This window comes from Azolla caroliniana, unplaced genomic scaffold (assembly GCF_043228905.1).
Source record: "Azolla caroliniana isolate FFs.n. ecotype wild unplaced genomic scaffold, voAzoCaro1.0.p SCAF_3, whole genome shotgun sequence".
NCBI lineage: Eukaryota > Viridiplantae > Streptophyta > Polypodiopsida > Salviniales > Salviniaceae > Azolla > Azolla caroliniana.
Genome location: NW_028230438.1, coordinates 5,733,189 through 5,805,277, shown reverse-complemented (window position 1 = coordinate 5,805,277; position 72,089 = coordinate 5,733,189). Strand labels below are relative to the sequence as shown.

At 39.4% G+C, this 72,089-nt stretch overlaps 5 protein-coding genes across 5 annotated transcripts; 1 reads left to right on the top strand and 4 right to left on the bottom strand.

Annotated features, from left to right (window-relative positions):
- The first annotated feature begins 1,893 nt into the window (after window positions 1-1,893).
- On the top strand, window positions 1,894-4,788 carry LOC147866015 (small ribosomal subunit protein uS2y-like). Its single transcript, XM_087316374.1, has 5 exons — window positions 1,894-2,100; window positions 2,900-3,162; window positions 3,378-3,575; window positions 3,965-4,178; window positions 4,468-4,788. The coding sequence occupies exons 1-5, from the start codon at window positions 1,983-1,985 to the stop codon at window positions 4,569-4,571; spliced, it is 897 nt and encodes a 298-aa protein (XP_087172500.1). The 5' UTR covers window positions 1,894-1,982; the 3' UTR covers window positions 4,572-4,788.
- A 19,533-nt stretch (window positions 4,789-24,321) lies between these two features.
- Window positions 24,322-27,708, bottom strand: LOC147866014 (putative inactive receptor kinase At1g48480). Its single transcript, XM_087316372.1, has one exon. It carries the CDS (start codon window positions 27,236-27,238, stop codon window positions 24,965-24,967), a length of 2,274 nt encoding a protein of 757 aa, XP_087172498.1. The 5' UTR covers window positions 27,239-27,708; the 3' UTR covers window positions 24,322-24,964.
- A 3,758-nt stretch (window positions 27,709-31,466) lies between these two features.
- EMB3006 (embryo defective 3006) lies at window positions 31,467-34,020 on the bottom strand. The gene is made up of 8 exons (XM_087316371.1): window positions 33,792-34,020; window positions 33,384-33,452; window positions 33,241-33,270; window positions 33,015-33,047; window positions 32,862-32,929; window positions 32,417-32,495; window positions 32,200-32,301; window positions 31,467-32,102 (listed from the first exon to the last, which is right to left on the bottom strand). Exons 1-8 carry the CDS (start codon window positions 33,879-33,881, stop codon window positions 32,043-32,045), a joined length of 531 nt encoding a protein of 176 aa, XP_087172497.1. The 5' UTR covers window positions 33,882-34,020; the 3' UTR covers window positions 31,467-32,042.
- A 2,840-nt stretch (window positions 34,021-36,860) lies between these two features.
- LOC147866012 (DOMON domain-containing protein / dopamine beta-monooxygenase N-terminal domain-containing protein) lies at window positions 36,861-40,355 on the bottom strand. Its single transcript, XM_087316370.1, has one exon. It carries the CDS (start codon window positions 39,936-39,938, stop codon window positions 37,215-37,217), a length of 2,724 nt encoding a protein of 907 aa, XP_087172496.1. The 5' UTR covers window positions 39,939-40,355; the 3' UTR covers window positions 36,861-37,214.
- Window positions 40,356-54,012: 13,657 nt separating this feature from the next.
- LOC147866011 (uncharacterized) lies at window positions 54,013-56,035 on the bottom strand. The gene has a single exon (XM_087316369.1). It carries the CDS (start codon window positions 55,827-55,829, stop codon window positions 54,636-54,638), a length of 1,194 nt encoding a protein of 397 aa, XP_087172495.1. The 5' UTR covers window positions 55,830-56,035; the 3' UTR covers window positions 54,013-54,635.
- Window positions 56,036-72,089: the final 16,054 nt, after the last annotated feature.

The following is a 72,089-nucleotide window of genomic DNA, read 5'->3' as shown; positions in this document are numbered from 1 at the left end:
ACACGTTAGCCGCCACCATTGATTGAAGACCTCCTTTGAAATTATCATAGAATGATTTCTCCCTTTTGGAGGGAGATGTGGTATTACGACAGTCCGTCCTAACTACAATCTAGTTTAGATAACTATAATCATGTTTGGCTTTACTAAACCATGATCTAGTTAAGGTCGTTACAAGAAGACCAAGAACTACCTATAACTAACCAAGAATTGCCCATAACCCACCGAGAATTTCCAACGATAACTTTCTAATCAAAGCTATAAAATGTAAACTTGGAAATGGAGTGGGCAAAATTCCAGTTGCCATTTTGAGTATTTTATAGTTTGCAAGCTTGAAGACTCTGTAGTGAGCCGACCCTTTGAGGTTTGGGAGTCGTGTATTCACATGACTCGCACACTTGGTTCCAAGGTTTGGATTTTGAGATTTCCTTGAGTTGTGACTTTTCATGCAATTTTCACTTTCAATACATGACTCAAGAGCTTAACCCTCGAAGGTTAAGTTCTCACATCCCGCTAATTTAGGGCTCTTCACATGCTTCGTTGTGTGTCCATAAGTCGAGCCTTCGAAAGTTGGGAGATGTGTGTTCAACCCTCAAGTTCTCTACCTTCATATGCCCGTCTTCACCTATTTTGTACAATTTGCTCATCTAACAGTTCATGCTATCCTCAAAAGCACGCATGCCACGTGGTTGGTGAAGTGCCAAGTTTCTCAAAACTTACTGTCGTGGGTTCAACTCCTCATTGCTCGTAAACCGCTTTTGTTTGTAACATTTCCTTGAGGACTTCAATTATCAACTTGAAAAATTCCTCATGATCACACAATCATGCAATGAATAGCTAGACATATGATATGTAGTAAATGTCATCTTCTGCTAATTTACAAAAATCCACATGTACATCAATGCTTGTCGAATCAAATTTTGATCTAGAAAAGTTCGTGATGATCCTAACATGATTGCAAATTGCATATAGCTTCTACCCTAACTTGTATATATTGTACAGGAGTGTTCGATGAAGTACACAAATTCAGAAGAGATGCTTTCAAATGGTCGCTCTTATTAACCAATCAAAATTTGATCATTCTATAACTTCATACTGAGTAGGTGTCTGTTCATTTATTATTGGATCTATCTATCCTTTCATGACATAACAATCATGCATATGCTCCTTCCAGAAGTTGAAGTTCGATATATCGAACTTCCTCAGACACATGCCATCGATTCTGATGTCAATACTAGATTGGTTAACACTTAAAGGGATTTGAAACAACATGTGACTTATTCGAGGGTTGAAAATCTAGCCTGCCAAAGCCATTGAGTCAATCAGTAGTAGTTGTAGGGATCCAATGAAAAAGTAACCCACCTAAGTGCCAGAAAAAAGAGGGAAAGATTCGAAAGCCTTGAAAGTAGACCAAGGCAGACAAGGAAAGCTCGAACATGAGATCACCTCCCATACTCTAGAGATGCCATGGAGTAAACACCGAGGCTTCCTTGAAAATATAGTTGAATGCAATGCTAAGACAAAGCGAATAATCAATGAACCTTGCCGATACCCGGAGCCATCACACAAGCAATGGCGTAGATGCGGGTTTTTCGACACACTTGGCTCTAGGACACAAAGCGGGTCTGCACTAATTTCGAGGGTCATGACAGGATTTAGAGATAGATAGATAATAAGGAGACGAAAGATAGGTCTGCACCAATTTCTGGGGCCTGTCAGGTTTGAGAGAGAGACAGATAGAGAGGCAGGATCGACACCACCGTGAAGGCCAGAAGAAAGATAGAGTGAGTGAGTTTGGGGAGGAGTTGGTTTCACACTTGTCCGCCCAAACACACAGGCCAGACGGGTCCTCCTCACGTCACAGAATTAGGGTTACAAAGCCCAAAGCCTCCCTGCCATCGCTTCCTCCTCTTCTCTCTTTTTGCTTCCTCTGTTTACTTCTGCGGCTTCTGCCCCTGCCTGCTTCACTCCCCAAGGTCGCAGCTATGGCGCTCTCTCAGAGAGAGTCTGATATCCAGATGATGCTTGCCGCTGATGTCCACCTCGGCACTAAGAACTGTGATTTCCAAATGGAGCGCTATGTCTGGAAGAGACGATCTGACGGTTCGTCATTCCTTTCTTAAGCTCATTATTATTTCTTGCCGTCTTTATTTTTCCACTCTTTCATGGTAACGGTTTTCTCTCTATGAAAACGCATTACCGATTTTCTCTCAGCGTTAATATTTGATGCTCTGTCGAGTTTTGTTACCCTCTGTGTCAGAGGAAATGCTTTAGCCCAAGCGTTTTCCTTTAGGATTCCTTATGAATTCGTAAATTTATACGTGTTGTTTCTATTTCATATTTCTTTCTTTATACCTAGAGTTTATAATAGTTGTTCCATTGTCGTGATGTGGAGTTGGTATTGTGAAATGGTTTAAGGGTTTCTGGTTTCTGGTTTCTGAATTGAATTGACATTATTTTTTCTAAGGGGTGTTTTAACAGAGAGGATATGCTCATTTGAATACATCATCCATATAACACATTCTTTTTAACACTTCCCCCTTACATCAGATTGGTTTTAATCACCTCTCCCAAAAATTTTCCTGTGGTACATTTTTATCTTTTGTTATAATAAATACATTAGGTTTTCCAAACTGCAGTTTTTGATTCAAATGAATAGAAAGACATAAGAGATGCCTTTCTTTTGTGCTTACATGGATCATGCCTGAGAAGTGATGACGCATATATTCTTTGAATTATGATTCTCATTGATCCTTAACAATATATAATTTTTGGAACTGGAGTAAAGTACATGGTCTTTTTGCATTAATATAATTTGTGCATTAATATAATTTTTGGAGTTTGGTCTCTTTGCACAATAGAATTTGTGGTTCTGAGTGTGTGATTTCTTGTCTTTTTGCAGGTATCTTCATTATCAATGTAGGAAAGACATGGGAGAAACTTGAGCTTGCAGCGCGTGTTATTGTGTCCATCGAGAATCCCCAGGACATTATAGTTCAGTCTGCAAGGCCATATGGTCAAAGGGCAGTGTTGAAGTTTGCTCAGTATACAGGTGCACAAGCTATTGCAGGTCGCCACACTCCAGGAACATTCACCAATCAGCTTCAAACTACTTTTTGTGAACCTCGTCTCCTTATTTTGACTGATCCCCGTACTGATCATCAGGTCAGGGAACTGAAATTCTTTTTTTGGATTGGTTTTGACATTCCTTAAAGAGTGCGGTCTTCTATTGTGTACTGGTCTGATGTGAAAATGTTTTATGTATTTCATACCACGTAGATAAGTTTATTTCTCTATTTGGTCAAATCATGGAATCATTTCTGGAGGGTATCTAGCCCTTGTACACCCTTAAGAAATAATTTCTTACTTTTGTGTAACAGCCCATTAGAGAAGCTGCTCTCGGAAATATCCCCACCATTGCTTTCTGTGACACCGACTCTCCGATGAAGCATGTTGATATTGGAATACCATCCAACAATAAGGGAAAACATAGCATTGGATGTCTCTTCTGGATGCTAGCACGAATGGTGCTTCAAATGAGAGGAACAATTCCACCTCGTCAGCCTTGGGAAGTCATGGTATAGCCCTCTCAATATGGCATGTGTTGAGATTGTATTTTAAATTTTGATCGGGGTATATATTACCAGAACTATTTTTATGTGTATTCTCTTCAATTTGTTTTCAATGTGTTTTGGATTTTGGTTTTCATCATCAACCATTTCTCTGTACTTTAGATTTGTCGTTATACTATTTTTGGGTGGGTGCCATAAAAAATTGTGTATTTTATATTGGCCGAGCTATTCTTTTTAGAAATGAATTTTCATTTTACTTTTTAACATCGGCTCTTCATATAATTGCAAATTTAGTTTTAGAGTTTTCACCAAACCCATAACCCTTTTGGTTGCATTTCATACAGGGTAGGTCTGTTCATGATTAAAGCTAAATTCCATGTATTTTTCCATTCCAGGTTGATCTATTCTTTTACCGGGAGCCTGAAGAAGCAAAGGAGAGGGAAGACGAGGAAGGTGTTGCGCCTGAGTTTACTCCTGCAGAGTATGCTGCTCCAATGGCAATATCTGCTGAGCAGTGGACAGGAGATGGGGCCTTAGCAGGTAACTGGGATGCGGCCCTACCACCCATTGCAGGGGTTGTGCCGGTGCCTGCCCAAGAATTGTCTGAAGGTAACTACTCGATGATATTTATATCAACTGAAAGAATCTGTGGTTAACTCGTTAATTTCAGTGTTGTTTTTACATTAAAAATGTACCCCTTCGTGTTTATTAACCTAATCATACATACTCGTAGGTTCACATAACTTCTAGAAACATAACCCCACACTCAGAATTTAAAGCCTACTATATATAGGGTCATTCTTGTAAGTATTTTAAAAACAGCAGGATGTTCTGCGAATTCCAGAAAGTTACGATATTTTGGTGTTCTTACATTGAAATTTATATTACTTGTCTGTAGTTGGTCAAGGATGGGATTCTGCTCCTGCACCTTCAGCTCTTCCAGCTGGTGGTATTGTACCTGGTGGCTGGGAGGCTGCCCCAACTGGATGGGAAGGACAGTAGTGTGTATCTGATTTTCATTTTTTGTAGGTCTATTTTCGTTGTTTAGGTCTTGTTTTCATTGGGTTTTGGAATTCTATAAAATATAGATGAGCTTTTAAATATGAGACAGCTCGAGAGATCTATTTAGTTGTATTTCTTGGAGTTTGTGCTCCAATGTGTACCTTCTGAATCAGTTTCTATGGTCATCGTGCTTAATACCAACCTCCTTTAGCAGTTATCACTGGTTTCACATCTTTGTCTGCGAACTTGTAATGTATTGTTTTGGTTGTCTTTGTGAATCTAGCACAGCAGGGATATTTCGTTATTGATCTTTTTCATTACTCTAAAAATTTCTAACTCAATCTTAATACATCAAGCTGTACAAAAGAGGAACTACATGTGCTAAAGTAAAATAGAATTGAATTAATCAAGAGAGGAACTAGATGATGTGCTCCATATTAGCTAGCTTGTTTGGATTCATTTTATTGAACTAAACCCTAACTAAGCCTTCAGAGTGGGCATGGATGTGTAAGACATTTGTCATGAACTGTTTCGGAGTAAAATGGTGAGAGATTGCTAGAAAGATGAGTTCTTTGGTTTATGCTGTGTTTACCAATGGAATGTGTTTGCATGACTTTTGACATATACATTGTTGCACTTGATAGTAAATGAGTGTCTTCATGCACTGTAAATGGTCAGTTTATTGCTCAATTTTATTATTTATAAAGTTGTATCTGATTGCCCTATGTATAACTGTTGGTCTGCTACTAATCTCCACCAGTCGTATAGGCCATCTATATGAATTTGATGATTTGTTTTATGCTGGCTGATGTTCTTCGAAGGCAGATCGTCTTCCTTGAGCAGAATGTTTTACTGGTTGTCTTTCTTTGCTTCTCTAGACACACTTTTTGTTTATCTTACAATAGCCGATAACCAGTATGTTGGCTGTGAGTTTTTTTGTACTGTATCTAGTAATCCATTGTGTTTTGAAGCTAGATTGGAAGGTGACATTTTGTTACAGAACTCGGAAACTATGTCATGTTATTTGAATGATGTTTTAGATTGGTCACATTTGTCAAGGACTGGATTGAATAGGTTCACTTTTTAAACTGGTGGTCCTTTGTCTCATAGTGAAAATATTTTGTGCTCTACATTCTGGCAGTAGCACCATAAGGAGTTTTCCATCCCACCTGTTGGAATCTTTGCTTGCATGGTGGGTTGGTTCACAGATCAAACTGTGAATTCTCCTCTCAATTGTAGTGTCCAATGTGTAGAGTCATCCTCATTATGTGAAGAAAATAACGGCAGATCTGTGATCTCTCGAGCGTCAAAAATTTAAACATTTATGTTGACTTCTAGTTAAGAAAGCTGAACCAAAATCAGTACTCAATTGGAAATCAATAAAGAATATAAATATATTCTGAGGAGCTATGATTGTAGGAGGGGTAGGTTTGAATGCATCAACAGAAGTCTGGTATTGCATCATATTACAGCATTGAGCATGTACGAAAACTAGGCGGCAAACATGCATAAAGCTAAGAATTCTACATATTATGAATCTCCAATACCATGGTATCTGATAATGCCACAGGGAAAACCATGATGTTCTGATGCATCTTTTGATATTTAGTAACTATTGATGATCTTAATCGCGAAGGAAATGTGTCATGTTAGCAAATTGATCCACCATTGTGAGAATGACATCAAAACCCAACAAAAGATCTATTATGGAGTTCGAAGAAATGGATCTCCATAGAGCCTATGTAGAACTAATAGTGGATATGATGATCCACCCACACTTTCTAATAACCAACTCTAACTTTGTAGACTCCAAAATGTCTAGCCATGTGTGTCATGGTAGTACTCAGGGCAGGAATTTGACGGGTGTCATGCCCGTCAAAGGCCATTTTGCCCGTCAAAAACATACACCTACTAAAAATGTCCGTCAAGTGACATATAAAGTATAAAATTTTCCTTTTCATGTGAAAGGCCCCTTAAAATTATACATGTCAAATGACATGCTAAAATTTTATTTTCTATGTCATTATTCATATATATTATATATATATACCACATATTGTCATATAAAATTTAAATATATGTACTATCATACTATCATCTATGTAGTATCAGGATTCAATTTGACTATATAGTATGAAGTGTGTAATATACTAAATTCTAATATATATATATATATATTTATATATTTATAACACGCTTAAAATAATATCATATAAATTGTAATGATGAATCCTCAAATCAATTTAAATTTTAAACAATAACCTTGGTGCTTTATTAAATACTCTAAAAAATACTAGAGTGTAGACTAGTCACTCTAGGTTTGATTTTAAGTTTTCTTAAAGTAAATGTTTTACTAACCTACTTTTTTATACATACTTATTACTTATTACTTAATACTTAATACTTATTACTGTGCTTTATTAAAAAATTAGGGTTAGTAATAACTTTTTAGTATAGGAAAAAGGTGAGTACTTACTACTTACTACTTACTGTTAGGTAAGAAGTTATTTTTCAACTTAAAAATGATTGATTTTATGTAGCCTTTTGTGCAGCAGGAATAGAACAAAGAAAGACATCCTTCAACCTTCAACATTTTTTAACTACAGTTTAAAAATGTAAGTTACCATGATCATCTATCATATTATGTTCATTTAGCAAGTTATTATATTGTTTTTGTATTACCTTAATACCTCTAAAAATAAACTAAAAGTATTTCATTTCAATAAGGTTTGATTTTAAGTTTTTTTAAACTAAATGTTTTACTAACCTATTGTTTTATACATACTTATTACGTTTTACTATGCTTTATTAAAAAATTAGGGTTAATAATAACTTATTAGTATAGGAAAAGGTGAGTACTTACTATTAGGTAGCAAGCTATTGTTCCAATTAAAAATTATTGATTCTATGTAGCCTTTTTGTGCAGTGGGAATAGAACAAAAACAACCTTCAACCTTCAACATTTTTTAACTACATTTTAAAAATGTAAGTTACCATGAATATCTATCATATTATGTTCATTTAACAAGTTATTATACAATATTGTTTTTGTATTACCTTAATACCTAAACAATAACTTCAATGTCTCTCTTATAGTGAAATGAAATACTTTTAGTACATTTTTAGATGTCTATTATTTAAATAATTTCAGGGGGAAAACAAAGAACCAAGCACAACAACATTCTATTAAGACTATGTTTTGCAAGGCAACACATGTTAATGATGCTCCAAATAATGAGCACGAGGTGGTTACATTTGTTGGAGGGATATATTTAACCTTTGGTTTGAAGAGAAAGAGAGAAGGATAGTATCATTGAACAATGCTTAGTAATAAGTATGAGGAGTCCCGGTATGATAAACATTTTTTTGTGTTTTTTGGGCTTTAAGAAATATATGATGATTAAGTATTCGATTTGTATGATTATTTGTTTGAAGCTTATTGTATCCACTTTGCAAGAATGAATTATGATTATGGATACATATATAGTTTGTACTTTGGCTTAAAAAACATTAACACTTTTTTGGTAAAAAAAAAACATTAACACGATATTTATTTTCTGTATTTCATTATCTTTGCGAGGTAGTTGTGTCTATTTGTGTACCTTCTATAGTAATAAAATGTATAATAATGAAGCATCATATAGAGCTTTTCATTATAAGAAATTTGTATGTCAAATGACATGTTAATTTTTGCACTCTTACGTCCTATGACATACATCTTTAAAAAATGCCCGTCAAAAAACTTTAAGACTAACCCGTCAAATTCAGGCCCTGGTAGTACTACATGATTTGAAGACAAGAAGAATTGTAAGTCATATAAATAAGACTTTCAAAAGAGCAACCTATCTTGCCAATTTAACTAATCATCACCTACATGAGAATGATTGGATCTTTAGCAAGAAGCCCCTACTTGAGAATATGATCCATGATGTTTATCGTGAAAAATATTTGTATAACTGGGACAAAAAAATACTTAGGAGAATACGATGCTCAATATTGCTAATTATGGTGAAGAAAATCACATGTGCGAAGTCACCAAGAATCGCACAGACTTGTTTAAATTCGTCAACAATAGCATTCGATGCAATAGGACACTTGCTAAGGATTACTACAAAAAATTGGACATGAAGCTTATTGAATAAGATTGAATGTGTAAAGGCAAATTCTTGATCCACGGTCTTGCTCTTTGATTCTAAGACAATAAAGGACAAGTACTTGATGGCACCTAGTTGAGCTTTACCATTGCTTCAAAAGCTTCAATGAGTTGATGAAATGAAATGGAATCATGATTGAGAATAAACTCTACATATCCTACATAGTCCAACTGAATGGCTCCACCTTTGGTTGGGCTTGTTTGTTGAACTACTCTTGTACCTAACGAAAACGTCAAAATTATAAGATGAAGAATGGTTGTCTTAAAATTTTGTAGTAGGGTCATCCATTGGATACTTGAGAAAGCCATGAAAGTGGGGCTATTGCTAATGAGGCATAAGTGTACTCCAATCTAAGACATGCCATTTGGTGCTTAGAGCACTCACTGCGTAACAACTTAAAGCCTATATAAGTACTTTGGGATTTTTGTGAAGAGCAAAAACTAAATTCTTCATGTGATTTTTGAAGTCCATACTAGCATGGATCATCATCTTGGGAAATATCACAATGCAAGAAAGAAAAAATGTGCCACAAAGTTATGACAAGATGATCTCATTTCAACAAGCTTTGAATCTTTCGTACTTGCCAATCTCACACTATTGGTATCTCCACACAATGTTTGAGAGTCCTTTATAATGATGCCAAAACCCTTCAAGCATGACAAATTCTCTAGCAATGGTGCAAACGATGCTAGTGCTATACTTGTCAGCAAGGTTCCTCTTTCTAAAACTTGGCCAATGTTTGTTGGATATTCCTTATTGTAGTTCCTCGACCAACCTTTGGTTTTCTTGTGTTGCGTGCACATGTAACAAAATTGGTTCTAAGACACTCAATGTAACACTACTATATTCTTGTTGAGTATGCATGCCACAACTACTAGAACTTAGAAGACAAAGATTAGCATTGAACTAGCATCATGGCTTTGTGATTTTGGAGCTTCACTATAAATAGTATCCCTCACAACCTAACCTTAATGGAGAGTTGCCACTTAGCTAGACTACATGTTCGTCACCTAGCTATGATGTATCACAATAATGATAATGTATACAATGATAACATGCTCGTTAAAGTTATGCATCAATATGGTCATGGGTTAAGTTCTCCAAGTGATATAGGTCATCTCTTATGATCATGACATTGACTTCACCAACATGAAGCAAATGAAGGCAAAACCTTGTTGTGATTCAAGCAATCTATAATTAACTATTGGTCCTATAATTAGCGAATGGGAGCAATCGTATGATCTTTGGAATGATGAAATGTTGAGTATGTGATCCATTTTGATGTAAACAGAAATGATTGAGAATTCTCACATTGCTGGAAATAAAGTGATCAATTCTTCATTCCATGCTACATATGTGTAATCTACATACAATGATGCAATGATTTATAGTACATAAAGAGTTGGACGATGACTAACTTCTTGGTTCGTTAAGTAGGTTTTGACATAAAGAGTTGGATAATAATTGAACGCTTGATTTGTGAAGTATTGATACTTCATATAACAAATTGGAGCTTGCTTGAAACCGTGTGAGGGTTCTTTAGTCAATATTATGGGTCCTTAGTGACATAACCCCTCTAACTAAATATTCCCATGTACACTTTAACAACAATGGCGTTTCTACGTTAAGGTGGGGAGAAAATGGTGGAAAAGAGAAGATGGTTTATATATATTTTGACCATGAAGCACATGGGTCATTGAAATGTGAGACATTTGAATTATATAAACCTATCATATGTCATTTTGTTTACGTATTACAAACAAAATATGACAAACATGTGGACAAGAACAATTTCATTGACATGCAATGGTTGTGGAGATGATTTTATGGATGGATTCAATTCCTTGAGAAATATCATGCAAATTGTCAACAAAAACAAATTGATAGGAACTACAAATTAACTTGGCTGAACTTGAAAACATTGGATGGCTATCTGTTAAGTAAATAGTTGTAATCCATCATCCTAGTTACCATGCCTTAATGACGTGTTGATTTAATTAATAAAAGTAAATCAAGTTAACATTTATGGCAGGTGGCAACCATAACTTGAACATAAAAGCATTTAACTAGGTAAGTTTAGAGTAGAGAAATATGTTTAATAACTTGATGACAATACCCATACCAACATACTAACCCCAATACCAACTTCCATGGAGTGAAAACAATGTTCTCTTGTATGGCATTTTAGTTTCAACAATTAATGGGAAATTGCACAAAATCCTTCTCATAGTCTGACAAGCATAAATCTAAAGCAACCTTGATGGGTTTGATAACATGTTTCCTAGTAATGGTCACTTGGGGCTGTTTTTGGTTCTCATCCGTTATCTCAATTTCCAAATCAAACAAATCCACTCTAGGAACTTAGTTGGAGTTTCCAGACATTGTCTTGTGTGTGTGTTTGTGAATGAGTGCATGCCACCGTCATTATGTATGGAAGAGAATAATTTCTTGATCCTAGAGGTTATATTATTATTATTATTTGTTGGTAACGAGTCAAATTAACCTGACAAGTACATGTTACTTAACACCATAAAGAAGTACTTTTGTCTTTCAAAGTATTATACTTGTACACCATTGTCAACTTGACATTAAAGATCAGGATTCCATTTAAGGAATCTTTGTTCCCTTTACATTAGTAACTAACTATAACGACGTCTCAATCAAAAGCTTTTTGGTTCCCTATTCTCAATCAACTGCCTTGATATGTCTCCATGGTTTATGCACTTTCTTGCATGCATACCAAGGTTAGATTATCCTACTTCCCCATATTTGAGATTGCAATAGAAGTTATGCCATCTTCCATCATTTCTTCTACTTTTGATAACAAAGATATACCTAGTTATTATTATTAATATATAGTTTTTTCTCACGACACATTGTCTTCCAGCTATGAAATCACACTTCCACATCTTTATTCATTTTTCATTTCCTCTCATCAAATTTATTTATGTATTTATTTTTTTTTATTTTTTTTTGGGGGGGGGGGGGGGGGGTGTTTGCGGGAGCGGGGACTTAAAGGTAAAATTGTATTGTTAGCGTTCCATCAACACAAAAGTTTCGTTAGTTCCAATGTCATCACAAAAGCAACCCTTCAAAATTTGCCATAATCCCATGTATGGTTGACTTATTAATTGATAAGTGGAGGTTTGATTTCTCAACGATAGTGGATTTTGTGAGGATTGCATAAATTGCCTAAATGCACCAAATCAAATTGAAGTACGATGACCTTGTTTGAAGCTTTTGCCTATTTCTTATTGTTCTATAAATGGATTGCTGCTTTGAAGAACATCCAACCTTATTTTATCTTATGATACCATTGGATGTAAAGGGAAAAAGAGATTTGGCCATGGTGAACATGTTTAACCATGAAAAATACTTTCACACATGTGAGGTGTCTAAATCTTTGGTTGATGGTATACAAAGAAGCATGTTTGTGTTGAAGAGAGGGCACATGCCAAAGTTTGTGTCATCGGGCATTCTAGGTACTTAAAGGAGAATCATCACGTGATGAAGCTTTGATACTTTAGGTTTGATTTGTATCTAGCTTTTAGCGGACAAAAACAACTTTTTATTATGATTCACTCTGATTTTCTTGTTTTAAATCACCATATTATTTCTTTACAAAGACATGAGAAAGAGTCTCTCCTTTTTCCAACCATTAGAATCTAAACTTTGTCTTCAGAAAAAGGCATTGTACCTTTAGATAAAAACAATGACATTGTAGCACAATCTATGATATGCATTAGTTTGGCCAAGCCGATGGGTTTAGCTTGTCAATTGACTTTGATGATCCCTAATGATCATATTATGCACAAGACCATCTTGTTTGCCAATGTACAATAACATCATACACCAACCTTGAATATGCAATAACAAGTGTGCCTCTCTTTTTAGTAATGTTGATGTGGAAGCAAAATTGTTCATAGATGAAGAATGAAATGTGGTTGTTATGGTTGACAATAACTCTCCGACTATGCCCCAACTCTAACGATGATGGTTATGGAAAAGCGTTCATAATGACTCATAGAAATGACTAGATGACACCAAGCATTATTAGTGGGTTTTCTTTTGTGATTCTTGGAATTGGGGCCGTCCAACCATATGACACGGTGTGAAGAATGACTTTTTTATTAGCCGACACAAGACCAACCTAGCCATATAGAGAATATTAAGCACCTAAATCCCCTAAAGGGTACCAAAATTGGCTTGAAATAAATGGCCAAACAAGATACTTTATTGAGTAGAACACTACTCAAAATTTAGACTATCACTCAACATACTTAGGAAGCTAATGCACTCACAAAAATTCCAAGCCGATTCCACCATGCCAGAAATAGTTGGCACAGTTCATGTTATAGGCATAACCTTAATGAGCAATTCTATAGATACTTTTAATGGGTTAAGTGTACAATAGTTGGGAAACCAATTATCCATGTTAAAGACTCTATCGGTGAGGCTAAGTGAGAGATATCATTAAGACTGTCCAAGATAGAGCAACCTTTGATGCTGATCATGATAAACATCCTTGTACTCTTAACTATGGTAGTCTTCTTGCACGTACTTTCTAACTCGAAAACTTTATCCACATGTAAGTGTACTAAATTAGCCCCATGCTATTGTTGACCTTTTAAAGTCCTAATGTCTCAAACTTCATGATGGTTTTGACACATCCAGTTTTCATGCTAGTTGCCTCAAAGAACTTATGGGTTCTAACAAAAACATTGTAACCATAAGATGTCATGTATAGTTCACAAGGTTTTGGCTTCTAAACCTCATTTTCCAAAACACATTCACAATGTTCGAACTAATTATTTGAGATCTAGACAAACTAGAGAATCCAATATTAAATGTTTGGATCAAATTGCATGTAATGCCACGCAAGAGACAAAACATTAAATTTAACTCCCCTGATTTTGATTTGTGTCAAGACTTTAACCTTCCAGTATAATGTGCCTTATGAGGGTAGTTAGGCCTCATATATATACATCTTCCTAAGCGTCTTGAGTAGATGTACTTATTCTAAATCGTGACAATCATGCACCTACCATTTCCTCTATCCAATCACATTAGTTCCTTTCTAACATTCGTGAACATGCCCTTCACTTATGTTTTGTAGATATTTGTGACCTATCCCCACCTACATTATGTGTACATAAGAGGCAATTATGGTATTTTATGTTTTTCTAATGTCATCTAGGACCCTTAATTTATTATTTTCCTTAATCTCATGTTTTTCCCATCATTAATTTAATCCATAATTGTCCACCCAATCAAACACTCCAATAAAGAAACGATGAAAGAACATACGTGTACATCACCACATACGTGAACATACCTTCTTTTGAATTTTGTCCCTCTCGTTCATCTCCTAGTCTAGAACCTTGAAGCATTCACCCACGTCCATATGGATCCAATGCACATTCACATGACAATACTAGGTCTTTTCGTTACTAGACTCTCATTTCTTTCTTAGATCTCCTCGCCACTAGACTCTCAATCCATTTGCAAGGTCTCTTTGTTCTTGGATCCTCAACTGACCTCGAGGTCTCTTTGCTCCAAGTTCTCTTCTCACACTTGGTCTTCTCACTAATCATACATGTTGAGCACATAATTTATCATGACATAATTTTCATTAATCAAGTTTCAATTACAACTAGTGATCTCTCTCTCCTCTTCATTCGTTTATTCTCATACGTAGTTAAGACAACCCTACAAATGAGTCAACATTTTTCTTTTATACCTCAAGAGTTACTATATTTGAATTGTGGTATGTCAATCAAAATATATCATAATAGAAACCAAATTTTATTCTAAGATCATAATCTATACCCTCCACGTTAGCAAGAGGATCCATTAAGATAATATTTTAATTTTCTTGCCTACAAACATGATTCCCCTTAAGGTGTTCCTCAATCTATCTAAATCTTATGACTTTAGCCATGCTCTACCTCTAACCCAACCATGTCATGATATCCACCCACTCGAAACTTTGACATTCTCTAATATGTGCTAAATTGTGGTGTGGGCATTCTCTTGACTTGGTTAGTCTGGCCTTGGCACCTCTTTTTATCATAGTCATTTATTTATTTTATATAGTTATTTATCTTCTTTTCTATAGTTATGCATTTATTTATATTTTATTTTGTTAATTGGATGCATATCACTTTTGATCCACTACACACCGTTCATCCACCATATATTCCACACAATTCACCAAGTCCAATCAATATTCAACAACCAAATGATTGGTTTTTGGCAATATTCCATATATTCCACACAATTCACCAAGTCCAATCAATATTCAACAACCAAATGATTGGTTTTTGGCAATATTCCATTGGAGGTGGCCCATTACCTTTTGTTTGATTTTTCTCCCATCTTTATTCTTTTCTTTTGTTTCATACAATTTGTTCCGCTTCGTATTTTTATTCTTTAGCACAATCTTGTTGTGGTTCAAAGCTTCAGTGATGCTCATGGTTGTATCTAGTAGTCTGTACCATCTTGTCAAAGTTCCAACTTTTGAATTGGCCAATTTCTCTCTTTGACCAATTATCCATCCTCCCACACACTTGGCTTTGTGTTGCTCTATTCTTTCTCATGGACTTTGTGCATTGAGAATGAAACATCAGTGATACTCATTGTAGCATTAACTAGATGACTTTCACACCCAAACAAAACCCAAGTTTTTGACTTAATGGGTGATTCTTTTTCAACTCTGATCTCTCTTACCTTGTTCACCTTGTCCTCTTTTCTTATTGTACTCTTTTTCTTCTCCATGTCCTCTTTATTGGCCTTATCAAATGAGTTTTCATAGTATAAGAACCCCTCGTGCTTAGACCTTGATGTGTTCTCTTGTCATAGTGGTTTAACATGTTTGTATGACTTGTTTCCAACTCTCAATAAGGCCATTAGCCAAATCATCCTCTTAAAGTAAAAATCCTAGCTTGATTTTATCTTCTTCATTAATGACCTTGAATAAAAGGACTTTATTTACCCCCACTAGTTCTTAAGCCTTGTGAGTTGAGTAAAACAATACTTGAATTTAAACAGTGCACCCTTGCCCAACTCATAGTATGTAAAATTCGTGTTCGGAAAACGAATGCGAATGCGATTCGAACATTCTTGTTTTTGTTTTTGTTTTTTCCCCATTTTTTAAATGTTTTTTTTTTCCATTTTTTAGGCTTATTTACGTCATAATAAATAGTTAATCCAAAAGTATGGTATTTATCATTCTTTGAGGGTGTTTTTCTTACGCGAATGATTGAAACATTCGCGAATGCAAATGCACGTATGGTACGTATGGTTCATACTATGGTCCAACTCATCTCTCTTTTTCTTAACATATCCACAAGCCAAACTTGTAAGTAATTGTTTATGTTACATTATCAAGGCCAAACTTTTTGAGAAATACCTTGTCGAACAACACATAAGAGGTTTGGGTTCTCTTTAAATCCAAAACGTGATAAGTAAGGATAAGATGATAACACCACACATTTGAAACAATTTAGTTTAGTTGTGCACTATGCATTTATATATTCCTTAAAATTTTGAGATGTTATATACAATTTTTTCTAGTGTGGCTTGTATCGTGCTCATGTCATCTTCTTCACGAAGCATGTCCTCTAGAAATGCAATTATTTGTGAGATTGCATACCCTTGAACGCTTCTTATTTTTCTCCCTGTTATTGCTTTAACATTGGATTCAACAAACCATATCACAAATGTGTGCTAGATCTCTTCAGTCCTAGATCTTGTCTCACTACTAGGTGTTAAGGAAAACAATGATATACTCTTTAGTTTAATAACCCTATAAGGCTTGGTTTTCAAACCTAAAATATTGGTTATAGGCCAAAAAGATATGTAAGAAACATGGACATATCATAATTTGTGGAGGATGACTTTTTAAATACAGGTGAAAATGGTTAATGGCCAATGGGCATGTAATGTGAAAGGGACCCTTTAGGGTTTCCAACTTGTATAAAAAGGCAAGAGCTCTTATGTAAAAGGGGCCTTTGGGTGCCCTAACTTTGGTACCTTTTGGTCCTTAGTCTCTCCCATTTACATCCACTAAGAGCCACTTTGTTAAGGGAAATAATGTCACATTTCTTTAGTTGTATTTTCAATCACAACTATTAATCATAAACCAAATCTATGCAAGAAACATGGTTGTATGGAGTGGAAGGGTAAGTGGTTTTATGTGTTGATGTGACATGCTCGAAGTATTGGATGAGATCTTCACAATAGTTGGACTATAATACGTGCCTTAATTTTGGGATGAAATTTGAGCTTTTGCCAAAGGCTCTCTTGGAAGATGAAGTGTTTACATCTCCTACAAATCGATGGGGTATTGAGGGATCAGAATGTAGGCTCCAACGGTGGGGCTCCTAGAGCAAAAACTAGATGGATAGGCATGATATCTCCATAATCATGCTTTCTTGATACTTCAAAGATTCTTACAACACAAATTTTTTTATTTTTCATTTAGGTTTATTAATAACACTCCACAATCCTACATACATGCTAGACATTAGTTGTTAAACGAACCTTGTAATAGTGGTATATTAATCATCTATCTATGTAATTATACAAGGGTCAAATGTTATATATGCATGATTGTGTAAACATACCCATGTAAATAGACTCTCATGTGTAACCATACCCTATATAAACTCAACCTTATGTAAACACACCTTAAGTAAGCTCAACTACATGTAATTTGTCAAACTATATAGTTCTAACTTAGTATTGAATGCATATTCTCAAGAAAAAGCACATTAGGAAGTGTAAGAGTACTCTTTATGACTTGACTCTAGAATATATGTGTTAGGAAGTGTAAACATTGGTGTAAGACATACGGTAAACACTTTGATCTTGGGAAAAAAGTGCATACTTACCGTTTATTGAGAGATTTTCTTTTGGAAAAAGTATCTCTCTCATTACGAAAAGTGATTGGCTAGCTTAGTGATCAACTGATTCCAATGTTGAAATGGGAGATGAGGAGCTCTAACTACCCCATGAAGGGCACATCCAATAGAATAAAGGTGGGATGCGTTATAGCGAGAGCCATTGTTCCCAACGTATCCATAATTAGATTCACCCACAACAATTTGATGACAATTAATGGCAGTAGGATACTACCGCCACAAAGTTTGTGTAGAGCATTGTGACATTCATAGTCCATTGGAATAGGATGATGTTCTGTATGTTGTAATAAATTCATTGCCCCCCTTGTTAATGGAACCTCCCTTGATATTGCCATAAATCCATTAGATTCACCCACAACAAATGGGCGATAGTCAGTGGCACCTCCCTTGATGATACTACCACCATAATGCTTATGGAGAGTTTTGTGACATTCATGGTAGCAATCGTCAATAGTTTAGTTTGATTTGAACCAAATTGTGAAACCGCAACTTAACAACTTAACGGTTCAGTTTAGGGTTTAGGGTTTTCGATACCCTTTTCATTTTTACGCCTAATTTTGTCAAATTTGGAGATTTTAAAATTGAAATACTGAAAATTTAAAATTTTAAAATTTGAATTATGAGATATTGAAATTTGACCTATGTTGAAAACCAAAATCGAACCGCAAAACTGTGGTTTTAATAGTTTTACTGTTTGGTTTGAGCTTGAATTTTTGTAATGGTTTTTTTTGAATGACTTCCAAGTTTGGAACGGTTAGGTTTACGTTTCAATTTTTTTAAATGGTTTGAGTTTGACACTCTCAAACTGAACCGAACCATTGTTGATTGCTAATTCATTGTCCATTGGAATTGGATAAATTTCTACATGTTGCAATAAATCCATAAATCCCCATTGTCAATTGGATGAATTTTGTTAGTTTCACGACTAACACGATGTTGAACTCTCCCTTTCAACTTCTATGCCTTGATACTAATACCAACATCTACTTCTCGGATAGCTTCCGATGCATCATTAGTACTATCACCTATCATTGCAACAACTGAAATCCATAAACCCCATTGTCAATTGGTTGACTTTTGTTGCTTTCATGACTAACATGATCATGTTGAAATCCACTTTTCAACTTCTATGCCTTGATGCCCATGTCAAGATTAACATTCATTTCTCATATCGCTAGTTTGTCATTAATACCATCACCTATCATGGCAACAACCTCGCCCATGTCTCTCAATGTCCTCAACATCAATAACCTATTTAACAGAGACGATCTCACTAGGATAGAGATGATTGGCAAAAGTTGCTTTCTTTCATCATTTGATTAGTTAAAGAATTATCTTCCTTCGATAGTAAGATCCTCATCTTGAAGGATCCAACGGTCTACAAAATTGCTTTTGCGTTCATGAGGTTGTTCCCTATCACCATTTGTACCTTGATACCATCTTCCTTGCAACACTTCATGATGTCATTGACCTTGGGTTAGCAAGGATCCTTGATCCCAACAATCACGAGAAGGTTCAAGTTAGGCCCAACGAGAATCTACCGGTCCTCTATCATCTCATCACCACTTGGGGATGTCCATAGAGTCGACATCCAAATATGAACGACAAGCACTCAAAAGCTATGCCTGCTATTTCTCGCATCAATTAGCTTCTCCCATTGCATGTAATGGGGATTGTGGTACTATTTGATGACATCATTTTATTTTTGTTGATAATATCATTGTTTTTGAATGTTTGGAACAATGTCATAGTTTCAATTTGATTTGATGTAATGTTGTCATGAAACAAAGTAAATTTTTTGATCTGGGTTTTGGCTTCCAAAAAAGTCCATCGAATGTGTTGGCCAATTTGTTTTCAACTTGACTCTTGAGCTTTTGGAATTGGGAGAACACTTCACACTTCTTCTTCATTGGGAAGATCCATGTGTAGCGCGAGTAGTCATCGATGAAGGTGACGTAATAATGACATCCTCCGATCGTCAACATTTGAGCCAGTCCCTATACATCCGAGTGTATTACGTTGTCGTGATGTTCTGTGTCCAATGGGAGAAATTGTGAAATAGTGTGGCTCCACACACATTATACACATGATTATAAATAGGAAAATTAGCCTAGGGTCTGATGACATTAAAGTGCATATAGAAGGGTGCAAGCAAGATTTGAACCTTACACTTCTAAGATAGGAAGCAATTATTTTACCACTAAAGCTACTACTAAGTGCTTTAGATTTTGTATATTTCCTTCTCATATTTAGTATTCCATAGGAAACAAACATACAAAACCGTGTACACAAAACAATGGTTTTAGCCTATGGTTTTGTGCATGCCACAAGGAAAACCATGTGCCCGAAAACCATGGGTTCAAGCCCATGGTTTTGTGCATGTTAGAAGGATAGATAAACCTATAAAAACCCTCGTAAGGCTTGTGTAATGGGGGGGGATCAATCAATGGATGAATCAAACAATCTATGTATCAAATCGAAAATTAATAATAAGAAAACTTAGTTATCTTATTGGTGATATGCGTTTATCTATCTATCTATCTATCTTAAAAACTTCCTCAAATTATTATTATTCTCTCTCTCTCTCACTCTAACGACATTAGTGCATCACTTCAGCCGCCCATAATCAATCCTCCATCACCACTAGCGGATAGAGGCTCGGTGCTTGTCCGCGCTTGTGACGCGCACATGCCGACGTTTGGCACGTGTGTCACGTGCCACACGACAACGTCAAGGAGGCCTTTACTTACGTAGCTCTCCTTTGGGAATGAGAGTCGATGTTGTTTGCCGAGTTGACATGTTTCACACACTCGATCGACTCGTTTCAACTCAAAGGCCGGAAGTCTGATGAAGAATTCCTTTGATTGCATTACTCGAAGCCCTTGGAGGTTGATGTGGCCGATTCTCTTGTGCCACAACTCAATATTCGTCTCAACCTTGAGACATTTGACATACATGGATGATTTCACCTCTGACGTTTGAATTGAGAATGAACACTCGGCCTTCTCTCCTTCCTCTAGCTATGAGTTGGCCATTCTTTTCTATAAAGCATCCTCTGTTGTTGAAACGGACTTGCATGCCTTGCTCCACGATTTGGCCAGGTGAGGCCAATTTTTTTGTTATTGTAGGAACATGCAAGACATTCTTGATGCAATTGTTTTTTCTGTCTTTGTTGAATGGAACGTTGCCAATGTGTTGAATGGGATGTGTAGTGTCATCTTCCGTCTTTTCGTAGTCGAGTCGATCCAAACTTCTTAAGTCATGAAACCATTCTTGGTGTGACATCATAAGATTTGAGGTGCCAATGTCGATGAACCACACATCTTCCGAGTTGGAGGTGCTTGTGGAGTCGGAGGTTGACATAGATTTCACTCTATGTCTCATTACGAACAATCCACCATAGTCTTCATATTTGGAGTTGGTTGGATAATTGGAGAGTTGTCAGCTTGTAGATGCTGACTTACTCTCCTTGTTTCGTGTTGGCCAACTTTCCCACAATAGTTGTAAGTAATGGGCCTCGTTTGCCGACCTTGTTCGGCACAGAAGCTCCTCCTTCTTCCGAAGGTTCCTCAAGTGTTTCTTTCTTGCCGAAGGTTTGAGTTCCCTTCGTGAGATAGGCCGAATGGACCTCTTCTGCCACCTCGACCACGTCCTCGGCCACCATCTGAATTTGTGAAGAACATATGTCCTTTTGACATCTTACTCTTAGTTCGGACGTAGTTCTCTTCAACTGATAACATTGATTGAAGGTCGTGGAACAAAGGAGGGTTTTCTCTCGCCAAGATTGTCGTCCTTATCGGAGTGTAGCTAGATAACCGTTCTCTATTATCAAGTTACAAAAATACCTACAATGCGGTATATATATATCTCATGTGCAAGGGTGCACATGTGTATTAAAGGAGAATATAGGTACAAGGATGTAAGTCCTATATTAAATGTACTTGGGAATGGAGGATCTAGAATGTATCCCAGTTAAGTAAAATGTCCCATTTAAAGCTTTACGGTCAACACACTAACGAGATTCTATTTATGTAATTGCTAAGTTACATAATTGACAAAATAACTAAACCTAGTTGAGCTTGATATCTCAACATCTCAAGTATTGGGCCCCAATGGAAGTTGAAAGTACATGATGACATAATACTTCTTGTACCAAGAGTATTTGTGTTGCATCAATTATGCTCTTGCTTGAAACAAGATTAAGATTTCTATCGTGGAGGTACTTGTAGGAATCCAAGGGCTATGGTGGATGAGAACTGATTACATGTTAATGAATGATGGCACGATTGTTTGAAAATGGAGCGGAGAGTAGATATTTCTATACAGAAGGATAGAGTACAATAGATGAGAGAAAGAACCATTTCAAAACTCGATCAACTTGTTTGACACAACCAAGAATATGCCAACAACACGATTAATTTGCACCACAAGAGACGATTGGATGACTACTAATAACCAAAATCATAACAAATGGAGGAACTTGCTATCTGTTTAATCAGCATGAATGCTCAAAATGAATGAGTCGTTAAGATGATGAACTCAGGGAGGGGAAGGAGAAGCAGAAGGCTCAATACCAATTCCAGCAAAGAGGAAATTTTCTTCTATGTCAACAACTAACTAAATCACTAGACTTGATGTAAAGAAGCATATCGACGAAGTAAAGGCCAAGCTCATCATATCATAGTTGAGCTTTAGGGAGAGAATTGAGTGTCAAGCTCAATTACATTATGAAGTATACTAGTCAAAGCACTAGCAAAAGAAAACTAGTGGGAGAGCTATTGAAGAGCCAATGAAGAGGAAAAGACTAGCAAAGAGTCACAATAAAAGAGAAGCAAAACACATCTTTTTACATTCTATGCAAATAATTAAATAGGCCTTTAGTTTATCTCTTCCTTGCCCTCGACGCAATGCTTATGTGTAAGGGTCATTGTTATATACCCAAAATAATCACTTAAAGATAGTAAATGATTTTATATGTGGGGGGGGGGGGGGGGGGGGGTGATGTTGATCACAAATGCTTGAGTGAATTAAGAAGAACCAAGATGTTGAGGTTGTTTCTCCAACTACATGATGATTTTGCCAATCTTATAACATAATTTAGATTGAGTGATGTTTCTCCACTGAAATAATGTATCTTGAATCTCCAAGAGACAATGTAAACAAAATTTTTGTTGATAAAGAAACAAGGGTGGTACAAATTTCTATTCCATTTCTCATCTCTTTTAAAAATCACTTTTTGAGGAACCCAAGAAGACTTTCTTTATCTTCTACAACGTTTTGGGCTACCTATTGCATTAACTAATATTGCACCCATTATAAAATTAGAGAATACTTTTACATAACGTTAAGGCCTTATGAATGTCCTCTCAATGTATCTCCACATCTAAAATATCCTGAGGACTCTAGATTCATGTATGCCCTGTAGCACCTAGTTTATATTTGATGAAACACTTCTCCTCATATCCTCACCCTCGACCATAACTTGTGTGTATGATTTTTTAGACACCATATCCACATCAATAATTTGTTGTATTGATTTCATTTGTCTAAGTTTTCTCAAAACCACAACATCATCCCCCGGAGTAAAAGAGCTTGTCATGGTCGTCGTTGAAGTTTTAAAAAGTGATTGTGGAAATTTCTTCCAAGGCATCACAAACTTTAAATTTGACATATGGAGAAACTGTCTATTGAAAACGAAAATTTGTTGGCATAGCTTTCGTAAGTTGGATTTTATATAAGAGAGTGATGTTGAATAACTTTGGTAAAAAATGGGATGGGAATCATCACCCCTACTAATTTGGTGAAAGGAAATACTTATTCTTCCTCAACACCAATGGAGTTTTCTATTGTGGAAGAAATCATCCCTTTAGAAGAGACAATCAATATGAAATACAACAGAGTGAGATAAAAGGGCAAGCGAGTTGAGGTTTCTCTCTTGGAGAATGGTTGGTGGGAGATGAAGGGAGTCTAATAACATGATCTTACAAGTAATGTGGCCAAGTTCCACAAGTAATGTGTTTAACAATGAGACTTGAGATAAGCTTTGGATCACTAGAGGTGACTTACACTTAGAAGAGAAACCGTCCCACCCAAGATACTAGAAAGACACTTGAAGGTGTTTCCTTTCCCACTAACAAAAACTGGGTGAGCAAATCTAATAATTATTTAACTAATACTGATCTTTACAATACCACACACCACGCTTCCAAATGTGAATATTCCAAACCTCGTGAAGACAAGAAGTTCATACTAAATGGAATGTCACAAAATGCATCTATTAAAGTTTTTCAAGATATTGACCATTCGCATGGGAATTGTTTTTAAAGGATTCCTGATATATTACTGTACGCAAAAAAACAATACAATATTTTTGCTAGAAAGAAATCGATCCTATACAAGGCTATCCTTATTCTATCTAAAGGTCAACTCCGGATCACATTTGTGCTAGAAAAGGTAGTTTCAATATCAAATTTACATGTTATCTTGTTTCTTGTTCTACTATGGATGTAATTTATTTCCGGTGACATTAAAATTCTAAGATTAGAGAATTAATACATTAACCCACACGTGACACTCCCCAACCAATAGCTCTTCTTGTATGTGTAAGTGATGCTAACATTCATGTTACTTTCAATGAACCTATACATCTCTTCTTTCATTTATGCACCCAAATAATCTATAATAATGAGATTTTGTAACATCAAGAGGATGAATGAAGTACATTAGGTTACTCCTTAAGTGGCATATAACAATAGTAAAAATTGTTCAATGTGAAAAGCAAGAATATAAGTTGAATGCTGAAATAGCATATGGTGTTGGAGACCCCAAGAAACAAATATAAAGGGAGTTGGATCAAGGTTTGTCACATGTATGAGCTTCATGGCCCTTAGCTATGTTATAAATATTGTAGTCACGAGTTGATGCAATGTGTGCACAATTAATAATGTCAATGGAAGGGTAAGTTTGTGGTAGCCAAGCATGTAGTTCCAATCAACATGTAGTTCCGATGTAAATGGGTCGATGGAGCCCATGCATGGTTCATGTTGTCATTGTTGAAGGGCCAAGTCTATGGAAGTGCAAGGTGATAAGGAGGATGTTATTTGGAATCAATGTAAACAACCTTAGCAATAAGTGAAGACAAAGTGCCAAGGATGAAATTACAATCAAAGCAAGAAAACCACATATGAACACCTCATTGACATCAATAAGTCTCATCCCACATACCAAAAACTAAAGTTTGTGGTTCTTTAACTTACGCTTGGTGTGGTGGGTCATTAGAATGTAGAGATTGGTGATAGCTTGAGATGAAGGATCACTACATCGAGGAGAATGAAGATGTTGATGCGGGACTCTTTAGAGGAGATGGGTTGGATGCCAAGCCTTGAAGGACAAATGCTACTTGAGACATGGGAGGTCTAAGACATATATCATCGCTCACACACTCCATCGCCAACTTGAGCGCTGTGTTGAGATATTCGGGAAAAGGGCATGTATCCCATGCGACCGAATCCATAACATCACGTCCTCGCATTTGCTCACAATACATTGCTACCAATGATACCAAGGTCACCTCTTGACCATTATCCTCATCATCAATATCAATGTACACCATTGGCTTCTTCCCACTAATAAGCTCTAGTAGCACCACCCCAAAGCCATATATATCAGACTTCTCGGTGTACCTCCCAGTTTGCAACACTTCGGGAGCCGTATACCCCGGTTTCTCCACTACATCCTCGATCGACCGGTTCGAGGCCAGTTGGAGTATCCCGGAATCGGCAAGGAGAGGCGAGATCTTCAAGCTACCGTTGGTCAATTCCTCTAGGAAAATGTTGTTGGATGTAACGTCCTTGTGGACTATGTTGCACTTGTGGAGATGCTCTAAAGCTTTTGCAACTCCAAATGCTATTCTTTGCCTTGTAGCCCAATCCGGCAAACTTGACTCCGGGCCAGTGGTTGATCCTTCGAAGTGTTTACTCAAACTTAGCTTATTCTTTTCTTCAGGGTGTAAGAGACCATATAGAGTTCCTTTTGGTAAGTATTCATAGATGATAGCCTTCTCCAAGGGGTCAGAATAGTAGCCCTTAATGGGTAGCAAAAACTTGTGGTTGATCAATGCCAAGGCGTCCATCTCTCGCTCGAATGCCGGAGCCGAGATGGGGTACTTGAACACTTTGACGGCCATTTGAAAGCGGGCCCCATCCTTGAGTTCACACCTGTAAGTTGTCGCAAATCTTCCCCTTCCAATGACATGGGCAGTATCAAAGAATCCCGCCCGAGCCACAAGATCCTCGAACCCATCCACCGAACCCGAGATGGCCTCGTCGAAGATCACGAATTTGCCTTGCCTTCTTCCTACTTGGGCATCGGAACCGAACCAGTTATCTCTGCCTTGGGGTGGATGTGCTCTCCTATACCTTGAGACCCCTAGAGAATACAGGAGCAACATACATAGCATTAATACAGCGGTGCCCAAGACTAGCCCAACAATTATTTCAATTATTTGATTTATGGACAGCTTGTGATGGTGAGGTCTTTTATGCTGGGGTTCAATGGGCTGGACCAGTGGTGGCATGGCATGGGCAGGGGCATTGGGGTCATTATAGGGTGGACATGGAATGAGTTGGGGACCACATAAACCATCATTGTTTGCAAATGAAGAGGATGAGAAGTTTTGAGCTAATGCCTCTGGAACCTCCCCAGTGAGATGATTGTTGGAGAGGTTCAATGAGAGCAGAGTTGGGGCTAGGTTCCCCCATGATTCAGGGATCACACCTTCCAGCTCATTGCTCTCGAGCATCAGCCGGCGCAGGTTCGTTAATCCCCCGATGCTCTCGGGAAGCTGCCCATTGAGCCGATTGGAGCCGGCAAAGACCAATCTTAGCGATGTGACATTGCCCAATTCGGGTGGTATCGGTCCGGTCAGTAGGTTTAATTCCAAGCCCAAATACTTAAGCCGAGCCTTGCCGATCTCACGAGGAATCTGACCGGACAAAGAGTTGTTCTCGAGGCGGAGGAACCGAAGCTTCGGGGCGTTGAAAACATCCGGAGGTATGCTACCATTGAGTTGGTTATGGTGAAGATGAGCATGGTGCAAGACAGACATATTGGCCCAATCCAGTGGGATGCCACCAGAGAAGAGGTTATGGGAGAGGTCTAGGTATGCTAGTTTGGGCAATCCCGTGAAAATGGCGGGCGGGATGGGACCCGAGATCGCATTGCCCGAGAGGTCGAGGGTTTGGATGTCCGGGAGGAGGCCGATCTGAGGGCTCAGGATGCCTCCGCGGAAGCAACGGGGGATATTAAGGGCAGAAACAACCAGATATGTGGTGGTTTTGGATGTGGAGCATGTGACCCCTGTCCATCCATTGCACGGAGGAGGGACAGTAGAATTAGGGTTTTGAGATGAGTTGGATACCCAGTTAGAAAGCCCAGATGGGTTGTTAAAACCCTTCTTTATCTCTAACAGGATATCAACACTACCACTTGCCATCACCACCATCATTCTCATCATCATCATCATCACCACCACCACCATCATCATCATCTGATTCATCATTCTCCTCCTCCTCTTCATCATCATTACCATATGATTCAATCATGCATCATACCACATGTGCTAATATGAATGAATGGGATGAATCCATTCCATCCTTTAATGCTCTCTTTAATTATACCTCTCATCCATCTTGATTCCCCTTGTTCTATCTAGTCAATCGATCTTAACTTCCTCCCTGTTTCTCAATCTTGCGAATATTGTGAAGAAAATCATTGGCAAGTCAAGCTTTCATGATTGGACTATTGTATGTTTGTTCGGTAATGAACATCTATCATCATCCTGAGTTTGTAACGTCGTCATCATCATAATCAAAAGCTTGCAACAATTCTCACATCCCATGGGAGAATGAATGCATACATGCATGCCTCACATCATCAACAACATGTGGCTTTATTCCAACCATAAGGATGCCAAGAGCCAATGCTAATCAACTCAATTTACATACATACATACATACATACATACATACATGTGAATGGATAGATAGGTAAGGCGCCAGCTATACTAACACTGATAGATACCACTATTATAATAAGTAAGTTGGACACCGAAATAAGACTAGTCAGTCATATGGATGATAGATAGATGCTAGAAGAAGACCCCACCCATCCAACCAACATATACATACAAAAAAAAAGAGGTCAATCCCAACACTTATACTACTTCCATTCATTGTTGTTAGTACACACATAAAGCTCCATATACCCAAGAACTTCCAATACACACTGATACATGTGTGTACCTCCTTGAGGAAATGTTATGCCTGAGTTCACGGCGCACGCACACTCTCTTGAATGTGACTTGATCGATTGATGAAGCGCCCGGATGTATTGGCTTTCTCGCTTCAATAAAAACAAGCCCCAGTTTGTGTTTACTTTGAGACGCATTTGCACACACAAGGCCAACGCGGTTTGTAAGAGGGGCATGAATTCCTCATTTACTTGCCTCAATTGGGGGTTGGAGGAGGGGCACATCATGACCCCACAATATTTGTTGGGCTCATTGGAAAAGCACTTCATGTAATGTCAAGTAAGTATTGGCCGTTTATTCGGGAAGTTTTAAAATAATCAAAGTTTTCATACACTGTGGTGGTAATCTCTTGTCGGGTCATCATCCATTAACATGCTTCGGGTCTTTGTCGACTTTGTTAGGGTCATGAACCAAGCCCATTCTTGTAGAGGGTAATGATTGTGCACTTTTGCATCCATGCAAAAACATATTAAAATAATAGAAATTTGGGTGGACTTTGTTGGCAAATTGAAGATGGTTGCTAGATATACTTTTACATGGTTATGACCAGTGACAATCCATCTTGTTTGCCCATGTGTTTAGTAATTTCATTGTTATTGTGACAAAGATTTCTCAAACTTAAGAGAAGCGCAAACTTCACTCTCGGCATTTGTCCTTTTGTGTGTGATTTGGATGTATGTATTCGTATTAAGACTAACTTAGTAAGTTAGTTGGTCCTCCACTCAAATTTAAATTGATGAGATGACTAAATATTCGAATATACTAGATGATATAGTGAACAAACAAGATCAAGTAATGCAACACAAGCACAAATAGGTGTTCGTACTGGTGCTAGATCCATTGTGCACAATTTTAGGGTCGTGGCTTTAATAGTTTATCGGCTTTATGCCACATGGATAAGCGCAATTTCTTTTTTTATAAATTGTGAACCATTTTTTATAAATTATAAATTTTATGGAGTTGTAAACTTGAAAACATGTTGGAATTACATTAATTATTCATGACATGTTGATAGTTACATGATGTGTGGAGATGTTGGTGCACTGCATTCAGAGTATGGTTATTATAATAAAGGACATATGTCAAATTGACATTCTAAGATGTTGTTACCTCTATACGTACATGCAAATGTAATGGCACATACCTTTATTTTATTTTGGACCCCTCTTTGTTCATGTACATATGGCACGACATGTTTATCCCCTTTCACAAATGGCTTAGATCACACAATTGGGAGGGTTGGAAACAACCAAACCAAGTGTTGCCGATTCTTGTTAGTCATCATGATCTCTTTGGGTTATGGAAAGGAATAACAATCGGCATCGGCTTGGTTTGGTTTGAGAGTGTCAAACTCAAACCGTTTAAAAAAATTGAAACTTAACCTGAACCACGAAACTGTTTAAACTGAAACATTACAAAAAATTCAAGCTAAAACCACAGTTTTAGAGACTTTCAAACCTTTAAACCATTAAACCGTTAAATTCGTGGTTTCACGGTTCGGTTTTGGTTTTCAACTTAGGTCAACTTCAAAATTTTAATTTTTTAAACCATTTGGATCGCAGTTTCAAACTGTTTTAACTGAAAACTATTAAATTGATTAAGGCTCGAACCGAACTATTTAAACCGTTAAGGCACAATTTCGCGGTTTGGTGTCAATTGGTAGAAAAGAAATTTGTCAATGCATTATTTCATGAGCAAACTCAATGTTGTGTATTCTTGTTGGCATGTGTGATTGCTTGGAAAGCGCATTTTTAAAGCCATACTTTTAGAGTCAAACCCAATATTTGTGTGTTTAGTTAGTGTATAACATCTCATTCTGTTGTGGAAAGTGGTCTCAAACTGAACTAAAAAGATAAGAACTTGTTAGTGTCCATAGTTTCCTTTGGTGGTGGAAAGTGAAATGCACAAATACTTTTTTAAGAGCAAGTCATTAATGTGAATGATCCTTAACTAGACGTTGAACTCGCAACCATAATGTTTCAAATCACAATTTTCGTCATTAGACCTAACAATCGGTAATGGTTCGGTTCACTTCGAGAGTGTGAAAACCAAACCGTTTAAAATTGTTGAAACTTGAACCAAAGCAAACCACGAACCTGTTTAAACCGAACCATTAAAAAATCCAAACCATTAAACTGTTAACACCACAATTGTGGTTCGGTTTTCAACTTAGGTCAATTTTTAATTTTTAATATTTATTTTTTCAAAAATTTAAAGATTTTCCTAAAATGTGAGAATTTGGCTTCAAAATGAAAAGCTTGCTTTAAAAAACATAAAAATAAATATAAATAAAGAAATAAAAAACCATAAAACCGTTTTAACTGTGGTTTCTAACTGTTGAAACCGAACCGAACCATTAAAAAAACTAGAACCAGAACCAGAACCATTTAAACCGTTAAGCCATTAAACCACAATTTCACAGTTTGGTTCGATTCAAACTGAACCGTTGCCGACTATTAATTAAACCATCACTTTTATGATAGATTGACCACCGTAAAATAATATGATCAACTTATTTATATAATGTAAACCAATGCTATGCTTGTAGACTTTGTTGTACATGTAATTGCTTGTTGTAACCAAGAAATTACATAGGTTGTGAGATTTTGGCTTACTTGGAAGATGTCAAAGTGGTTGCACACAAGGATATATATATATGTTCTCATAGTTAAAACGCTTCATTTTTTAAAAAGCTGAATTAATGATGACAATGTAAAGCCTTGTTAGTCACCTTTTGAAATGGACAACACTTTCAATGTCTTTCTTGTTGTCATGCCATTATAGTGAGATTCAATCATAAATATTTCATGAAAGCATAGAATTCAATAAAAGCGGTATTTTTGCCATCAATACACATTGATTGAATAGAAAAAAGTTGCCTTTTCTCGTCAATAATCCCTACATGAGTGTTTCATTTGCATGATTTAGTGGTTTACATATGGTGGCATTCCTAGTCTTGGCAAAATCTTAGTACTCCCACATTTTGTCAACGCTATTGAGGTCAAATCTACAGATGTTTATTGGCTTCTAGTGGGAATCATGTTGAACTAATCAAAGCTTTGAGTCTTCAATGATTCATGCTGAATTTACCAAAGCTTTGAGCCTTTGAGACAACTTTCATGTTGCAATAGCTTTATCATTCCATTCATTATGCTTACTAGTCTTCTTCCTTAAAAATGTGACAATGACTAAGCCTTCATCATAAACTTACATGTTCCATGTATTATTGCTTTGACCCTCCATGCATTATGCGTATTAGCACTCATCCTTAGAAATGTGATTGTGACAATATGTAAACCAGTTTTTTTCCAAAATAAACTCTCTTAAATCATCTCAATTAAAACAGTACAATCTTTTTATCATAAATAAATAATCTAGTCTTTGTTACTCTACGATCAATCCCATAACCTTAAGTTGCAACACACAAGATATAAGAGCACATCATTACAATGTTTAATACAAAGTTTCAGCTTTTGCCAACGCGCATGACTGATGGGAAACCTCAACATGGTGTAAAATAGCTTTATTTCATGCTCTTTCAAATACCAATGGCACAATGTATTACTCTGATTATTGCAACTATGCTTGCATTATCATGTCTGATTTCCTTGAATAAACACACCCACCTAGCCCCTTCATGATATTGTTTCACTCTCATTAGGGAGGCTTGGTTTATAGGTGGGGGGACTCCAGATAAAAACAAAACATTAATAACCACAACAAAATGAATTACTAGTGCACAATTATTCTGCATTTATGTGCAACTGTGTTCCTCTAATTTCATCTAATATAGTTTTGTAAATTGAAAACAGCAAAGATAAGATGCACCTTTTGTTTCTTCCGATCATGATATTATAGATAACTAATCAATGCCAGCTAGGTTAAGGCAATCTAATGGAATAGAGACACTGGAACTGAAAGTGTATATGTAGAAGTGCCGAGGAAGAATAATCCATGGTCTGGCGTACTGGTCGTAGTGAGCGATCTACTCACTTTGCACTTGGATGTAATAACAATATAAGGCTGCGAAAATCAGCATTATATGTAATCTCAAAATGATTGCTTTGATGTCTGATTGTTGAAGCTAATTCAAAGTCCTGTGCCGTGGCATAGTCGCGTCCAACTTTGCATTTAGGTCTTTCAACTGCAAGACACCAGAATATGATGGATGGTAAGTATGAGATATACATGTATAACTCGTAATAAATGCCGTATAGCTGTTGATCATCATCATCACAAACCTTAACCATGACAGCATTGGTGGAAGCAATGCTATCGGAAGACTCGACCTCATCTTTCAGAGTTTTCAACCTTAGTGTGGAAGCACAGTTTTGTTCCTTGAGCTAGGAAAAGGGAGAGAATCATTTCTTCAAAACCATTTACAACAAAGCAAAAGAAATTGGAATGCTAACATTAAAAATGACAGGAATATATTATCCGTGAGTAAATCATCCACACCATTTCAAGGGTTTCCTTCAGATTCTGCAATTCGTTCTTTTTTTCATTGATGATGGTCTTTCTACCAACAACTGTCACTCTGCAAGAGAAAGAAAACAAACACAAGACCAGACTAATATGTTAACAAATAAACAAATACATAAATAAAAGAAAACAATCCTTCTATGCAAGGAAAATGCCAATTTATTACCTATCAAAATAGTTTCATGATGAAGTCTTTAATTTCACACACGCACACATATATATGTATATATGTATGTATGTATGTATGTATGTATGTATGTATATATGTATATATGTATATATGTATATATGTATATACGTATGTATGTGTCTGTGTGTGTATCAGATGCTATTCAAGCAGAGTCTAACCCAGCATAAACAAAATGGCAATGCAAATCTAATCACCGAAATGATGAAATGAATGGATGTTCAGGAACAACACCTTTCCCTAACCTTTGTGCTATCTATTTCTTGGAGGAGAAAAGCTTCATCATCCAATGTTTCTGCTACCTGCAATCATGTTGATACTCACAAACGTGGCTAATGACTACATATATGTATATTTGCATGTATGTATTTATATACCCTTACATACCCTTGTCTCTTCACATATGTCATAAAACTCCTCCTGCAATCAAAATTATATATATAAACAATTGGATCAATTCCTCTAAAAACAAATAAAAACAAAGATATACTTTGTCCCAGAAACAAATGGAAAGTAACAGTGTGTATTATATTATTCACAACAGCATCTTGACAGCTTCCAACAACAATAACAAAATTTCCTGTTAAAATTTAAAACATGACGTTTTTATCACCTCTATATTCTTCTGTACACATAATACCATCTGTAATTCAAACAGCAACGATAATCAGATCAAGATGAAAACGTTGAAAGATCAGAGTTTACAAACCAAAGCTATGACTAGTTTCCAATAGCAATTAGGAACTTTTATGTTACCTGTGTGTAGAGCTTATACAAAGCATCTTGTTGGGAAGGCTTCAGAAAGGAAAGATGGTTCATAAACTCCTGTATAGACCATATACAGGAAAGATTAGTAAACAAGCTTCCATTAAAATTTCACATTTTTCAAATAGATTTGCACATACATCTCCAGTAGATCTCTACACACATTTCCATCTCCCCATTACATTTACACATCCGTTTCCATTAGATTTGTATATACAATTTCATTTTACCATTACATTTGCACATACATTCCCATTACATTTTTACAATCCATATCCATGAGGTTTGCCCAATACATCTCCGTTAGACTAGCACAGTACATGCAGGCTAGATTTGTGCATGGCATGTCCATTAGATTGATTTCTAACATACATTAAGCGGTATGAGCAACGACTGTACCTCTCGAGGGCAAGCGGTGAGCAACGAGTGAAGCGCGACAGAGAAAGCGAGCTTGAGGTCAGAGAAACGCCCACACTTCTCCATCTCCATCAATTTCTCTCTAGTATCCGTGGCCACTCGGTCTCCGCGCTCCCAATCCACGTCTGTGGATTGTCTCTCTGCTTCTGCTTCTGCTTCTACCTCTACCTCTCGAACAACTGTGTACTCAGAGAGAGACAGAGGGAAACAGAGAGAGAAAGGGAGCGGGATTTTCAAATTTAAACCATTCTTTTCCACAATTTATGATTCTGTCCGATTGCTTACTCTTTCTCTCTCTCTTTTTGTTCTTATTATCTCTTGAGTCTTTACTCTTCTTCTAGACTCCAAAAATTTAGCAGGCACATTGGCTCTTGCTGTTGGTGCTTCTCTTGATGCACCTCATTGACCCAAACTCTTCCCCTCTCTCATGATGACACACACTCTCGCCACACAAGATTGACTACAACTACACAATCTCGAAAAGACCATCAATAACAGCATAAAATAGATCCACTAATAATTGGTGCTACCAAGATTTTTTCGAAGATAGTTATGAGCCACGCTAAATGTTCACCCTAGATAGAGTTACAACATAGGTAATTGATGTAGTACAGCTCTACTCCTTTCATGAGGTTGGATGTGAATATGTGATCTCCTCTACATTGATATATGTTTAATGTGTCAGTGAGGCCAAAAGGCATGTGTCGATCAGTGAATGTACAAAACTCCATAGCAAAGGTTGTCTTATGTTGGTCTTATTGGTTACATCACATCAATGAAACTATAGGATTGTTCCCCAACGATTCATTCCAACAAGTTTCTGATGTAAAGGACTGGATAATTGTCTCATAGGAATGGAGAGCATCACTCCTTCCGGTAGAACTCCTTTTACGTCAATGTATAGCTCCAACAAAGGTGTCATTGAATTCCTTTCAAAAGCTTGTTAAACTATGCTCCTCGGGTAGAATTGAATGATTTGGATTGAAAATAAATCTAGGGTCTATGATGTCACCAAGGTTGAGATGTGGTTAGGCCATCAAACACTACTTTAGGTTATGCAGTGATGCAAATAATTTTGTGGAAGGTTCCACTCAACTTTCTGTAAATTAGAGTAAACTAGGTTTCATGTAGCAGGGAAGCAACTACCTATGTGTTGGTCACTTTACCATTGCATTAGCAATAATCCACATACTTTATGTGTGTCCTATAGTTTGCATCATGTGTGTTCCCATAGTTTGCTTGGATATCTATACAACAATTTACTATACTACTTATGTCTAGACACTCATATACACAAATAAACAAAGAAATAGTAATGAACCACCATATGAATGAAAGAGATGTGCTTGTTTATATTAGGACAAATAGATTCCTAAACTATCAATTACACTCAATATCACATGCACATATCTCTATGTTACATTGGCCAATATCATAGTTGTCTCTTGGATCACCATCTCATTGTTTAGCTTTAAAGTCACATACACGTTAATTGACCAAACAATAGCCTTCCTACTTAAGGTGTTTTTATTTTCTATTCTATAATTTATTCTCTACCTAATATACATTGTGGCCTTCAACCAGTGTACATACTCACTAGATGGCCTAATTTGACCCGCTATAGTAAGGACTACCCAATCTCTAAGCATTGCAAAACATTAACAAGGAACACCAACTTGATTCTTATAGCAATGTCATATCAAATCAATGTTGCAACTTGCATCTTTATGTAACAATCTTCACAATATTGTGATTTAACATCCTAGCATTCTGTCATTGCACAAAAAACTCTCTAGAATAACAGAACTTGACTAAGATATATCACATTGGACATTTTTTATCCTCTATTGATATAACTACTATATGGCTGATTCAACCATGTGAAGTAGAAGCGTGTGTCAACTTTATTTATCGAAAAGTACCAACACGTGTATTTCTCCATGAGTGCTCACTTGCATTATATTACTACCTCACCTACATAAGTGTTTTAATTCCCATTGCATCCTTGAGACAGCCTTGATGTTCGAACGATTGTTCTAGTGGTCTATTGACGAAATTGTGGTATGCCAACTCTTTTTCCCATTAATAGATATTATGCTTACAATCTCTCTTAGATACTTGGTTGAATCTGGACAAGCATTCACCCTCAAATGTGTGAGCAATTATCTATGTGAGCCTCATTGAGAATGCACTTTTGCATGGAAGAGAACTACACAAGTGAGAATTCTCAACATGCACTTCGAATGCATGAGAACCATGCAAATAATTTTCATATGCATGTATGCCCCTATTTCAAGCATCATCACCAATTGTGAACCATGTAGCGAAAACTCCTCTCTTAGCATACCATGAACACATTCCTGATTGTCATGTTTTCAAGAACCAGAGAAGAATTTTTCTAGAAAGAGAATTAACAAAGATTTGAAGACACTTCCATAAGTATTAGAACATTCTTTCACTGAAATCCGTTAGAGAAATCAGTGAGATCAACAGAACTCATAGTAGACCTCGCGAGTTTTGTGGCCATCATTCGAACATCTTTTGCATGCAATGCAGAGCATAACTAGCTCGCATTCCACATGCAAATATTCTTGGTTACTTATCATGCCATGATGCACCTTTGTTCACTATACTTTAAAAAAACAACTATGAAAACTTTCATGTTCAGAAATCAAATCATTGTCAGAAAACTTGGAAAGGTGGTGCCTCCATAACAGCTTTACTTAAATACATGTCAATCCCATATTCCCACACAGATAAGTATAGCAATGGTTTTGGCTCTGGCATTAGGTAACCAATTCCAGACTGCTCATTCTGCATTAGAGTTCATGGAGGAATATCCAAAACAAAACTATAAAATATGAAGATTGTGTGCTTGAGGTATAGCCTTGGAGCCTCCAGGCTCTTCCCATTTTTTAAGTCACATAAAATTTGCAGAACATAGTGGAAGGGCTATGTAAGAGTTCATTTTGACTAAAGGAACTGATGATCAATTTAGCTCAAAAGACCCAACAGTAAAGATGATAGAATTAAAGATGTAAGTACACAAAAGAACCCAAATAGAAAAAAAACATTGTGTAAATAGGTATACACTCGCTACATCTTAAGCTACTCTACAGATGGCACATTCTGTGCCCAGAGCATCCTGTAATACAGTGGGGAAAGAAAGATCTAATGTTGCTATCCCAACATTCTGTTCTCTGATAACATTCTGATATCTTTTCACAATGATAAACATTGATTGTATTTAGAGAGACCACACAGATGTTTCGATGCGATTTACAATTTTCTTCTTCGTTTTTTAGTTTGGACGTCCTATCAACGACCAAAATGGAATGAATTAAATGCCTCAAAAATTTTGGAATTTTTGTTTACAAAACCTGGTAGAAACATTGTTGTGATTCTTCAGTGGACAGCTTGCAATTGAATTTCCATTCCGTTTCGTTGAGCATTCTCCTGATGAGAAGATGTTGACGGAACATGATTAGAAGCTAGCAAGTCAGCAGTGTCCTCATCATCCTCAGTGTTGCCAAGAACCCATGCCCCTTTTATGAAGGCTGACCCAGAATTGTGTCTGGATGCTCGACATTCGAGATATACCGAAAGCAAAACAATGCATAGGAACCAACCAGTAAGAGCCCAGCCCAAACCCCTCATCTGCTCTCCCTCCGATGCATGGTCCAATTCGGATATACCAGTAAGAAGACTGATGAACCCTAAAGAAAGTGCAACCCTTCCACTGTATTTATGTATAAGTTGCCAGACTCTTCTCCGTGATGAAGGTTGCTCTCCTGCTCCTGGCTTCTCGGGTCGAAGAAAAGCATTCAAAAGCTGCCCACATACGACAAATATAGTTGTCAAACCAAGCTTTACATGCAATGATCCGGTGTGGAACTCCTTGATTTCTGCTACAGCGAAAAGCACACCTAGAAACATAACTGCAGTTCCTGAGTATTGGGCATACACGTGGATCTGGAACCACCCATCATTCTTCAAATGCTTCATATATCTTGCTGCAAGAACCCCCCCAGGGAAGAGCAATGCCCAAGCCACAAACATGATGAACCCATGGACAGCCAAAACAGGTCGTAGTTCTTGTTCTGCCTCGGATATCCCTTTTGTGAGGTAGATCGACATGTACTTGCTACTCTTTGATGAGTGCATGTTCCTATCAGTAAGTTGATCAGATTTCCACTGTGTTCCCATCGCCCAAACGACTTTCAATGGGATAGATGGATCGATAATGTTCTGGCATTCGTGGCGCCCAGTGCAACCTGGATCTAATGGCCGGCTAAACTGAAACGTCAACATGCCATTCTCATGTGCACATTGGACATTCTCAAGATTCTCCTTTGTGGGATGGATATTAGAAGCATCCCTGCCATCTATCCAATACGTACCCACGCTACATGCATCATTTTGGATCCAGCCCACATAAGCAAATGTATTCACCATCCTTTCTCCAAATCCTAAAGCAACATATCCACTTTTCTTCACACCTCTTACTGCAAATGAGATCCCGGATTCTGTCAGCATCCAGTACAACATCACCACCTGATCAGCCAGTAATGTACTGCTATTATACATGTCAGTTAGACCGCCATCAACAACCTGGATCTTCCAGCCCATTTTTTTCTGGTAGTATGACTGATAAAATACCTCATCAGGAGTGAAACGATCAGGTTTCCATGTCAACTTCCACGGATTTGCAAGCACTCCATGAGCGTCTTTCCCACCTGCAAAGATAGCAGTGTCATTGGTCGGTTCTCCTCCTACAGGATCTGAGGTGATATAAAAGGGCACATCATGTCCAGCCTGAATAGAGAAGGTAAATTCAACTCCCCTCTCAACCTTCAGCACTGGAGCCTCAATCTTATTTAAATAAATGACTTTGTCTGGATTTGGAGGGTTTGGGTAATGTGTTGCTGGCCCTACACTGACAACAATTTCCACACCCGTCTCTGCAAGGATGAGGTCAGGCTCATCTGAATTAGGGGCTTGTAGAGGGCCTATACACTTATTTGCTGAAGTGGATAGGTTTAATTTCAGATGTCCGTATGACATACCATGATTCTCAGGAAGGAACACGGGATGAAGGGTATCAGGAGATTTCAACAAACCCAATGCCCATATCACAGTCATTTCATTGGTCATGTTGATTGAGACATCATGAAGCTGGTCAGAACTTTTAAGTGGCCTTGCATATCGAATTAACGCCACACCATCTTGCCACTGACCATGAGAAAACTTCAATGCACCTGCGAGTTCATCCTCTTCGTTCCCACCATAAACTGAGTCAGGGCAAACGCCGACAGGATTCACATCCTTTGCCCATGTACATACACTATACCTGGTGATATAGTAATCATCAACAAATGCATTAGTATGGTTCTTGAAGCCTCCAATCACAACGTCAGCATTGAGCATGAAATGGCTTATTTTCCCAGGTTGAGACCAACCAAAAGCCATATAATGGGTATCCGGAACAGCAGCCTCAAGACCAATATCCACTGTTTCCGTGTCATTATTCAATGTCCACCGAAGCCTATAAATAGGGTCTAGAACTATACAGTTATCAAACATAGTGGGTTGCTTTGTTCCCCAGTAGATCCTTTTATTGTTCATTCCTTCAGCTGATGGAGCAGGGGCCAGAGCTGGAGGTAAAGATGGGGCTAAATCAGTATTACTCATGCCATATTCAGGAGGAAAATCGAGCAAAAGATGACCAAAATCAGCTTCAAATGCTTTATCCCAAACACCGAGTACACGAAAATCTTCCCAACTATAATTGGCTAGGTATACCACCATGGATTCAGAGTTGAAAGTCCTGTTGAGCTTGAAGTCAGAGACTACAAAACCACTAGTTAGATTGTCGAAACCTTCACCTTTCGATCCCCACCAATATACATCTTTACCAGAAATCAGATCAAACTTGGTTACTTCAAAGGAACAATCATCTAGAATCTCGATCTGACCTCTGAGTTGGTGTTGATGCATACTTAACTCCGCTGTAAAACCCACCAAGGGGCTATGTCTAGTGCAATTTTCAGAAGCACGGGTAGCTAGTATATTCTCGCAAACAATGAGAAGAAGAAGAAACCTTAGAATAGTAAAAATGGAAACCATCATCAAATGTGTTTGCTCTGTTCTGCTCTGTTACCTTCTTCCTTCCTTCCTTCCTTCCTCTGAGATCTGGAAGAGAAAAGAAGAATACGACGGGTATTTCAAATGAATCGAATCCAGGCCTGCGCGTGATCAGATCAAGGCCTAAGTTTTGATCAGATGAGGAAGGTCGCGCACGTTTCCAATTTAACAGGCGCTTGCGATCTACATTATAGGAGGGGGAACGAGAACGGATTCTAACTGTTGAGGCCGGAGGGAAGCGTAGTTGGGGGGTGGCTATGGAATCATGTCAGATTCTACTCGATGGCGATGGCGATGGCGATGGGGACGGGGATGGCGCAGAGAGCAGGACAGAGGAGAGCAGGGCAGCAGAAATCATGTGTATGGTTTTCCTTCATTTTCTAAGTCAATCAAAACATACGGAGAGAGAGAGAGAGAGAGAGAGAGAGAGAGAGAGAGAGACAAGAGAGTCGGAAATTGTTATGTGACCCGGTTTTGTCCCAGAGGGATGGTTTCTACTGACCCGCGACTCTTGAAGCCATCAATTGGTTCTCCCGTCCTGAGAATCTTCACGCCATCGATTGGTTCTGCCGACCCGTGAATCTTCACGCCATCGATCGATTCTGCCGCCCCGAGAATCTTCATGCCATCGATTGGTTCTGCTTGATATGCCAATCCTAACACCATCGATGTCCCAGTTGCACACTCCACTCCATGACCTGACTTCTCTAATCTGATTCAACTAGCCTACGAGCATCTAGTAACTAGGGAGAAATGAATGCGCCATCGATCGGTTTTACCAGCCTGTGAATCTTCAAGCCATCGATTGATTTTGCTAACTCGAGAATCGTCATGCCATTGATTGGTTATGCCTGACACACCAATCCCAATGCCATCGATGTCCCCGTTGTAGACTCCACTCTATAACCTGACTTCACTAATCTAATTCAACTAGCCTACGACCATCTAGTAACTAGGGAGAAATGAATGCATCAACTTGTTAGATAAAAAAATCTGCATAGCATCAAGTCTCGATCCCCAATCCCGCTAGGGTTGCGGAAAACATATCGTTTGTTACATGTGTGTGGTATAGTTTGTGCACTACTCGTGGATTAGCATGAATGGTAACTAATCAAAGAAATAAGGATGGGCTCATGCTAATCTCTTAACCATAACAAGTTAACAAGATGGAGTCACAAAGGTCCATGAGGCCAAGATTAGATCCTCAAATGCAAGAGTTCAAGTTCGAGTCTTGGTTGGTATACACCTAATGTATTTACCCTTCAATCTTTTTGGGCCAATGTGCTACCCTTGCAAGGCGGGGCTTTCAACACGATACCCTTTGTACCTAGACTTTTACTCCATACCTTTAACATAATGTTTTTCATCTTCATTATTTTTGAACAACAAAATAGTAACATCAAAAGCCAAGCCAAAATCATAAGGTTTCCTATTTCATGATGTGACCATCTTCAATGCTTCTTTCACAACCATTTAGAGGTTATTTTTGTTTGAGAAAAGGTAAGAATAAGTAGATAGTAGGAGAAAACAACTAAAATCTACATAGATCACTTTAAAAAATTTGTCACTAGAGTGTCAAATTTTGCATACATCTACAACGTGTCATGGCTCTAATTTCCTGACAGTTGTAGCCATTCCTATTACTTTTTTTGTTTAGTTAAGTACATTTTACGTTTTCAATGTTGTATCCAAGGATGTGGTACAAGAGTATTGAATTTAGTAAACATTGAGATTTACAAACTAGTTTCATAGCCTTGGATATTTATTTATTTTGTGCACTCCATTGTTTTATGTTTCATCAAACCAACCCAAGGACGCCAAATTGGTGGTACAAATTCCTTCCTCTTCCATGTTTAACAAATTCATAGTTTTGTTCCTTGATGAACACCATAATAATGACTTGACAAAGTATATGTAATGTGTTCAACAAATTATGGAATGATTGAATATTAATGAAACACAAGCATTTTTGAGGTGGAATTATGTCATACCTTCTTTTTTATTGCATAGCTTGTAGCTTGTGCTCCTCTCGTTTCTTATATGATATCATCTGTTTGATCAGATGTTGGTATTAGCTTTTGTATTACAATAGAGGTGAGATGAAATGTCTCCTTCTGTTTTCTATATGTACATTTCTCAAGTAACATACTAAGGTGTATCTTTCTTGTAAAAAAAAACAATAAAAATGTGGATGTAGATTAGAAGGACGTGTTTCATTTAAAACGTGTAGTAGTAATTGAACATGCCTCTTGTGTCACAAATGCAAACCTTAAGATCAAATTATAAGTTTTTAGGAATTCTAAAAATATTTGAGCAATAATGGCCACTTTCAACATCAGATCGAAGTTGATGATCTAGGGTCAGTTTAATAATATTGTGCTACAACGAACAAAAAGGTCAATATAAGACCTTCCCCTTTTTAAAGAGATAGCAACCCCAAAACACAAGAAAACCTTATTTATTCAAATAATCTTTATAAGTATGCATAGTTGTTTGAAATGATCATTTCCTTAATAGGTAAATAATAATGATACATCTTTCACATACCTTGCCAAATTATAAGTCTATCTATGGGCTTATGGAGGTTTTTGACGTTTCAAGAGAAGGATAGACTATTTTATTATGTCGGAGAACATTTTTACCACAGGAGTGTCACTCTAAGTTTGTTTAGGTACAGATCATGGTCGATTGATTTACCGTCCTCTCTTCACAATGAGTGAATTAATTTTGATGTGGCAACTTCCTTATTTCAACTTGCTCCAAGATGTTAACAAAACACTCATCGCAAAAAGTTATCCTACGATTCTTTTCCCAAAGAGCTATCAACACACTAACTCCAAAAGCTCCCTTCCATGAATATGAGCCAATGCCCTTATTTTATAGTTTTTTCATAGGAAAAGCATAAACTCATAACCAACTTTTCCGAAATGCAAAAGGAAAACACAAGTCCCATGCGTTATGGCTTAAAAATTGGTTTCATTTTATCTTAAAGTCATATCTTAGATATGTTTCTATGTAAAATGGCCAAGAAATCATGCTCTACAACTTCAAGTTTCCAATCAAAATGTCAATCAATAATCTTGGCATCCAAATTTTGACATATTCAAATCTATGTTGGAAGAAAGTAAAACTTCATTGCAATCAGAAAACCTCAAAATGATCCATCGATTGATGGGGCTATAAAATGTTGAAATGTGTTGTATGTTATGCCCCTAGATTATGGGGGTTTCAAAACCACAAGAAAACATAGTGGGGACACCAATTAGGACACAAATCATAGTTATATTTCATTATAATTGGGACAACCCACAATCCACCACTCAGAGTGTTGCGCTCTCCTAGAGAACACCTTCGATTACCCCTCCTAAGTAATCGGGTCAAGGTAGAGAGTCGAGATCACGATGTTCTACCGAGATCGTCAATCGGGTCGTTACATGGAATGTGACTTCCTGGGGCCCATGATCATTAGTTAGATTGTCCCACTTGGGGTAGGATCATGATCTGGGAATTAAGAAGGATACGCCGCGAGATCGGCCACAACCGATCAGTATTTACGTCCTTTACACAGGCCAAACTTATATATGAAAATAGATATAGACGAATCTAGACAAAACAGAACACCAAGATTACCCACAAAATATATGTATATATTTGATTAAAGTGTAGCTTACAAATACAATGTTCTACCGAGATCGTCAATCGGGTCGTTACATGGAATGTGACTTCCTGGGGCCCATGATCATTAGTTAGATTGTCCCACTTGGGGTAGGATCATGATCTGGGAATTAAGAAGGATACGCCGCGAGATCGGCCACAACCGATCAGTATTTACGTCCTTTACACAGGCCAAACTTATATATGAAAATAGATATAGACGAATCTAGACAAAACAGAACACCAAGATTACCCACAAAATATATGTATATATTTGATTAAAGTGTAGCTTACAAATACAAGTACCGAGTATATTCGGTAAACACTCACTCACTCTCTATTAGTCTATTCCTAACGTGATCCTGTAGATTCCTCTATGCTTCCCCTTCTGTGTTCGATAATCCCTGATAGAGCCAAGATGACAATGAGAGAATATGAGAGAGTGAGAGTGCATCTTAGAATCTAGGAATGGTTGCAAATGCGTAATACTCCTTATATAGGCTAAATATGACCATTGGGACTAGTTGTAGGGTGGTCCCTTAGGACTACCCATTGGGACTGGGTCCCTTGGCGAGTCCCAATCTAGATTGGGATTGTGTCCTAGTTGGGATAACCTAGAAACACCACCTTCACCCAAGTCCCATGGAGCTTGAGTCCCATCAAGCTCACAAGATATTCCCAAGCGCTTTCATGGCTTGGGTCTCTACCTTGACCTCTCTGAGTCATTCTTGATCCTCTTCTTGCGATCCCCTTGGGGGATTCCTTTGCCTTCTTTTCTTGCTCCTTGGTCAATCTCATTCTCATTCACCACTCTTGGTCCTTGGCTTGGTCACCTCGAGCTCAGTCTCTTGTCTCAAGGTTTCTTGAGGGGTCCCTTTGGTTTCGCCTCTTGTTCCTCTGCCTTGTTCTCAACCTCTTTTCCCAAGCCTTTTTTGTGTTCTTGTTCAACCACTATGGTTGAGTCCTTAATCCCAATTCTGACCTCGGTCTCAAAGGTCTTGCTTCACGGTTCCTTGGGAGATATCTTCTACCTTAGTCTTTTGCTCGACCTTCTCTACCTTGAGCTCTCATGCTAAGGCCTCCTATTCTCGCAACTTGATCGTTTCCACCTTGACCTCGATCTCGATCTCGATATTGATGTCAACCTCATCGGTTCCTTCCTCTTGTATCTCTTCCTCGATCTGGATCTCTTGCTTTGGGGACTCTTCCTCTTTTGCCTCTCGCTTGATCTCCTCAGTTGGTTCTTCTTTTGTTTCCATCTCAATCATGGTCTCCACTTGGGCTCTTGACTCTCGAGGGGAATCCCTTTCTCACCTAGGGTCTTTGTGGTGGGCGGCCTCCCCATCTCCCACTTGTTCTATGATCTTGATCGTTTCCTCCCAAGTTGACGGTTCCCATTTTCCACTTCCTCTCTCGCTGAGGGTTGCATTCCTTCAAGAAAGCCATCTAACATGTCACAATTATCAACATCCAACACCAAACTCATTATCCATTTATACTTAGAAATGTATAAATCAAGTTTCCCAAACTCATGCGATAAAATCTCCCATCCTTCACTCCCCCTTGAGGGCTCATCCCTTGAGATGAATTGCTAACTCAACATCTTCCCATTTCTGGAAGGGGCTTCTCCCGAAGGTACCATTCCTCGGTGTCGTCATGGAGAAATCTACTTGCTACTACCACCCAATCTTGTGGCCACACCTGACACCACTCCATGTGGTTCTCCAATCCATTTCTCTAGCACCGAGGACTCTCTTGGGGCACTATCTTGTAGCTTCCTTTGTGTGATTTTCCTCCTTGACCCACTTCTTGGTCTTCTTTGGCTTTTGCTCCTTCACTTGTTTCATCAAGATTTCCTCTAGTTGTGCAATCAAGATCTCCACTTCGCTCCCTCGCGTCCATGACATCTTGATCATGGCCCATTCCCGATCACCTCTCTTTCCATCTCATTCTCTTTCCTCGACCGCTTTCTTCTTCATTGGCATTGTTAAGCATATGGTACGCAACATACATGTTGTGAAGAAGAGTGCATCAACCATGGACACCGAGTGACTAATAAAGTCTACAAAAAAAGGAGTAGAAGGAAAGGCAAGCTAAGGAATTTAGCGTGAAATGACCACACTCATGATGTAAAAGCTATAAAAGCCACCTTGTGATGTCTTTTAAGTTTTTTCTGAATCTCCTTCTTTATAACTAAGAGCTCAAGAGAGATTAGCTAAAGTGTTTAGTGAATAAGCGCTAATCTCTGACTCTTGTTGGTGCTAGAACTCTTTGTATCAAGAGTAGTGTGGAAGAAACATATCATATTGTTTCTACTTGTTTTGTAAGTGGCTAAGAGAGTAAGGGAGAGAGTGTGAGAAAGAAACTAATGTAATACTGAGTTAGTAGCTCGGTTGTATTTGACAACTACCTCTGTTGGGAACTAAGGCCGTCAGTGTGGAACATCAACAACACCTTGAGATGAAGATCACTGAGAGTACAAGTGAAAGCAAGATCAAAGAACAAATTGAAAGAGAGAGAGAGAGAGAGAGAGGCACACAAAGCAATGATAGTTTTTATTGAGTGGTTATAGTACAATGGCGACAACAACTCTCTAACCATAGCAACCACAAACTAGGTTACGAAGCCCACTATATACTAACTGGGCTATGGCAACAACCCATTGACATATTTACAAAATTGTCCTAAATCTAGTTTTTCCACGATACAATGTGAATATGACCATTATAGACCAATATTCGACACTCCCCTGTAATGGGCATATACAACGAAAATCTGTAATAATTAAAGTAAATGGACAATACAGATTTGTACAAGGTTGTCAAACAAATCAGATTTTTGTTTGAGTCGATAATCTTCGAAAAACAGAAGGTCGAATTGACCGGGGTCGAAGGAACTGAGACCAAACCTTGAAATGTCGATGATGATTGTTCGAAACCATCTTGAGGGTCTGATTCAATCAGACTGATTATTCATTACGCCCATCTTATGCCGAAGGGATCGAAATCGATCTGTCGAAAGACACTTGGTCATCCCATCTGCGACATTATCGGCTGTAGGTGTCTTCTCATGGTTGATTTTCCCTAAAATGACGTGGTCCTGAACAAAGTGATATCTCACATCGATGTGTTTCGAGGCGTTGTGCTGAACCGGATTTTTCGACATAGTGACAACACCTTGACTGTCATTGTACACAACTGAAGCCAAGCCAAATTTAGCTTATCGAAACGTGCAAGCTAGTCGACCGAGCCATAAGGCCTCTTTTGTTGCATCGGACGCGGCTACATGTTCGGCCTCGGTCGTTGATGTTGCAGTGCACTCTTGAAGTTTCGATTTCCATGAAATTGCTCCATTACCGAATTTGAAACAATATCCGATTGTCGATTTTTGACTGTCCACACAACCAGCAAAGTTCAAGTCGGTGTATCCGACTACGCTTAAGGTGTCATTTGGGCCGAATAGGATGTCATAGTCTTTTGTGCCCACTAGATATCTGAACACATGGTTTACTACGTTCCAATGCGATTGACTAGAGTTGTGCATGAATCTGCTAACGACTCCGACGACCTGAGTAATGGCAGGCCGTGTCGCGACCATCGCGTACATCAAGGAGCCGACGTCCGATGCATATGGTACTGACTTCATAGCTTCCCCCTCCGGACCGGATGTCGAATAGTCTCGCTAAGACAGGCGAAGATTAATGGGGAGCAGGGTCGAAGTAGATTTGGCCGAATGCATTTGAAGCGTTCTAATACACGTCCAATATAGTCGGATTGAGACAAAAACAATTGTCATCGATTTCGATTCTGACTTATCTTCATCCCAAGAATGTGTCTTGCTGGATCAAGGTCCTTCATGGCAAACGTCAACTGCCCTACTTGACATCAAGGAAGTTCGTGGCAAGGTTCTCCATGAATAAAAACATGTCTTCCCATAGAATCTATGGAGATGTTCTTTCATGTAGGCCAAGAGCGCCAGAAAAGACTCAACACAAAAGAAGTAGTCAACAACAATCTCCACGTGATAAAAGTTTTATATTCTTGTGGAACTATCAAAGAACTCATTCATGTATTTCCAAGCAGAGTACTGGATACCCTCAACCCTCTACTCCAATTTATATCTAGCAAAAGTTGGCACTATAAAAGTGGGTTATTTTACTATTTTCCCATGAATCAACAAAAGTGGTATTAACTTCCATGAAAACCAAAATTTGGGAAATTATAATAAATTTTTGTGAGTGACGAGATTCAAACCCCCACCTTTGAAATTCGTGGTTTGGCACTCTCCCATTTGGGCCATAATCATTGAATCAACCCTCTGCTATGCGTCAAGAGTTTCCCTTAGTCTCCATTAGTCTGGACCAAATATATAAGATTTTTTTGTATCCTTTCCAAAATATTACTTCTTATTGGTTGTTTTTCTGGAGAGATTCCTCAAGGTCAATGTGCAGGAAATATACCATCTTGTACCATTTTGTTTACGAGACAAGAGAAAGACAATGTCAATCACTCTCGAGCTACTAAAATGTAACCTAGCTACTAAAATAATGGAATTCAAAATTTGTTTGGAGGATGATGTTTACCATAAGGCCCTAGAGAATATGGCATTGTTGGGACAAAAATTCCTTTAAGTGCCAAAGTTCTAGCATGAGCTGACGGAAACTCAAGGTTCCTTATGTGCAATGCTCGGCCACAACTGAGCTTAGAATGATACACAGAAAACGGGAAATAAAACACGACACAAAGAAGAAGAGAATACACAGGAGGTTTACGTGGAAAACCCCAAACTAGGGTAAAAACCACGGCAGCCCACAGGCTGCAAACTGTCACTATGTAAGAATATACAACAGTGAGCTCACTGAGGCACCGACCTCGTGCTCACAGATCTTCGCCACAAGCGGCGGTTACAACGGAGGCAACGTCCTCTTTCTCTCTCTCTCTCTCTCTCTCTCTCTCTCTCTGTACAGTTACGCACTCTCTGTGGCGTGCAAAACAGAAAATGACCAAAAAAACTATTTTTGCCCTAAGTCATATTTATACTAATATGACTTTTCGGCTATTTACAAATATAGCCTTGATGGACTATCAGAAACATATTTACGAATATGTCTCTTCATCCGGTTCTCCGTAGCTGGGTACTCCTCATCCGGTCTTCACCGGATCTGCATCATCCGGCTCTCCGTAGCCGGGTACTCCTCATCCGGTCTTCACCGGGTCTGTACCATCCGGCTCTCCGTAGCCGGGTACTCCTCATCCGGTCTTCACCGGGTCTGTACCATCCGGCTCTCCGTAGCTGAGTACTCCTCATCCGGTCTTCACCGGGTCTGTACCATCCGGCTCTCCGTTGCCGGGTACTCCTCATACGGTTTGTTCATCGGCACCGTTCTTCTCCCTTCCCATCCGGAGGGACCTGTCTCCCAACATGAGCAAGTGTTGGAAGTGATTATGGGAAGTTGAGGCACGCAATATGGTCAAGTGTGGTGGTTGGCCTCTCTAAACTTAGCAGCTGAACATGTTTTGTTGCCAAGTGAGCCTTGAAGTCTTTGTTTCCCACCTTGAGCTATTGAATGCATTGGTGATCCTTTTCATATGCTTTGAGCCAAGGGGTGCTAGAGGTGTGGATGGAGGAGTGGTGGAGGGTAAAGGGTCAATGATTGCAAGGAAAACCATGGTGATGATGAATGTATATGGGCATTGAAGCAGAACATTAGGAGCAATACTTAATTTTACTGAAATTGGGCTCAAGGTTATCCCTACATTTAGGTAAGATAAGGAGTCATATGGAATGGGAACATGATCAAGTGGGGAGGCATTTTGAGTGATGCATGGTCGACGACCTACAATGGAATCAACTAGGGAATGAAACATTAAAGTGGTTTTGATGGCCATTAGTTTTGTTGGCATTTCAAGTCTTGGACCATTTGAGTATGATTGACACATGGATCCTCAAGGTAAGCAAGATGTGTAGAGGATACTACTGGCTAACAATCGGCAACGGTTCGGTTTGAACCGAACCGAACCGCGAAACCGTGGTTTAACAGCTTAAGGGTTTCAACGGTTCGGATCAGGTTTAGGTTTTTTTAAACGGTTCGGTTCGGTTTCAGTTTGGTTTCAATAGTCAAAAACTGTGGTTTAAACGGTTAAACGGTTTTTTATTTTTAATTTTTTAAAAACATTTAAAAAAATTCTAAAAAATTCTAAAAATTGTTTTTAAACAATCTTTTCATACACCTTATTCTCACATTTTAGGAACATCTTAAAAATTTTAAAAATTCTAAATAATGAAATATTATAAATTTTAAAAAAATTAAAAATTTGACCTATGTTGGAAACTGAAACTGAACTATGAAACCGCGGTTTTTACGGTTTAATGGTTTAACGGTTTGAAAAAATGTTTAACGGTTCGGTTTAACGGTTTTTTGGTTCGGTTCGGTTCAGGTTTAAAAGAAATCAAACAATTCGGTTCCAAACCGAACCGAACCATTGCCGATTGTTACTACCGGCCACAACCAATTAACACTCGTGTGCGTATGTGGATGCAAAGATCGAGATGACAAGAAAAACATAGGACAGACAACTCAAGTACAAAGACACAAGATTTAACGTGGAAAAACCCTAAATGGGAAAAACCACGAGAGGCCACACACTTTGAAGTGAATGACTATATCGAGATGAAAATACACAAGTAAGAATCTCAAGGCAACGACCTTGAGATCTTCTTCGTTTGACAGACGGCAACAGAGTTACAACTCTCTCACACATTCACTCACTCTAGTTATAGAGCCAATTACACACAGTAGGGTGGTCATGAAGTGTCATTGAAAAAACTATCAACCATCTTAGTTTGGATTTCCCAAGGTTCAATGCCATGAAAACATGTAAGCTTCACTTAGGAATAGATCATGAACATGTTGGGCATGGAGTATGCAAGATGCATGAGAATATTGGGAAGCATAAAATGGCAATGAAGACATACAACTCTGGGTGAAAGTGCATGTGTGACATACATCATCAATAAAAGAGGGATGAGGTTCTCCTTAAAATGGGTTTGGTTTGGTTTGGTTCAGGTTTCAAAAAAATTAAACGGTTCGGTTCCAAACCAGTTCGGTTTGGACCCTCTCAAACCGAACTAAACTGTTGCCGATTGTTACTACCGGCCACAACCGGTTAACACTTGTGTGCGTATGTGGATGCACTGATCGAGATGACAAGAAAAACATAGGACGGACAACTCAAGTACAAAGACACAAGATTTCAAGTGGAAAAACCCTAAATGGGAAAAACCACGAGAGCCCACACACTCCGAAGTGAATGACTATATCGAGATGAAAATACACAAGTAAGAATCTCAAGGCAATGACCTTGAGATCTTCTTCGTCTGACAGACGGCAATAGAGTTACAACTCTCTCACACATTCTCTCACTCTAGTTATAGAGCCAACTACACACCGTAACTTGTACAACAATAATAATCATAACAATCTGACTACTTACCCTAAGTATATTTATACTCATATATTAAATGACTATTTACAAATACAGCCTTAATGGGCACATGTAGGCTATTTACAAATATAGCCCAATCAGATTCGGTCGATAAATTATCGTTCGATTATCGGTCATTCGATTTTTCGGCCTCAGCCAAGTTAGCTATCCATTTGATCCTGCTCGTGCTCTTCCTATCCGGAGGGACCTGTTTCCCAACAAGATGTAGATTGTCTAATGGTGCAAAGGTGGCTATATTAGAATTTAGAAGTATATCGTTTTGTTTCCTTGAATTGTTCTTCCTAGACGTGATGAAAGAATGCAGGGAGGCCCAAACGTTCCAAAGCAAGGTCCACTATAATGAACCGTTCAATGTAACAGTTATATGACACTAATAAAGGATTTATTTGGAACGTGGCACAGAGGAACCATGTCAACCACCAAGTGATATGATAGGAAGTGCATGGCAAAAAGTGGAAGAGAGAGGCTCCACACCCAAAAGATAAATCATTACTTCACCCCTTCTATGTTGTTTTGGGCTATCATGTGAAGAATTTGGTGAAGGGCTCGAAGGATATGAGGTAGCTCCTCAAGGATCTCGATATAGTGCCACCCATCATTGCCTTGAAGAGCTTGTGGTAGTTGGTATGGGGTTAGGGATCATAGAAGGATTTTGGGCATGAAAAATAGCATTGTTTATGGATTGTGGAGCACTCCATGAATATCAAGGATGGTGAATTGAAATTCAATGGTAGGGTGGTCATGAAGTGTCATTGAAAAAACTATCAACCAACTTAGTTTGGATTTCCCAAGGTTCAATGCCATGAAAACATGTAAGCTTCACTTAGGAATAGATCATGAACATGTTGGGCATGGAGTATGCAAGATGCATGAGAATATTGGGAAGCATAAAATGGCAATGAAGACATACAACTCTGGGTGAAAGTGCGTGTGTGACATACATCATCAATAAAAGAGGGATGAGGTTCTCCTTAAAATGGGTTCGGTTCGGTTTGGTTCAGGTTTCAAAAAAATTATTTTTTCCAAAAGGGTTGGCAACCCGAGCAGGACATAGACAACAATGTGCGGCAATGGCAAATTGCAAGTATTCATACGAAAGTGAACCACATATTCCAATTATACATACCTATTATTCCTAAACTATAAAGATCTCTAATCCTCATCCAACTATTCGTAAGGTGAAACCTTTGGGCACAATACACCTAACTCACATTAATTATTCATGCTCCCATTTCTCGCAAAAGCTCCTTTATCTCATAACGATGATTCTCATATGGTAGAGAGAAAGAAATTGGTAACATGGATACCGAAATACGAAGATCCTCAATGCAACGCGTTTTACCAAAAAGGGGGGCATCGCATCAATGTTGTGGTCACTGGTGGCATAATATATAGCTCATCCCTATGTTAGCTTTTTGGAATATCTTTGGCATTTGTCACAACTCTTAACATTGTGCGCTATATTTGTACACATGCCAAACTAGTAGTTTTCCTTGATTTGTATAATTGTTCAAGTTCCCACAAGTCATATGGGAGATTTGCTCAACTTCTTCAATAGTGTCCATAAGAATCTTTAACTCAAAGAATTGTCCTATTTTTCAGTCCATTGTTTTGTTCTTGTTTTTGTTTTGGTTGAAGTGGAGCTTGCCTATCCACCCATCTTTTTATCCGTGAACAAAAGTAGTCATGTCCTTTAGAGAGGAACAATTGTGAGTCAATAATTATTGCATGTAAAGGGAACCAAATATCACGAAGCTCTCTTGCTTGGGAAAATGGGATTATTTGCTTTGTAAAGTACGTTCGCACTTGTCCATCTAATGTTTTGCTTTGGAAACTAAAAACATTCTCTCTTGCTCAAAAAAATGTGTTTTTATCCATTAAGATTGTTTGGCTTGTAAATTATATTCTTGCTTTTTCATCTATCTAATGTTTTGCTTTGGAAAGTAAAAAAAGGAAATTGGTAAATGCACAGTTTTTTTGGGGGGATGGAATCTTCCTATCATTTGTAATCATATTTCTGAACTAAAAAAAAACTGTGAAAATACAGAAAAAACTGTGAATTTACCAATTCCCTAAGTTTAACTCTGGATATTGTTTCTCTTGAGGGTCTAGGCTCTGGTATTTCATTGTTCTTTCCAGAAGGTCAAATTTATTCCCATGGCCACACTTGATATTGAATAAGGCTCTGAGAATATTTTAGATTGGAATTGGACTTCAATCAGAGTGATATTGTCAGTTTAGCCTTCAATCTTTGTATGCAGATAAATTTAAGCACAACAACATTTGCGTACTTTCCTCATTAGCTAATCAATTTTCTTCCAATCAATAAGTCCAATAGATTAGTATACCTTCAAGATGCCATGATTTGGATGACATAGTTTCTAATACTAGCAGAATTACTGGTTTCACTCTATTGATAGTAGAAAGAAGGGTTTGAAAAATTCTTTCCAAGCTTTGTAAATGGTAATGTCAAAAGTAATCTCGCTTGTAGGGCGTTTTCAAAGAGCACCATTGAAAATTGCCAAGGAAGTCTACCGATGAGCTGCAAGTAATATCAGTAGCAAAAGTACCAAGCTCTCCATGGCTCTGCTACACTTAACCTAGTCAAGAGAATAATGAACATCTCTGGCTAGCAAATGGTCACAAACCTCATTAGAACCTCATTTCTCACCCTATAATAAAAAAAATCTGAAATACCAGGAGCCTTAATCTTTGCACAGGCAGCATCAAGTTGTGAATCTAGACAAGCCTAGCTATGCGATAAATTTGGTGCCTTAAACAAAGTTTCATTTCTATCCCAAACTAGAAGACAAGAGCATCATAACAGGAAATTGTAATCTCTCCTCTGTTTTGATAGATGTTAATGGACAGATTTGCAAGCTCCAATACCATGACAACACTTTATAACAGCTCATATATCTATATTTATAACAACTTGATCAATACAAGTTGAATCAGGATGTATGCAAGCAGATGACCAGATTTATGAGAAATACAAGGAGAAGAAGAAGAAGGAGAAGGAGAAGATATTTTGTTCAAAACTGATTTAGTTCAATTCGATACAAGATACAGTATACATGATGATCCTAGACTCGGATATTTCAAAGCTCAACAAAACAGAGTACACTTGGATACTGGACAACAGAATACTTTGTTCAAGATATTTGATACTTGAAACAAGCATGTTATTCCATCATAACACGTTGAACTTGTGATCACTTAGCTTGCTTGAGCCTTAATACTGGTATTAGCAAGCTAGGAAAGCCCTTCACCACAAGTGCCACTGAAAATTTGTCACTCCATGAGCATTGCTAACAAAAAAATTGCATATATGCATTGGTAATTCACTTGAAATCCAATGGAATAGATACTTGACATGCTGAATGAAAACCAAAATCCAAGTATCATAAGTGTTTCCATGTTGTATGTAGCATGTTCCAGAGTATTCCTCTTTATCTATACGTCCATGAATGATAGTTATATGTGAAAAACATGTTCACTCCAATCTGAAAGAACAGAGGTATCACGAGGGTGGAGAATTCTCACGTTTTTCTCGAATACAATTCCCAGGTAGCAAGAACTTGAACCTCTCATGGTTCTTTAACAAGAAAGATGGCAGATTGACACCAGAATATGACTTGGGCACTGGACCTATCTTAGACACTAGCTCCTTGAAAGTATAAGCCTCAGGCAACATGTTGAATAGATCACTTCCATTGCATAAAACTTCTTGAATTCGGCTCGAGTCAAGAAAGCTCGGTGACTTCACGCGGTCAGCATGGCTATATGCCTGCATCTTAAAGGCAACGTCTTCGATATACCTAAAACAGAAGCTACAATGCCACCCGGAGTCGGCCAAAATCAAATCCGTGCGCCTTGAATGACCATATAGGGTATTATAAGGTTTATAGATATGGACACTTGGCCTCCATGTGCCTTTGTCCACCCAGAATTCAAAGGAGTAGAGGTAAGAATTCATCTCCAAATGCATGACTTCAGGGATGCCATGGCACCATCTGAGCAGGTCTATGGTATGCCCACTAGGTATCTCATCCACATCTGCCATGATGACAAGGTCTCCCTCTCGGATACCGGCCCTTTTGAGAACATCGTCCATGGCTTTCCGCTGGGCACGCTCGAGCACAAATGGGTCTTCTTTACTCCTCAACTTCCGTCCGCCCATCCGCTCATGCCACATCTGTCCCCTTGCAAACACGTACCTCTCGGCATTTTCCGAGAGCCAGAGGGGCTTCGGGATGCCTGTAAACGTGGAATTGGACTCCAGGATGACGAATTTGGTGACGAATGGCTCGAGCTCGCGGATGCGAATCTCAAGGAGGTCTAGCTCATTATTGAAGATGATGGCATCGAACACATTGGCTGGATGTGTGCGGACGGACCACCCATGCATCGAGCAAAGGAGTGAATGAGATATGTTAGGTGCATAGTAGTGAGGGATGTGTTGGAATGGCCTAGGGGTATTGTCCCACACCGGCCGTAAGGCGTAACCGATGGTCTCCCATTTTATATAAACCAGAGACAACATGAGCACTGAAGCAAGGATTCCACACAGCAGTACCACGGTGTATCGAGTTCGCCTTGGTAGAGCCGGTGGTCTGTGATTCTGATTCTGATTCTGATTCTGACGAGTGGGCTGGGAGGGAGTCTGTTGAAGGTCTTTCTTGTGGAGATGGACATGCTTCTTGGTCCCTATCATTTTCTTTGTTTTATGGTCCCACACGCATATGTCACTGATTCATGGAGCTCTGTGACAAAATATGCATGTGGGCGATTGTTTTGTGCTCCTGTTGGCTTTAATTCCGTGGAAAAGAGAAAGAAAGCAGCAGAGAGGGAGGCAGAACAGGGAAGCAGAACAGAGGAGGAGGAGAAGTAGAAGTAGAAGAAGAAGATAAGAATTCACAGAAAGAGTTAAAATCTCTTCACAGTCATTTAATTGTGGTCCTTTTCATGGTGTTGAATTGTGTCATTTCTTTAATTGAGCTAAAGTGCCTTCTTATTTCACAATGAAGTGCTCTTGGACAAAGTTTCACCCCAGAGAGGACTAAGGATCAAACGGACGGACAAATCCCAGACAAATCGAGAAGGGACAGGCCGAAATATTCTGATTCTCGAGGGTCGGGGATACACATGCATAGTTCTCATATCGTTCTCCTTGCCAACTTATCCTCTTATACCCTTGTATATCTCGCCTAAATTAGACAACCACATTAGTCTAACCATATGTCTTGGGTATGCCGAACCTCGTGGCTAGAAGGGTTATCGGTTATATAACCCCGAAAGCTAGACAATTTATGTTTAGTGGATGAAGATAGCCCAATATCTCATACTCACTCACACCCGATTAGAAAATATAGAAGAAATAAGTACCATACAAAACAATACATACCATCAATTAGTCCTTCTTGGTGGGGGGATCCACACACTTCCTTGGAAAGCCAAGAAGTCACAATTGACCAAATGCATGTTAACCACCTTCCATCAATGTTCTCATCATTAAAGGCCCAACCACACATTTTCCCTTTAACTAATGACCGTAACTCCTCTTTAACAAGTGACACTCTAGTTTCTCGCTTCAAATAACCAAATATGCACAACAAAGTGAACCACATATTCCAATTATAAATACAAATTATTCCCAAACGGGAAAGATCATTAAACTTCGTCCAAATACTTCAAAGCTTTGGCAAAACATACTTAATTCAACTTGATTATTCATGTTCCCATCTCTCTGCACTCAACTCCCCCTCAATCACATTAAACGTTATTTGACTATCCACTAACTATCGATTATGCATTGCAAAGGTTGAATAGTGTTGAATGGAAAGCGGCCCTAGAGAAAGAAAGTGAACTCACTATCCTAACAAAACATGGACTCTAGTACCACTCGCTATAGGCCACTCACCTATCTCATGAAATTGGGTGTTGATGACAAAACTACACCCACATAGTATTATTGCACGTTACAAAGCTGAACTTATGGTTCATGGTTTCTCTCGAGTAGAAGGACTCAACTATTCTCAACCATTCTTACTCCTTTTTCATAGGGCATCATTCTGATTTGTTATGTCTCTAGTCACCATTCTTGACCTTAAGGTACATTATTTGGATATATAAATAGAATTCTCGCATTATGACCTACCATTAAGAAATTTACATGCCATAACTCCTTGGATTTGAGTCAATTTCTCAACCAAACTATGTTTGTTGGGTAGATGCTACAAGTGCTACACTTAACTAGAACAAGTCAATTGGACTTTGGGTAGGTGAAGAAACTCACCCTACATGGTATCCATGTCCTTCTTTCCGATGGCTTCATCATGGTGAACCAGTTCGTTATTTGGGATGTATGGTTGATATAGATTTGCGGTCAGAAGCAATGCTATCACCATTACTATTGTCAATAAAATGTAAACCACTACACTGGGATGCCCAACAATTATCCTTTGTAGGTCGGTTTGTAGCAGCAAACTCTGTATTGCTGGTTTCAATGTGGTTTATAACATCTGTTTGGTTATTTTCTAGATCTACAACAACGAAAATGCAAAGTTTGATCCAAAATAAAAAAATTCCTTTGGGGGGGAAAACAGGGATCTCCAACAGTAGCCAAAGTTGCTTGGAATGTGTTAATCCAATCCAAAAGCAATGGAGGGTTGGGTTTGATAGATCCTTTAATGTAGTCATGCGCCCTTTTGACTAAGTTTGTGATCAGAGGATTGCTACCAGGATCAAAAGCTTGGAAAGGGATATTTCTAAATCAGTTGATGCAATTAAGTCCTAAGACATGTGGTGTTTGGTCACCCTCTTTAAAGTGGTTATTCTTGAATGATGTACAAACACCAAGGCAAGATCTTGCATCCAATAGATTTTTGCTAGGAATCATAAGGGCATGGGATGTGATTAAGTCGTTCTTGCTTAAGGACAAGCTTTCTACGTGGGATGCACTACTTAATCAGCCTCTTCTTGCCAATTCTTTATTTTGGGATAATGCAGGAAAAGTGTTGGGCTTGAGGACTCACCTTGCCTAGGGAAAACTGGATAACAAGCCTGTTGCATTTGTAAGAACTTGGACTCAATTTCAGCAAATGTCACAAGAAGATCGTCTTACATATTTACAATCTGTTCATGGTGCCAAGGTAATGACTGCTAGCATATCATCAACATATTCTTCGTTTTCTACAACCTTTCAACCAAGGAAGGAACATATGTGGTTTGGATGCTTCGTAAATGACACATTTATGGCTGTCAAGGGTGTTTCTCTTAACGAGTGCACTTCTTATTTTCAGGTCCTAGACAATCATACATTACAACCTTACACCTTTGAGTGCAATTATCTACAACACTTGTGAAGTGCACCAATCAGAGTGGTTGCTAAAATTGGAAAGAAATGGATGCTTGATCCTTATCCTTCAATTGCTCCTATGTGTGATATGTTGTTATATGCAAAAGACCTGATTGCAAGATTAACATGGGATCCAAGGGCTTGGTTTTGGTCACATTCCTTGGGGGAACAAATCATAAAGGTTCCCTTCTTTCAATACTCAGTAAAACTTGAAAGAGCACTATTGCTCTCTCGGAATGCAAGGATACTAGCAGCTCAGAAACATTGGACCAGTTGGGGGTCTCAACTTTGCATTTGAAAACCTACTGGAGATGGATTTGATCATTCAAGGGGCCAACTAAATTTATTCTCTTCAAATGGCTATTAGTGCATATGGCCTTACCAGTTGGTCACTCATTGAAAAGGAATGTAACACCCAATCTTCAACAATGTGCCTTCGGTCATGAAGCTTAGGAGATTGCCAAGCATGCACTTTGGTCCTGTCCCTTGGCTCAACAAGTATGTAATAAAGTTCTTTCATTATTTTTAACAATCAATGTCGGCTGCCTATTTTCATGGGGATCAACGATGTGGGGAGTGCTACATTCCAGTTTGATGTTGTATGAGGCAAACAATGTTTAGGAGGCAATGATGGTACATAATAGAATATTGATATTAGTCAGCCCCTTTCAGCAACCTCGAAAGTAGGTGTGATCTGTCTAGATATGGAAAACAGTGACTACAATAACGCTATGGGCATTATGGAAATGTCCATGCAACCAACTTTATGATGTGGCAAATCAACGCCTCTCAGATGTCTTACTTGAGATATGGGAGAACTTGTTGGTAGTAGTTCGCGTCCAGTATGACAACATGCAAGGTTCCCCAAAGACTGTGAACAAGAGAAAGAAGAAGCTCCTTCACTTACGGAAAAAGTTACCCCTATTTATAGAGTCAACTCAAGGGCCTCAATGGAACTATCAACTCCCATGGACCCTTTCTTGAATACCAATGAATCACAACAGAGTGCATCAACAAATTTCAACACCATTTACAAAGTCTTGTCTTTGGTCTTAGGATTATAGTATATCATTGTACGTGAAAAATTGTAAGCTTTTTGGCACACAAGTTTAAGTTGTAGCATTTACATGTTTTTTCTTAATACTACTGAGGAAAATCTTTGAAGAAAAAAAAAACTATGTTTGTTGGCTCTCTCAATCCATCTATGGAAGTACAAAATCTCCTAAAAAATAATTAACTATGTCATGTTTGTCATGCTCTCGCAAGACTACTGTAGACAATTTTTTGAACCAAATATGCACACTAAAGATAATCATAGATCTAATCAACTAACAGTAGTCACGCTATATGTGGAAGACATTCCTATAGTGTGAAGTTTGAACAACATTTGAAATCACCAAGCAAAGCTAGAGATTTTCGATGCATGTTCAATTAAAGATTTAGGTCCTCTATCTTATTCATCAAAATAAATTCTTAAATTTTAAAAACATTTGATGTGCTAAACATTAAACCTCTTACTAATATATTGTTCCTAACATGTAAATTGAATGCATCATGTAATCCAACAATGACATAAGATATTGATTTTATAAAGCAATTACATTTTTAACAATTAATAGGAAAGCCTCAATATTAAGTTATAGGAACTTGTCCTTACCTTTGTTTTGCAATTGACTATTCCTCATGCTTTATGCATAACAAAAATTTAATGCATTTGAAATCAATTCAAAGAGCTATACAAGATTTAAAACACACATTTAACTTTTGCATAAAACATAAATGGTCTGAATACGAAAGACCAATCATATCATTAGTTGGTCGTTTGATTTGGACTTGAGAGGGGAGGCATTGATTCTTGCATAAGATCTATTGGTAGTTTTATTTTATAATGTCAATAGCAACTATCACATGGTAATCAAAAGAAAAAGAATCGTGACACTCTTATTTGAAAAGACAAACAAAGGCTTTACCTACCTGTTGTAAAAATTTAGGATTAAGACTTACAAACTATCAATTTATCAATAGATGAAATCAACTAATTAGTTAGATAAAGTAATAAAAGAAGGAAAACTGTGCAACCCAATTAATAATGTGTAATGATAAGTGGGCCACTAGTTTTTCTTTAATAATTGCATGTGCAATAGTCACATGGCAGCCAAAAGAAGAATTATGATATTCTCATATGTTGGAGTTGAACAAAGGCTCTACCTGCTTCTTGTGAAAATTTAGGATTACAAAGACATGCAAACTATTTAGAATATTTGGGTGGGGGTGGGGGGGTGTTGAAATAAAACCATTAATTAAATGGTAAATAGAAAAAGGGAAACCCTTGACTTTTGAAAAGGTGCATCCCAATTAACAAGGTGCAACCTTTCCATACATATAACTACCATAATGTTAAAAAGCTATGTATGATTGGTTGGATCATCTCCTTTCTATCATTCTATACTTTGTGACTGTCGACACGGCATGATTATGATTAAGTAAGTGTGTGGGAAGGGAAAGACATGAAGATATTTCTTTTAGAGATGGCTATATTGCTTCTTGATTCCTATCATTTTCTTTTTGTCCTAACATGCTTATCATGAATTCATGAAATTATGTTATGTAACATCACACTCATATTTAACATAACTATGAAACACATAATTACAACACTATTGTTTAGGAGCATGATAGATAATTGATCCCCCATCATTATATTGTTAATAATTCCCAAAACATTTGTACTAGCCTGGCCAAGACATCAAAGATCGTTTTCAATAAAACATCACCATGAGCTCTCATATAAGGTCGTCAATGTTGAGATCCTCATCAATGCCAAAATGGAAAAAGAAGATGAGAAGAGGATAGAATATTTGTCATATTTCGATCTTAATGTCATGGAAGATTCAACTTTGTAAAGCAAAGACATTGTGCTCGATTTTAGGAGGGGACAAAGAATGGTGTACCTCATCAATGATGCCTATTTTAGTGGTGGAGGAGTTCATCGTCAATTTGGAAGTATCCAATCACAAAATAGGAGACAATTTATACGTAAGTCTCTTCACCAATCAGTTACATTCAGAATAGAAGATACATGATATTGAAAACAGAGATGGAGACGATGAAGAACGATATAGTGCTTGCCAATACTTAGCCTACAACAACCATACATGCTATCGCTCAGCAAAACAACACTACATCTGTTGACACTCACCCCATCTCCGCCTAGAGTGCCGCCACACAACCAACCGCCATCTAGCCTGTTGCCGCCGCTTAGCTTGCTGTTGTTGATGCGTGTTTAAATCCTGTCATGGCAGGTTTAGGGGCTGTTGTGTCCGCCATAATAATTAAAGAAAAGCCGACGGTCTTCATCGATACACATGTGAATCAGGAGTTGGTATTGCGTCATTGCGAACAATCTAATCGGGGCTCGAGTGTAGCAAATCCAGACATCTCGCCTATTTTGAACAACGCGGTAAAGCTCCTATCGTCAGAACAGGATCAAGCACAAGTAGTAAGAGAGATACAACGTATAGAGAAGAAGAATGTCATTGCACATGTTTTGGGCATTCGTCCTCGACGTGCCGACCCTCGTTTATTGTTGCAAGCGGCATTGAAACAAGAGATTGATAACATCACAGATATACAAATGCTTGGACAGAATTGTTATCAGATAGAATTCGAGCAGGAACGAATGGTGCCGATCTTGCTGGAGAAGAAAGCTGTAGCAGTTAAGGGAGGATGGGTCTCCTTCCATAAATGGATTCACAACTTCTTCGCAAATCAGGTATTTCATGAGTTAGAGTTATGTCATACATGTATGGTGGTATTTCCCAATTTGTGTAAAGAATGGATGCCTTACGTGCATCTAATTGCTAGTAATATTGGTACGGTTTTGGAAACCTATGATAAGCCTCGTCAGGTCGAAGAAAAGTTAATGGGAGTTGCGTCTGCAAAAATTTTGATTTCTAAAACAACAGTTCTACCCTCAACTATATTGTTGCCCAATTTACTTGACCCAAGCCAAGAATCTTTTTCTTAGAAAATCTTGTATAAGGGCCTACCAAATCAATGTTTTCGATGTTTTGGATTTGGACATTTGTCAAAGAATTGCCCAAAAATGATTAAAGATACTGATAAGCATGTCCCTATCACAAATATAATGTCATCTTAGGATAGATCTGATGGTTGGACTGAGGTGGGGTGTAGGAAGACACCTTCACAAGTATATCATGATAAACCTCACCATGTGGCTAGTAATAGTCTAAAGGAATTTCCTCCCTTACAAAATAGGTATTCTACTCTATATGTAGAACAAGACCGTCCAAATGAGGTGAATGTTTTAGACCACTCATCATCCCATCTTCCTCAACAGAGGCTTGACCCAGTTTCTTTCTTAGAAAAAACAGATCTACATTCCATCCAGTTGCTTAAGTCCTTTTCGAGGTTAGTAGTAGGTCAACCGCCCTTGAACATTGTGGAGAATCAACAGTTGTCGTTGCCTACATCTGTTAATTTGGTTTCTTCTGAAAAATCAAAGCAAAAGGTTGTTTACATTCAACATATGCTGGGTGTTGAAATGCCTCAAAGTGTCACGGAAAGTGGAGCCAATCAACAACTCCAAGTATTTGGTAATTCAAATCTTGTCAATAATCTCTCACGCAACTTGTTTCTGGTAAACCAAACAGTATGGGTCTTGAAAAGGCTAAGGGTGTAGACAAACTACCTTGTGTTGGATTTCAATTTACAATTTCACAAGATTCTTTGACAACTCAAACCACTCAAAAGTGTCAAGATTCGAACTCTTGACATGACCATGTTATAATCGAGTGTTATGTGTTAACCACACATCTAGCATATAATCATGTATATATTTCCTCATTGTAGGTTTTAGCTAGCATCATGTGCATAATTTCTCCCTTGTATTATTTACACTTGGCACATGCATGCGTACCTATTGCCTACATGCTCTATTGTATCACATGCTCTATTGTAGGTTTTAGCTAGCATCATGTGCATAATTTCTCCCTTGTATTATTTACACTTAGCACATGCATGCGTACCTACTGCCTACATGCTCTATTGTATCACATGCTCTATTGTAGGTTTTAGCTAGCATCATGTGCATAATTTCTCCCTTGTATTATTTACACTTGGCACATGCATGCGTACCTACTGCCTACATGCTCTATTGTATCACATGCTCTATTGTAGGTTTTAGCTAGCATCATGTGCATAATTTCTCCCTTGTATTATTTACACTTGGCACATGCATGCGTACCTACTGCCTACATGCTCTATTGTATCACATGTGCATAATTTCTCCCTTGTATTATTTACACTTGGCACATGCATGCGTATCTACTGCCTACATGCTCTATTGTATCACATGTGCATAATTTCTCCCTTGTATTATTTGCACTTGGCACATGCATGCGTACCTACTGCCTACATGCTCTATTGTATCACATGCGTGTAACAGGTATGCATGCCAGTCATGGAATTCAAGGTGAACAACGCCAGTCATGGACATATCAATCTAGTATTCCCATTTCGCCCATCCTCTCTCCTTGATCTTCATCTCTATCTTTATGCTCCTGTGTCATTCCCCGTCTTAAGTTCCTCATGTCATCGCTCCGTCATAGCCTCATCATCCGTGCTCTGTCTTAGTTTGCACTTGGTGTGTCCGTGACAGTACGCCAGTCATGGACATATCAATCTAGTGTTCTTGTTTCGCCCATCTTCTCTCCTTAATCTTCATCTCTATCTTTATGCTCTTGTGTCATTTCGTCATCGCTCTGTCGTAGCCTCATCATCCGTGCTCCGTCTTAGTCCGCGCTTGGTGTGTCTGTGACAAAAAGCAAGTTAAGGAACATAGAGTGCATAAGTATACAGGGAATTACTTGATTTTAAAAAGACAAGCAAGAGCTCAGGAGGATGCTCAAAAAGGCCGTTAGGAGGCTTTGCTTGAGAAAAGGACAACACTAAAACCTAAGTAATATGGACACCCTCCATTTTCTTTCCTGGAATGTACAAGGCCTGGGTGGACAGGCCTTTCGTAGAGTTAACGGACTCTTACGATCAAATTTAGGCAGTTCTACTGTTGGTATTATTGATATTTTGTTTCTACAAGAGCACCACCTGTGCATGAATAGGATTCGGTAATATGGTTCCATTTTACCAGGACGATGGACTCATTTCTGGGTTCCTACATTTGGCCCTAATGGCCATCAGGCTGGATTATGCATTGCTATTAGACAACCCTCCTTTTTCTTTCCTGGAATGTACAAGTTCTGGGTGGACAAGCCTTTCGTAGAGTTAAAGGACTCTTACGATCAGATTTAGGCAGTTCTATTGTTGGTATTATTATTATTATTTTTTCTACAAGAGCACCACCTGTGCATGGATAGGATTCAGAAATATGGTTCCATTTTACCAGGACGATGGACTCATTTTTGGGTTCCTGTATTTGGCCCTAATGGCCGTCAAGCTGGATTATGCATTGCTATTAGACAACAATTGGAGTCTAACATCGTGTCAGCAGCTACTACTATGAATAAACGAGCATAATTCCTTATTTTAAAAAGAGGATCTTAGAAGGTTGGCCTTATGAATCTTTATGCCTCTAATTCTGCGTCAGAAAGGGCAGATTTATGGTTATCTCTTTCTGATTATGCGGATTGTTGGTTAGTGGGAGGTGACTTCAATATGATTGAGGATGCTAGTAATAGACTCGGAGGTTTAGGTACTACTATTTCAGGACGGGACGAGATTATTTTTGTTTTGCCTTTGGGTTACTTGATTTATGGAAGGTGCGCTTGTTTTCATGCATACAAGGATCCCTTTAGTTCTCTTGATCAGATGGGAGTGTGGCTGTTACAAATTTGTCTCGACTAGATATATTTTATGCTAGAAGTGTATTTTGGGAGGCCGGTGGGTCCCTAGAAATTATTTCGGGCTCAGTTATCTCTGACCATGATCTTCTGAAGCTACATGTTACATTTACGAAGAGGCGATACTCCAAGCAATTGCGTTGTCGTGAAGATTTTGGGCTACGGTGAGAAACCGGGAGATATTGGAGGAATCGGCAAGGTGCACCATGTGCACCAAGGTTGTTAGGTACGTTAGGTACGGTACGAATACCATACGTATTTAACGTATTAATACCCGTATAGTACCTCCCAATTTAAAAATACGTTTTCTTAATATGTTAAATACTTATAAAATACGTAAAATACGTATTTTACGTATAGTACGTTAAATACTTCTAGAATTTGAAAATTATTTACCTTTCTAAAAAATATCTATAATATTGTAAAAAACATCTATGTTTACACAATTTTGTGATGTACAATATAGTTCTACATCCTAAAATGCATATAAGACATTTGAACATTTCACATCCTAAAATACCTATAGTAATATGGATGTCGGCATTCCCATATTCTATAAATCAGTGTAAGTGTGTATCACGATGTTCTACTTCAAATTGTAATTATTTACAATTATGCCTTCATAGATTGAGGAATCATCTACGATTATCACACTCATGATAGGTTTCTCTTTTCTTCGTTTTCTTCTTCTTCTTCTATCTTCTGCGATTATCACACTCAAGACAGGTTTATGTCTTCTTTTCTCTCTTCTTCTTCTTCATCTTCTTCATCGTCGTTTCTTCTATTCTTCTTTCTTCCCTCCTTTGACTTCATTTTCACTAAAATCTTTCTTTTCTTTTTCTTTTTGTTAGGGTTTTACTTACATTTTCTTTATAAATACGTATTAATATACCTGTTTTTTTATAAATACGTTAAATACCGTATTGGACAAATGTACATGATATTTGACTTAACAACATTGAGGTATAGTATGTACTATACAAATGATGAGGTACTATACGTATTTAAACGTTAAATACGGGTATGTAAACAACCATGATGTGCACCCACTCTTGTACAAATTGTGTAAAGGATAGGGGCGCCATTATGGGCCGAACAGTAGTTAATTCGGGACAGAGGATCCCATGTACTAAGGGATTTATCCCACATTGTTACGTATCCCTCTCCTTGTTCTATAAAAGGAAGGGAGCACCCTTTGTGAAGGGGTTGCCCATTTTGTGTTAGAGGGTATACCGTTAGGTTTAGGGTTAGGTAGTTTCTCTTGTTCTTACTTCGTTCTAGGGATTCGTCTTGGTGGTTTCTTCCTCTTCTTCTTCTTCGTCGTTGCGAGGGTTGAGAGTTCGTGTCAGTTTAGGGTTTGCTTGTGCTCGGTTCCCTGTGCAAGATCCCGCTCCGCGCGACGAGCTCGAGAGCTCCCCGATCGACGGCTTAGCAGTAGATTGCTGTTGCAATCTACCCTACCTTGGTCCGGCTCGAAGCCAGTGTTGTATTCTTTCCCTTGTATTATACATGGTCATATTTGTTTGTGCATAATGGTGTCTCTATTGGTGTCGGTTGCATAGCTCCCCTCCTCTGTTTTCTCGCACATGCTCTCCCTCTCCTTTCTCTCTCGCTTGTGTTCGGTTGCCCTTGGCGCGTCTCCGGGGTCGGATTCTTGGCCTCCCTTCTTCCCTCGTCCGAGACCCCCGTGGTCCCGCCCTTCTACGCGCACACGTGTAACAATGCGACATATTTGGTGAACCCGACGTGAAGGGCGGCAAGGGAGAATGGAGTTGGAAGAAACGACTTCGCACAACTTTTTGTCGAAGCGGTGAGGGAGTTTGGACGAGCAACAACAAGAAGAGAGGCGGCGCAACAAGCTGTCGAATGCGTGATCGAAAGAGTCGGCCGTTTCAATGGGGATAAGGTCCCATTCTACTTGGAAGCCTACAACGCGGAAATGGAGGAGCGAGACGTCGACGAGGCGTTGAGGCTGGAGTTCTTCTATCGGGTCGTCGTTGTCCGTATGCACACGGAAGTGAAGGAGCTCCGAGAAGCTCATAGTTCGTGGGAGGCCTTCGAAGGGGCGCTCTTGCAGGCATATGGAGGACGGTGGAAGAGCCGGGGACGACGCGACTTCGACCAGTGGGTTGCGTCGGCGAAGACCCACCAGGGCGCAATGAAGGAGTTCCAAGAGTTCGAGCGACGGCTTGCTCGGCTCCCAGAGCGGGAACAAGGTTTGGTGGGGGCGAACAAAGTCCTATTGTTCGTCAAGTCGATCGACCGAGCGGAACGGGAGGCCATCAGGATTGAGCTCGAAGATGAGGACGGAGTGAATGGCCTTATCGAGGACTGGTCGAAGGTCGGAAGGGTATGCCAACGGCTAGATGATGAGCGAGCCGAGTAGGCTAAGAGGAAGGCGTGCGACGACGTGCCATCATAGTGGGAATAGGTCGAATGACAAAGAGAGTCGGCAAGGCTCGGCTTCGGGGCCAGGATTGCAGAGGCGTATGCAACTCTCGAGGCAATGCTCGAGGAATAGGAAATATCGAGGCCGCAAGCCGATGCCGAGGAGATGGACTTGCCCCACGAGAAGGCAGAAGATCGGTACGATGGTACTACGGGAGAGGGTGCGGAACAAAACGCCCTCTCGACTTGCGGAGATAGAACGGCCGAGGACGAGGCCGAGATACCGATCACGGGATCGGAACGTTGGGACCGGCGGTTTCGGGCACGTCAACCCGAGGCTCCGAACATTGGAGAAGCAAGCCCATGCGGGGCTTGCACGATTGGTAAGGAGACGACCACCGACCACGGAGAGCCGGTGGCTACGGACAAGGGCGTAAAACGGATGCGCGATTCTTCGCGTCTTCCCACACTTGCTCCCAAGACGATGGCAGTCGGGCCCGAGTGCTCACGTGAGACCCAAGAGGAAGAAGGCGGCGGCATGAGACCGAGAATCACCGGTGAGATGATATGGGGAAGGAACGGACAAGAGCCCTCGGGACCGACTCCGGAGAACTCGGCATTCGGCCCCTTACGCCCATGTGAGACCAAGGAGATGGATGACAGTGTCGAGGAGTCCTGGAACGATGCCAACGAAGATGGATGGGAGATGGCCCATGAGAAGGTCGAAGAAGGAACTAAGGAACGACCCGACCGGGGACCGACCCGCGCGGCATTCCGATTCGGGTGGAGCGCGATGCGGTCGTGGATTGTTCGACCGGGGCTAGAATCGGCATGAAGGTGCCGATATGGGAGAGGGTGCGGAACGAACCACCCTCTTTTACATGGGGAGAAAGACCGACCAGGCGAAGGTCAGGAAATGAAAGGGAAATGATTGAGGGTGCGGAACGAGTTCGGCAAGATTGGCATCAGAGCCGAAACACCAGACATTGGAGAATCAAGCCCAGGCAGGGCTTGATCGATCATAGAGCAGATGCTATTCAACGACACCACTAAAAGGGTCGGTGGCCTTGGATGAGTCGGCGGGAGTTGTTACGAAATCGGTGTCCCCACATCTTGGTCGGAGACTTCCGCAGTTCGGCCGGCGTGGCAACGTGAGACCAAAAGAGGTGGAAGATGGAGGCAGGACCACAACGAGGAGAGCGACGACGAGTTTGGGAGAAGTACAAGGGATGAGGCGAAGAACAAAGAATGGTCCTATGGGGTCCTCACACCGATCCGGAGACACCGGCAGCTCAAGCCAACGTGGCAACGTGAGACCGAGTGAGAAGGATGGCGGTGGTAGGAAACGGGACCCGGAAATCCAGAGAATGACGGACGGACCCGGATGAGAACCAGGTGGAGCGGACTTCAGGATAACCGATCCAGAAGAGGGGAGAGAGCAGGCCTACAAAGAGGCCGGTAACCGGTACATCAGTACCACGGGAGAGGGTGTGGACCAAGCCACCCTCTCGACATGCGAAGAAGGAAGACCCGGGATAAGGGTCAGAGATACGAAGAGCCCGAGGAGGATCCTTCACATCGGTTCTAGAGACTCCGGCGTTCGGCCGAAGAGCCGGCGTGAGACCTAGAGTGATGAACGGTGGCGGCGAGGGGACAAAGGCGGAAGGAAAGGATGGGCGGTCTACGAAGATCCTCATACCGATTCAGCGGTCGGCTCGAGTGTCGGCGTGAGTCCTATAAGAGAGATCGGTGGCGGCAGGTGAACGTGACCAGCAGAAGAGGCCGACACGAAGGTCGGGAAAACGGCAAGAGGTGCTGCTGCGACCTTACATACACCGTTTCTAGCCACTCCGGCGGTCGGCCCAAGAGCCGGCGTGAAATCTAGAGAGAAGGACGGTGGCGGCGACAAGGTGGGCAACCAAGATTGCGGATGGGCGGTCTATGAAGATCCTCACACTGATCGGCGGTCGGCCCGAGTGCCGGCGTGAGTCCTGTAGGAGAGATCGGTGGCGATAGGTGAATGTGATCAGCAGAATTGGCCGATGTAGAGGTCGGGGAAAACGGCAAGCGGTGCTGCCACGACCTTACACGCACCAGTTCTAAACGCTCCGGCGGTCGGCCCGAGAGCCAGCGTGAGACCTAGAGCAAGGAACGATGGCGGCGGCAAGGAGGGCAACCGAAACCAGAAGGGGAGGTCCCACGAGATCCTCACACCAATCCGGCGGTCGGCCCGAGAGCCGGCGTGAGTCCTATAGGAAAGGACGGTGGCGGCAAGAGAACGTGATCGGACGACAGGAAGCAGAGCGAAAGGAGGTATGAGGCCGGCGAGGCCCGACCGGCAGGGTCAACAAGACAAAGATTGGATGCACTTGGTACGAGAGTCGATGACCCAACAAATCAGAGGCCCGAGAAGGATCCTTCACACTTGCCCGGAGACCCTGGCTGTTCGGCCGACGTGGCAACGTGAGACCGAGAGTAATGGAAGGTGGAGGCAAGGGGACGAAGGCGGCAATAGTAGAAGCACCGACCAGCCAAGGCATTACGTGAACGAAGGAGGCCATGCGGGCCAGGATGCGGGAAGGGTGATCTTTCGATGAGAAGCCGAGGGGGGGGACACCCGGTTAAGGAGCGGTGTGTCGAGCCGGAAAGAGGCACACCCGAAAGTGGAACAGAAGACGTGTGTGTGGTCATCGAGGGCCAAAGCAAGCACGGGTACGGGATAGTGTTCGGTATAGAAGGTGCCAGAATAGGAGTACAGGTGCGAAGGCGGGTTGCCGATCTAGGTGATCTCGCGTAGAAGGTCGGAGAGGGATCCTCCACACCGGTTCTAGAGGCTTGGTAGTCTGAACCAATGTGGCAACGTAAGATCAAGGAGAAGGAAGGTGGCGGCGAGGGGACGAAGGCGATGGGCAACCGCATGGGATGACAACTAGGATCACACGAACAATCGACCGAGGGAATCGGGCCACTACAGGTGTTCCTCAAGTGTAGACACCAGACATACGGCGGAGAGCAGAGCGTGCAAGCGGCCAGATGAAGGGCCAACATGGGGGCACACGCGCAAGAGGGATTGCGGCAAGGACCTACCAACGGGTCGGACGAGCCTACGGAGAGGCGAGCGCGAGGAAGAACAGGAGCCAACGGTTCCGACCGGCAAGGCCGACACGGCAGCCGGAGTGCAGATTACGGAAGACCGGTTCCTCACCTGCCAGAATCTTTCACCTTCCCCGAATTTGGCACATGCCGGTGGATGTGCGGTTTGGTGGGGGCGGATGTCGTGAAGATTTTGGGCTACGGTGAGAAACCAGGAGATATTGGAGGAATCGGCAAGGTGCACCATGTGCACCTACTCTTGTACAAATTGTGTAAAGGATAAGGGCGCCATTATGGGTCAGACAGTAGTTAATTCGGAACAGAGGATCCCATGTACTAAGGGATTTATCCCACATTGTTACGCATCCCTCTCCTTGTTCTATAAAAGGAAGGGAGCGCCCTTTGTGAAGGGGTTGCCCATTTTGTGTTAGAGGGTATACCGTTAGGTTTAGGGTTAGGTAGTTTCTCTTGTTCTTACTTCGTTCTAGGGATTCGTCTTGGTGGTTTCTTCCTCTTCTTCTTCTTCGTCGTCGCGAGGGTTGAGAGTTCGTGTCATTTTAGGGTTTGCTTCTACTCGATCCCCTGTGCAAGATCCCACTCGGCGCGTCGAGCCCGAGAGCTCCCCAATTGGCGGCTTGGCAGCAGACTGCTATTGCAACCTACCCTACCTTGGTCCGGCTCGAAGCCGGGGTTGTATTCTTTCCCTTGTAATATACATGGTCATATTTGTTTGTGCATAATGGTGTCTCTGTTGGTGTCGGGTGCATAGCTCCCCTCCTCTGTTTTCCTGTACATAAGAGTCGGTGTCGCGCACATGCTCTCCCTCTCCTTTCTCTCTCGCTTGTGTTCGGTTGCCCCTAGTGCGTGTTTGGGGTCATTTTCTTGGCCTCCCTACTTCCCTCGTCCGAGACCCCCATGGTCCCGCCCTTCTACGCACACGCACGTAACAACGCGACAATGTATCCCTCCTTCATTGCAATCTAATGATAATCACAAGATGTCAATCACTCAGATATGGTCCAGTTACAACTTTTCAAACGACTAATTGCTTAACAATATGGTTCATGCCATACTCGATACAAAGACTCTATTCAAAAAATTAATTGCAAAATCAGTTAATCGTTGTAACTCAGAGATTGCCAACCTACGTCGTGCTCTTGCAGCAGTACAACAACTGTTGGAAAGGTATCCAACTTCATCAGATATGTTACGTTGTGACTTGCAACAAGTGAAAAGCATTTTAAAAGATAAATAGGAG

Bases quoted from the DNA above. Each gene is read 5' to 3' on its own strand.
- LOC147866015 (XM_087316374.1), top strand. From the start codon at position 1,983: ATGGCGCTCTCTCAGAGAGAGTCTGATATCCAGATGATGCTTGCCGCT. The intron at 3,163-3,377 runs GTCAGGGAACTG...TTTGTGTAACAG, and splicing joins ATCCCCGTACTGATCATCAG to CCCATTAGAGAAGCTGCTCT. The intron at 4,179-4,467 runs GTAACTACTCGA...ACTTGTCTGTAG, and splicing joins TGCCCAAGAATTGTCTGAAG to TTGGTCAAGGATGGGATTCT.
- LOC147866014 (XM_087316372.1), bottom strand. From the start codon at position 27,238: ATGGTAATGATGATGAAGAGGAGGAGGAGAATGATGAATCAGATGATG.
- EMB3006 (XM_087316371.1), bottom strand. From the start codon at position 33,881: ATGGAGATGGAGAAGTGTGGGCGTTTCTCTGACCTCAAGCTCGCTTTC. The intron at 33,271-33,383 runs GTAACATAAAAG...TTTGAATTACAG, and splicing joins TGTATAAGCTCTACACACAG to ATGGTATTATGTGTACAGAA. The intron at 32,103-32,199 runs GTTTGTGATGAT...GGTGTCTTGCAG, and splicing joins CCAATGCTGTCATGGTTAAG to TTGAAAGACCTAAATGCAAA.
- LOC147866012 (XM_087316370.1), bottom strand. From the start codon at position 39,938: ATGATGGTTTCCATTTTTACTATTCTAAGGTTTCTTCTTCTTCTCATT.
- LOC147866011 (XM_087316369.1), bottom strand. From the start codon at position 55,829: ATGATAGGGACCAAGAAGCATGTCCATCTCCACAAGAAAGACCTTCAA.